Source organism: Pipra filicauda, unplaced genomic scaffold (assembly GCF_003945595.2).
Source record: "Pipra filicauda isolate LSUMZ 115617 unplaced genomic scaffold, ASM394559v2 scaffold341_size774298_pilon, whole genome shotgun sequence".
Taxonomy (NCBI): domain Eukaryota; kingdom Metazoa; phylum Chordata; class Aves; order Passeriformes; family Pipridae; genus Pipra; species Pipra filicauda.
The window spans coordinates 523,092-593,056 of NW_024104467.1; the positions used below are offsets into that span (position 1 = coordinate 523,092).

Sequence of the window (69,965 nt, forward strand, 5' to 3'; positions counted from 1 at the left end):
CAACCCCTCTGCCACAGAGGTGTTTCCAGGAGATGAAAAAGAGACAAAAATGATCCAAAGGGAGATAAACAGGCCCAGCAAAGGGTGGCTGGAGGAAACATTTGAGCTAAATCTGCCCAGGGGGCAGCAAAGCAGCTGAGGGGGGCAGTGGGGGCAGCCCCGGGGGTGCCTGGAGGTGACACCCACGGGATCAGTGTCCCCACACCAGCATCTGCACTGAGCTGCTCCTGCGGGTTGATGGAGAAGCCAAGGACGTGTAATCACCCCCAGGGCTCAGAGCTGTGGGAGGACTGGATGAAAGGGGGTCTCTGGGTACAAACTGTGGCTGGGAGATGCTGTGTTTGGGTGGTTATTATTTATTCTCATAAATGCTGTCAAAGCACCTCTGTCAGGGGAGCACAAACCCCAGCCCTGCCCCCTTTCCTCTCCAGAGTGCCAATGTCAGCGTGGGGAGTCTGGTACCAGCCCTTGGATCTGAGTGTGACAAACCCTGCAGGACCCCCCTGCCCTTGCAGGACCAACTCTGGCTCTCTGCAGGAGTAACTCTCAGCTGTGTGAGGCAAGGCCCAGCCTTGGGAACAGCTGAGTGGCTCAGATGAGATCATTTGACAGGTGAGCCCAAAGGTAACGTCATAAAGGGAACCTTTGGCCAAGCCAACATGAGGACACAAGAGCCAGGGTTCCCAGGGCCACATCCAGACAGGAGCTGCCTCCCAGCAGTCAGGAACTCTTTTCTGGAAAGGACATTCAAAGAAAGCATCTGGAAAATCAAAGCCAAAGCAAAAAAGGGTGAACTCTGCACCCTGTCCCAGCCCTGCAGCCTGTGCTGGTGCAGACAGAGAGAAGAATCATGCTGAGAGATGTTAAGGAGAGGACAAATTAACAGCCTGTCTGCACTGCCCTGCACCCTCAGGGCCCTCTGTAGTCAGCTCAGAGAAGGGCTGTGTGTGCACACTTGGCACCAACACAGGGGTGTCCAGCCTCAATTCCCCCCTGTCTGCCTCCACTGGGAGCAGCTCAGTGCTTCTTCCCTTTGCACTCTGTGGCAGAAACTGGGATTCTGGTGGAGGGTTTTCCAAGCCCTGAGCAGGGCTACCATTCTGTGCTGCCCCTGCCCGTGCCCAGACACAGGAGCAGGTCCCTGACTGAGCAGTTTGGGTGATGCAACACCCCCCCAGAGCTGGGCTCTGCTCCCTGTGCTCCTCAGATAACGCTCTGAGCAGGTCCCAGCACAATTTTGGATGCCACACGTGTGAATGAGTAACTAAAAATACCAATATATTCAAATGTGAGATAATGTCAGATGGCACATCCAACTGGGATTTAAAACCTGAAGCCAACAGTGCTGAGAGATACACATTTGCCATCAGGAGGGGAGGGATGGAGTCTGCTGCCTGAACTCCCACAGAGCACAGGGAAGGCAAAAAACCACTTCAAAATACCTTTCCAAAGGCAATCTTGCCTACAGATGAAGCTCCATATTTTCCAAGGCTTATCCTGAAGCACAAACATGTTGAATGTTGTTTTCAACATGCAAATGACATTTATCTTCCAGTGTAATTTAATTATATATATATATATATATATGTATATATATATATATATATATTGCTGAAGAAAACATACAAAATGTTGTTTAAGGACCTCATCAAACAACCCTTCACCACCTGGGTGCACAATTGCCCAGTTGTCAGTTGTCCCAGGGTGGCACCTTCAGAGTCCAGCACATCCTTGTGCAGGAACATCTGGAACCCTGGAACAAGCCCCAGTGATGGGAACCTGCAGCCCTAAGGCCACTGGGGATCCCTGGCTTCTCATGGATTTCCCATGGATTTAGGGGCCTCAGAGGAGCGTCCAGGGGTCTCAGAGACTTGAGGTCTGAAGCCAAGATGCCCAGACCCTGCACTGGGGGGCATTTGAGTGGCTGACAATGAACATGTCACCATGGCACGGGGCAGGCAGGACACACAGCCTGCCCTGCAGTAACTGTGTGCCCTCTGTGCACACCCTGGGCACGGAGGAGGAGAGAGAATGTGGGGAACACCCCACGGGGCAGCTTTGCTCCAGCAGGAGGGGCCGAGCTCCCATCTCACCCAGATAAGATTGTGCTCCCCGGCGGCTCCTTCAGTGGCTGCTGTGCCCGTCCCAGCCCTGCCCACGCCCCGATAAGGCCTGTGCCCTTTGGCTCCTTCCCTCCAATTTCACTGGGAAAAGCGTCTTTGCTGTCCTTCCTTCCTCACCCAAGCAGGGTGCTGAGAGCTTCTGCTCCCCTTGGCCCCAGTGCCCGAGCTCTGCTGGTGCTCAGGCTGGCTCTGGGCAGCAGATCTCCAGCTCAGTGTCCCCTGGGGGGATCTCAGTTCCAGGGCCACTGAACAGTCAACCTGTTATGGTACCTTCGGAGAGAAATGGAGGCCAGAAATGGAGAAATGGAGGTCGGTTCTGTGTCCAAAAAATGCCACTCTAAGATGAAACATCAAAGTATTTCCCTGACAAATACTGGGCAAAGTATTTCAGTAATTTCGAGGCTGCTCTCCAGGGGTGGGGCCACCAACACAGGCACAGAGAATCCCAGAACGGTTTGGGTTGGAAGGGACCTTAAAGCCCATCCAGTGCCACCCCCTGCCATGGGCAGGGACACCTTCCACCAGCCCAGGTTGCTCCAAGCCCCGTCCAACCTGGCCTTGGACACTTCCAGGGCTGGGGCAGCCACAGCTTCTCTGGGCAATGAATGTCCTCAAGAACTTTCTCTGCAGGTCCAACGTGATGCTGTTCCATCCTTCCTGAAGAGAAGTATCTCCACCACTGGGGACAATACACATTTTTAAACTCTCAGCAGCATTTAGATACCAACTGAAGACAGAAAACCCTTTGAGGCTTTAGACCAGAGGTATTTGAAAATGCCTTGTAGGTCACTGTGGTTGGTGCCACTGAAGTCTCTCACAGCTGTGGACGTGGCACAAGAGCTGGTGACTCACCTCCAAAGTTTGAAATTACTCCTGCAAGTGAATCCTGTCCTGACAGTGCCACAAATGCACTCTGGTTCCTCTGCACATCACACAAACCTTGCTATGATTCTATGAAACATCAGTGAGCTGGTAGATACCTTGGGGGTGTGAATGAGGTTGTGGCTGCCCCATCCCTGGAAGTGTCCAAGGCCAGGCTGGACGGGGCTTGGAGCAACCTGGGCCAGTGGAAGGTGTCCTTGCCTGTGGCAGGGGGTGGGACTGGATGAGTTTTAAGATCCATTCCAACCCAAACCAGCCTGTGATCCCGAGGGAAGCAGCACCACTGAAGCATGTCCTGTATCCTGAGCTCTCTCCAGGCCCACCCCAAGGCATGGCTGGAGGGGACAGGACCAGACCTGTTCCCTACTGCCCTGTCCCGCTGGATGCTGGGCTGCAGTGGGTCTGCTTTGTTTCCACAGGGTTCTCAGATAAGTAATCTCTCTTGGGACCTGATAAATATGAGAAAAATGAAGGAAGTAATTTAAAATCTTTTCTATTGTTACAAAGTTCAAAGGGTTTGTGTGGTACCTGGTCAGTCACATGTCTCTGGTCCAGATGTTTAGTATTTTTAGATAAGGACACTTTAGCATATCTGCCAAATCTTTGCCTCACTCTCAGGATGTTTAACTTTGGGGTTTTAGCATCATTCAAGCCCCAAAGCAGCCCATGAGCCCCCTCTCAGCACAGCCCTGCCAGCCTGGCAAACAGGGCACTGTTCCTTGCCCACATTCCAGGGCAGAGCATCCTGAGGACACCAACTGGTTTAATGGCCATGACCAACCTCACCTGGGACCCCACCCACACCCACAGGCCCAGCTCAGCCATGGCCTTTAGTCCTGAGCTGGACTGCAGGAGTGTGGGGCTCCAGCTCAGCCACAGCCACAGCCCTGCTGGGACCTCAGGGAGCAGCTCAGCCAGCACAGGAGGACACCCCACCCCACCCCATCCCATCCCATCCCATCCCATCCCAACTCACAAGCAGTTCCTGTGCAGCTTCTGTACTCTTCTGTTGCCAATTAAGCAAATTTGCCTTTAAAACCCCACATTGCACTTTTAAAAAAAAGAAATATTCTGAAGAGGCAGAAAAACAGTTTTCTGGCCTCATCTGTCTTATGTGAGCTTTAAACTGATAAGATTTACAGGTGGGTCTTCTGTGACAGGTGAAATTAAAGTGGCACAGAAGCCAAGGCCAAAACACGAGGAGCAAATTTTGTCAGGCATTTCTAAATATCTGGTCTCTATTTCTGTGGTTACCTGGTATCTGTGCTTAGGACATGGGTGCATGAAATATAATTTCTTAAGTGCACTTTGACAGTCTCCCTCAGGAAATTCTGCTCTGCTCTGAATTATAAAATCATGGAATCATGGAATGGTTTGGATTGGAAAGGACCTTAAAGATCATCGTGTTCCCCCCCCTGCCATGGGCAGGGACACCTTCCACTAGCCCAGGTTGCTCTAAGCCTGGCCTTGGACACTTCCAGGGATTCCAGGGGCAGCCACAGCTTCTCTGAGCAACCTGTGCCAGGGCCTCTCCACCCTCCCAGGGAACAATTTCTCCCTAATAATTAATCAAAGCCTCCTCTCTTTCAGTTTGAAGCCATTCCCCCTTGTCCTGTCATCTAATTCCTGTCTCGTTAGTAGTCTCTCTCCATCTTTCTTGTCTCCCTTGGAAGGCACAACCAGCAGACAGGAGGCAGTTGTTGGAGCTTTCCAGGACTGGGATCTGCTGCTCTGAACAGTCCCAGCATTTCCCTGTTCACACAAATGGCAGCATCCTGGAGGAGCTGCCCTGGGAGGAGGCAACTTGAACCTTTGCTTGTGTCTCCACTTCCCCCTCAGGTCACAAGGGGCACGGCAGGATTTTTTCCCCTTGAAAAATCCTTTGTCATGTCCATCCAAAGCAAGAGGGGAAATGTAGCTCAGACCTCAGAGCAGTGATTTCTCTCTGTCCCTGACACCTTTCATCTATTATTACTGTGTTTAAACTGTTTCTTGCAGCCACCTGAAGGAATATGAATAATCCTCTGGTATTTCTATAACCTTCCTCTGACCCATTTGCTATTTTTACCCCAGTGCTTCATCTTCCTGGGATGCTGGGGGTTACCAGGGCTGGAATCTCCAGGGGCTGGCAGCTTGTTAACCAGGGGCTGTCCTGTCCTGCTGACACAGGTGCAAAGGCATGAGATTCTTTCCTTTACAAATGGAAAACATCTCAGCACATCCCTGATGCTGCTTTTGTGTGATGTCCAACTGGGCAGCCCTTCTCCTTGCCCTGTTCCACCACTCCTGTCCCACTCCTGTCCCCACTCCCTGTTCCATTCCACATGGAATGGAAATCTGGGCTGCTGGGGCTTGAGGGGGCCACACTTGGTGTGTTTGAAGCATCATTTCACACTTCTTCCCTGTCCTCAGCAGCACTGTGGCTGCAGTGGGGATGTGGGAGAGCTGTTGTCCGTCTGCTGAGGGAATGCTGCTCAGTTGTGTTCCAAAGAGACATTACTGTGTTCCAAAGAGACATTACTGTATTCCAAAGAGACAGTGTCAGAGACTTTTTGTCTCCCTGCACTCCACTGGGGTGGAAATGTGCTGTTTTCTGGCCTTGGGGATGTGGTTTTGCAGCTGAGTTGGGCCAGTTGTGCAGCTGGAGAGAGAACTGGGTATCAGCCTGTGCTGGAAGGAGCCCTGAGTGTTTTCCTGAGGAGCTGCAGGAACCCCTCAGCAGGAGGGGTTCAAAGGTTGATTCCTGCACTCCTGAGCTGGGAGGTGACACGTGGTCCATGTCCCCTTCAGCAGAGGAAAGGTCTGAATGCCCCTCAGGATGGACCCAGAGCACTGAGTTGTTGAGGCAGGGTGGTGCAGACTTTGTGTGCTGCCAGGAACCTTTGGGACTGGGACAAGTGTAGCATGACCCTGTGTGTGACCCTCCCTCTGGGGTGTGTCCCCTGACAGGTGCCCAGCTCAGGCTGGAGCCCCCAGGGTGGGGAGATCCTGGCAAGTTGACCACAGCATGAGCTGAATTCCCACAGCTCACCCAACCCAGGCAGTTTTCTGCCTTTCCCAGTGACTGAGCAGCTTCTCACCAGCGTTGCTGGTTTTGCAAAGCCCAGTGCTGGGCTCTGCTGTGGCTCCTGGGGAAGGGGCTGAGATGTAGAACAGCACTGCACAGATTCCCATGTCTGATGTCAGCCCTGGCAGCTGCACTGGTTCCAGTGAACTGCTCCTACCCTTACAAATGCAGCACGAGGCAGCCCCACTGAACTGACCCTTTGCTGGTTTATTTGCTCCCCACAGTGTTTAGTTGCTGCCTGAGCAGATACAACCCCTCAGGACACCCCACCTGCCTCTTGCACTCTAAAAACGAAGGATAAATCCACTACAGCTCCAGGGGAGTAGAAACATTGAATCACAGAATCACTAAGGTTGGAAAATACCTTTAGGATTGTCCAGTCCAACCATCAGCACCACCACCACTTTCACCACTGAACCACGTCCTCAAGCGCAACTCTTCGTGCTTTTGAACACTTCCAGGGACGGGGATTCCAACACTCCTCTGGGAATCTTGTTCCAAAGCTGAGCCCCTCTTTCAGTAAAGAACTTATTCCCAACATCCAACCTGGTGTAACTTGAGGACGTTTTCTCTCATCCTGTCACCCCGAAGCAGAGCCCGACCCCTCCCCAGCTGCCCCCTCCTGTCAGGGAGTTGTGGGGAACAACAAGGTCTCCTCTGAGTCTCCTTTTCTCCAGGGAAAAACAAGAGCCTTGCAAAGCTCAAGGAAAGGCTGGTGCTGCTGGCAGAGCAGGAGTTTGAGGGAACAATCTGTTCCATCTGCATCTGTCGTAACCGAGGGGTTTGATCATCGTTTGTGGTTATTGGAAACTGGCTCTGGCCGGGCTGTTCCTCGTGAGCTCTGCAGCCAAATCCCTGAGCCTGCTGCTGCACTGACTGGCACTCACTCCTCCAGCCTGATTTCTAGGAAATCATTTGTTATTCATAACTACTTGATGATTATTGGGAGTGAAATGATGTTCTCTGGAGAAAGGTGCCAGATTCCAGCGCTGCCAGAAATGTTCTCTTTCCTGTTGGGGTTTGGACGTCAAACTGTCAGAAATCCAACTGGACTCCAATGTATGAAAGGCAGATCTTCTACCCACATGTTCACAGGGACCCTTATCCCAGTAACTGCATCACTCCATAGCTCTGGGACAGTCAAACACACAGATGAAAGTTGAAATAATTTTAGCACGACTGCCTTGGCTTTGGCTTTGATAAGAGCTGTGCTATCCGACCCAGAACACAGCCAGGAACCCACACTGTGGATATGCTCGCTGGGAAACAAGCCTGCCTTGTTCCTCTCCAGCTTAATCCCCTTTGAATGGGAATTAAACCAAACAAAGCAAGGATTTTGGGGGGATGTGATATCTTTCCTGTGATAAATGGGTAGAAAGAGCTCGTCAGCTATTGGACACTTGGGCTTCCTCCGCGTCTGCTTCCGTGTCTGAAAGTTTGTCTGAATTTTCTAATGCTGCTTTTGGTCTAATTGAAGATATTATCTGTCCTGACAAGCCTTGCCTATCTTGTGCTCTTTGGCTTTCTTATCTGTAGAACAACTTGCCTTTAACAAGAACAAGAAACCCGGGCATCCATACCTGGCATTCCTAACAATAACAATGGCACTTTCTAGACAAACATAGTTTTGGATAAAGGACTTTGCTTGGCCAAAGTCTGGTTCTCTAGACAAGGCCAGCAAACCTTCTGTGGTGGCTTTGTGACAACACCATTAATCAGCAGAGATTAGCAGTCAGCAAATTCTTTCTTCAGATATAAAATCTGGGTTGTGAATGTGCCCATTCACGGAGTGGGAGCTCTGCTGGTGACGTGCCTGCAGGACTGGGCCTCAGCACCCTCCTCCTGCAGCTTCCAGAGCTCAGCAGCTGTTTAGAACCATGATTTAAAACCCAATTACAGGCTGTGTAAAATCCCTCTTATTTAGCTCAATAATGTGTAATGGGCTCAGCTGGGATTTCTTTTGTTTGTCTAGGCTTTTTTTTTTTTTTAGTATCATCCTCTTTAAAATCCATTTAAATCTATTTTCAACAAAGCTCCTCTGTCTGAGGAGAGATAGAAGATGCTAGGGGACAGGGCAGGGCTCTGCTCACCCCCTGGAGACCTGGCAGGTCTCAAAGCTTGAGAAGGTGACAGGAATGGCAGGGAAGGCTGGGGTTGGGACCATCTGGTTCCTCTCCCAGCAGTGTGCAGATGCTCTGCAGAGGGGATGTGTCAGGAGCACCTGCCTTGGGTTAGTCTGGCTTGTCTGGGTCAGACCAGTGAAGCTCTGTCAGGCTGAGAACTGAGCTGAGGGTTGGCAAGGCAGCTCTCAAAGCTGCATTCTCACTGCTGCCTCCAGAAAAGAAGCCCAAAAACTTGACTCATTCAGCAGAACAAAGACTAAAAGCTTCTGTAAATACAGCAAATCAGGAAGATTTGCAAAGTGATTAAAGTCACTTTGCACAGCAATGCAGAGAGATGAGTACCGACATGAATTACAAGGTTTCCTTCACTCCGGGCAGTGAGGAGGTGGGGCAGGGGCTGTGGGACCACCTCATCTTAAACCAGATTTGACTGGTTCCTGGAAAGGATCCTGCAGTTTAACAGCCTGGAGGGAAAGGAGCCAGAGGAGCTGAGAAGGTCCCTGGAGACCCCACGTGAGAGGGGCTGAGGTCCAGGTTGGAGCCCTGCTTTGTGCTCCAGGGAGAAGCTGAGCTTGAGTCTCTGTGGAAATGAGGGTTGTGAGAAATGAGGCACTGAAGGAGAGGTTAAACACTGGAACAGGATCCCCAGGGAAGTGTTGGAGTCACCACCCCTGGAAGGGTTCAAAACACACGCAGCTGTGGCACCTCCCAGTGTGGTTTATTGGCCACACTGGGATTTGGTCAAAGGTTGGTCTTGATGGTCTTGGAGGTCTCTTCCAGCCTTAAGGAATCTGTGATTCTGTGAAAGCCAAATGACTTGGACTTGGATATTCCTGTTTTCCCTTCTCCTCCTCTGTTTTTAATCCCCCATCCCGGAGTTTCATAATGCGGAAACAAGAGAGCAATTCCCAGCACAGTAGGTGAGAACTGAAATGCAGAAGACCAGAAGTTGCTTACAGGTTATTTATCTCTTTTTTTTCTGCCCATTTTGCCCCGTTCAGCACCGAAACAGGGATTTAACCCAGCAACAGCACTGCAGGCACAGAGCACCTGTCCTGTGGGTGGAGAAACCTTCCCCAACACCTCCCAAAGCCCTGAGCTGGCTCAGAGACTTCCTTCTCACATCACCCAATCCACCCAGGACTGGAAATGTCTCAGGGCCACAGACATGGCAGGAAAGAGGGTGTTTTAGGGAAATTAAATGCTAAGCCCATTACACAGGCTTAGCTGATTTCCTAGGGGTAAACATGGAAAGAGAAAAAGCAAAGTGGTTTTAATGACTTCACTGAGCAAACATAACAAGAAAGTGATGAAATGTGAGAAAGATAAGACAGAATAAATAAAGGGAGCTACCAGGAGCTCACTGTGCAGGAGCTGCACTGCGAGGGAGGAGCCTGTTCCTCACATTGGCAAAGGGGCAGGGTGGGATGGGGAGGCCCCTCCTGGGACACCGAGGGGGTTTTGTCCTGCTCCAGTTCTTTTGTGGAGAAATAAGTAAAAAAAAAATAAATGTACAAACCTGAATAAAAATGTCTAAAATAAAGTGAACAGGATTTGCTTCTCTTCCTGTAGAAAGGTTTTGGGGTTGGCATTTCAAATTAGTTCTTTAACTTCACAAATAATAATAAAAAGGACTCTTTCAATAATTTTTTGAGGTCCGCTGAGAGCAGAGGAGGTTTTTCTTGGAAAGCCCGAGGGAGTGGGCACAAAGCAGTGGGAGCTGCTGGTTTCTGTCACTGTCACAGGAGTGTTCCCTCCTAACTGGGACAGAGATGCTCCAGCCCAGCACTGACTGCTGATGGCACCTTTGTTCCCCTTCACGGGAAGATGCAGAGCCAGGTGAGAGCAGAGGGCTCTGCTCCAGAGCCCAGGGATTCCCAAACCCTTCAGGGGCTCTGTTTTCCAGGTGTCCCAGGGATCCCCAAACCCTTCAGGGGCTCTGTTTTCCAGGTGTCCCAGGGATCCCCAAACCCTCCAGGGTCTCTGTTTTCCAGATGTGTAGGGAACTCTCTGGGTTGCACCCAACTCTCTGTGTTTCTCTGCCACAGAAAATTCCCCCTCCCCTGGCTCTTGGCAATCCCTGCATGACTGAAGGTACCCAAGGCATGGACACATTCCAGGAGAGTCGTTTAACTCCTAATTGAATACTCCTGCCCCTCTGGGGGAGACAAACCAGGAAGGACTCTGCTGACAATCAGCTATTTCTGGACAGCAACACCTTCATAACTGTCCTTAGACATTTTGCTGTTTCATGCTCAAGATAAAACTCACACAAGGCAGAGAAAGGCCCAGGACAAACAGGAGGTGCCTGTTGAAGTTTGTCCATGGCAGGGGGTGACCCAGCTCCCCCAGAGCTCTGCTCCCCACCCACCACAGCCCAGAATTCCAGCCTGGCAGGAGGCAGGGAGAGCTCAGGGTGCACATTTGCGCTCCCAGAAAGCACAGGAGGCAAACCAGGGGAAATCTGTGTTGATTAAACCAGTCCTGCTGTTCCTGGAAGAGTGGAGTGGAGGCAAAGGGGTCATTTGGAGAAGGGAGGGGCTTCCCCCCAAAAATAATGACAATTGGAACTGAATTGTTCCATTTTCACCCTTTTAAGGAAGAGAGGGAGGAAGGAGGGAAGGAAGGAAGGAAGGAAGAGTGGAAGGAAGGAAGGAGGAAGGAAGGAACTAAGGAAAGAAGGAGGGAAGGAGGGAAGGAAGGAAGGGAGGAATGAAGGAAGGAAGAAGGAAGGAAGGGTGGAAGGAAGGAAGGAGGAGGAAGGAGGGAAGGAAGGAGAGAAGAAAGGAAGGAAGGAAGGAAGAGCAGAAGGAAGGAAGGGTGAAAGGAAGGAAGGAAGGAAGGAAGGAAGGAAGGAAGGAAGGAAAAAAGCTGTGGGGTTGGGGTGACGAGTGGGCTGGGAGAAGCAGATGAGTGAGGAAACATAGACCAGTCATGGGAACTTTGGGAAGTTTAAAACCACTTCTTTAGATGATTTCCAAGGTTAATCAGGAAGGAAGCTGCTCAAGGGACCACTGGAGGGGTCAGGAAGTGGAGGTGGCATTTGCAGTGCTCAGACAAGGGGGCTTTGATACCAAAGGGCCTGAAGATCTTACTGAGACCCTACTATAGGTAAAACTTTCTTCCCAGCCTTGGTTCCTGCTGCCAGACAAGGGAGTCTGGTCTTAAAAAATGCATTTCAAAGATGCTAAACATTTTTGCCTGTGTCTTTACCACAGGCTGATAAAGAAATACTTCCCCTGAAGTGAGTCCTACTTTCCAAAGTTGCTGTGGCACAGACAGGAGCATTTAAAACAATGCTGTGCTGCCCCAGGGCCAAGCAGTCAGCCAGGAGCAGCTCCTTGGAAAGCCCCCAGCAATGAGAGATGTGCTAACCTTAGTTTAGGATCACTGGAAACAATGGATGCTGATCTAAAGTGACCCCCAGGAGAAGGAAAATGAACTCATCTCCAGGCAGATGCTGCTTATTTAACCTGTGTGAGCTCTTAAAACTCTCCCACACTGCAGGGTGGAGGGCTGGAGGCATTGCAATGTATTCAGAGTTCCTAAAGCTCTTCAATAGGTGCTTGGCCAGGTGGTCAGAAATGCTGGATGACCACAAACTGAAGGAGGAAGACCCACCATGGATGTAAATTCTGATGTGGCAAAGGGAATTAAAAAAATCCTGATTCCTTTACATGCCCCAAAAGTCTGAGGGGCCTCAGGATTTGGTTCTTGGCTCTGCCAGGCACCCAAACTGTCCTACAGGAGAGTCATTGCTGGGTTGAGTTCTGTTTCCATTCAGAGTTCTGCTTCTGCTGGGAGTCCTTGTCCACCTGCTCACGTCTCCCTCCCTTCCCACCCAGGAGCAGGGCCAGAGGAGCTCAGGAAGCACAAGTGATTTAATGAACTTCATTGGAGTCTCGACTTTGCACATGATTCCACAGTTTGCTTCAGTAGAACTATTTATATTTCTATGCTTCAAATGCCAAGAGGAGCAGTGGCTCAGACTGTGGCCCCTCTTGCCCAGGGCTCTGTCTGTGCAGCAGCTCTGCAGCTGCTATTTCAGGAGAGCACAGGGGCAGAGCTGCTCTGTGCTGGCCCTTCCCTTCTCCTCACCAGCAGCTGCAACTGCTGGGCTAGAAATCCCTGACAGACACCCAGCCTTGTCCCTTTAAATCTGTGTTTCTGGCCTGGCTGCCCAGGAATAGATCCAATATATATCTATACAGATATTTATCTAATGATTTCTGAGCTTGCTGACAGGGGCTGCCTGCACAGCAGTGGCAGCAGTTTGATGCCACCAGGAGAAGAATTGCTCTGTTTGGGTGGACACCCCTCCTTGCCAGTTCCTGCCCCAACCCCCTCTAGTGCAGGATTTGGTCACCAGCCCAGGTCAAGCATTACTGTTCATCTGCACAGAGCTGAGCCCTGCCCTGGAAACCTCCTGAAGCAAATGTCTCCTCCTCACTTGTGTTTATCCAGTCCCACAGGACAGGGATCTCTGCAGAAGGATGGGACTGGTGGGATACATTTCACCTGGGGATGTTCTGGGAGAACACTCACTATTGTTCTCTGCTTCCATTTGAAGAGGCAAAGCAGCCCAGGAGCTTTATGTGCTTTCCTAAGCCCTCTGCCATGGATGTGATGTGTGTTTAGGGATAAAATCTGAAATATGGCTTTCTTTGCTGGTATTAATATTGCAAAGTGAGCATCTGCCCTCTGCTTGGCTGTCAGAAACACAGGAGAGAGATCTCTGGAAATACAGCTTGGGCACACAGAGAATGTCCTCTCAAAAAGTTTGTTTTGTCATGAATCAGAGGGGCTGGAGCGTGTCCAGGGAAGGGAACGGAGCTGGGAAGGGGCTGGAGCAGCAGGAGCAGCTGAGGGAGCCGGGGGGGCTCAGCCTGGAGAAAAGGAGGCTCAGGGGGACCTTCTGGCTCTGCAACCCCCTGACAGGAGGGGGGAGCCGGGGGGGGTCGGGCTCTGCTCCCAGGGAACAAGGGACAGGAGGAGAGGGAACGGTCTCAAGGTGCTCCAGGGGAGGGGCAGGTTGGACATTGGGAGTAATTTCTTCACTGAAAGGTGTCAAGCACCAGAACAGGCTGCCCAGGGCAGGGGTGGAATCACCGTCACTGGGAGTGTCCAACACCTGAGCAGATGTGACACTTGGGGACAGGGTCAGTGGTGACCATGGTGGTGGTGCTGGGAGTTGAACATGGTGCTCCTGAAGTTATTTTCCAACCTTAACCATTGTGGGATTCTAGGAATAAGCCAAAGTAAGTACCCCAGGCAACCAAACCCAGAATTCAAACCTCACTCAGCCAGAGCGGAAATCACAGAGCAACACTGTGGTGCTGGATTCCTCAGAACCCCTGGTGCCAGAGGAATTATTGGGGGTGGTGATTGCACAGCAGAGCATGAAGCAGTCAGGAAAATCCCCAAGGGTGACAGTTGCGACAATTGTTCCAAACTGCTGGATCATGAGCCAGAAAACATTGTGTTGCCATTGTCTGGGGGGTCCTCACTGTTCCATTCAACCAGCTCAGCTCCAAACCAGTGAAAGAGGTGTGGGAAATGTCCAGGGGGAGGTTGGCAGAGGCACCAGAGCTGGAGGGAGAACAGCTCTTTGGGCAAGGGGAGCCTGCAAAGCCTGGGACCAGAGGAGAGGGCATGGTTTGAGTTGGAGGGGACCTTCGGGATCTTCCAGTTCCACCCCCTGCCATGGGCAGGGACATCTGCCACTAGCCCAGGTTGCTCCAAGACCCGTCCAACCTGGCCTTGGACACTTCCAGGGATCCAGGGGCAGCCACAGCTTCTCTGGGCAACCTGTGCCAGGGCCTGCCCACCCTCACCGAGGAGAATTTCTTCCAAACATCCAACCTAAATTTCCCCTCCTTCAGTCTGAACCCCTTCCCCTTGTCCTGTCACTGCAGTTCCTACCAAAGGGTCCCTCAGAAGGGGCTCCACCTTCCCTGGAAGGTTACTATGAGGTTTCCATGGAACCTTCCTTTCTCCAGGCTGAACACCCCAACTCTCCCATCCTGTCTCCACAGGGGAGGTGCTCCAGTCCCCTTATCAAATTTGTGGCCTCCTCTGGACTTGCTCCAACAGCTCCAAGTCCTCCTCGTGCTGGGGGCACCAGGACTGTCCAGGGTGCTGCAGGGGGGCTCAGAGCAGAGCAGAGGGGGACAATCCCCTTCCTCAATGTCCTGCCCACAGTGCTCTGGGGGAAGCTCAGTACAGGGTTGGGTTCTGGGCACATTGTGGCTCACGGGGAGCTTTTCATCCACCCTCACCCCCAGGGCTGCTCTCAGTCACCTCTCTGCCCAACCTGCAGGAGGGCCTTGGTACAATCTAAGTCTTTTCTGAGTTATCCATGAAATATAAAATGCTACTGAAAAAAACCCTCCTTCTGTGGGCAGAACCAGGGCAGCAGGGCCTCGGTCCTGCTGGCAAACAGCGGGTGCCACAGGACGACGTTTTGGCGGAGATTGGAAGTTCAAGGTTGGTGTGCAACACACAGCTGGAATTCTGCTAAAGGTGTTCAGCCTCTGGGTGGTTGTGAACAGGTTCAGGAGCTCCATGAGGGTGTAGGGACATGGGAACAGACCCCCAGCCTGGCTCCATGGGCATCAGGAGCAGCCTGGAGCAGCACAGGACACCCTTCCCCCCCCGCCACTCTTCTCAATCCCTTTGCAGGTCGGGGATGTCCCTCTGGACCAAGCCAACCCTTCCCAGGAGTTCAAGGCATGGTCATGCTGGGATGAGCTCAATCTTCCCCTCTCTCCTGAGAAAGGAACCAAATTCCTCGTTGTATTTGCACAAGGGGGGGTAAAAGTTGCAGTTTGAAGTGACAACCCAAGGTCTGGGTCACGAGGGGCCTCCTGCCAGTCCATCCATGGAGAAGGGCAGAGCTGGGCTGTGTCTGGGATACCTCTGGGGGGTGGAGTAGATAAGGTTGGTTTTGACTGGGCTGGAAAGTCCTAATGAATGTGTGACCCCAAGGAAATCAAAGCACTTTTCCATACAGAAATATCATTTCCATTCCTGGGGCTGGGGTCCAGCTAAATCCCACTGCCCTTGAGGCACATGGCTGATGGGAGGTTTGGAAAGAGCCAGAGGATTTCTGTAGCATTAGTGGGCCCTTAGTAAGGCTCCTGCAGGCCATGAGTCACTGCTCCCACATTATCATTATTATTATTATTAATTATTATTATTATTATCATTATACTATTATTATCACTGCCAGAAACCCACAGAAAATTCATGAGCTGGAACTCCCAGTCAGGACTGAGCCTCCTGCTCCTGGGTAAGGCTGAGTTTGTCAGCTGTGTTTTCCTCAGATGTGTGTTCACTGAGAGGGGCCTGACTCCATGTGGGAGACAAGAACAGGCTGTGTCTTTCAGCCCAGAGCTGGTCATGCTATCGACAGGAGCAAATTACAGGGTAATTCAGCTCGGAATTACTCAGTAATTTGGAAGATAATTACCAGGTAACCTGTGACAACCTGCCCCAGATCCTGCAGGGACAGTGTTTGCATGACATTGGCTGTGTAATTAAAGAGCAGGTCCCTGGATGTGCTCCCGGAGATAAAGGGATACCTGAGGTGTGAGTAAGAGGAATTCAGAGTTACTGCTCAGTGCACTTCAGAAGAACATCAGCTGTGTCATCTTCCCTGACTTCAGGCCAAATCCCAGCCACTTCCAGTCCGCCTCCTGCGGCTGCCTGAGTGAAAATCACATTTCTATCAACTGCAGCTTCAAGAACCAACAATTTCTTGAAGAGGCCTGTTGATGGGAGCCTTCGAGGGAATCACCTCAGCGTTCACCTTCCCCTCCTGGCAGGGGAGGGACCTGCCTCTGCCTCCCCCAGCAGCTGAATGCACAGAAGTGCCCCAGCCCTGCAGAGTCACTGCTGTCAGTCCTGGGCTGCATTTTATAGGCTCTGAACAGCCAGAGGTGACTCCACACCCTGCCTGGATTGGCACCGTCGGTTCAGGAGAATCCCACAATCATGAGGGTTGGAAAAGCCCTCCAGGAGCAAGTCCAGCCTGAATCCCCCCATGTGACTAAAGCACAGCACAAAGGGCCAAGGCTGCTTGTTTTGTGAACACTGCCAGGGCTGGGGACTCCACCACTGCCCTGGGCACTGTGCCAATGTTTGCCCACTCTTCCAGACAAGACCTTCCTGCCTGTCTGTTGGAATCTTCAGTAGAGACCCTTGAAGTGTCCCCAGCCATTGCCTTCCTAAAACCTCAGAGTCCCAGACTGGTTTGGGTTGGAAGAGAGCTTAAAGCACACCCAGTGCCACCCCCTGCCCTGGGCAGGGACACTTTCCACCAGCCCAGGTTGTTCCAAGCCCTGTCCAACCTGGCCTTGGACACTTCCAGGGCTGGGGCAGCCACAGCTTCTCTGGGCAATGCAGGTAAACAGGTAAATAGTCCTGCCCAGGTTCAGCTGCTGTGACAAGACATCAAGGAGCACAGGAACGAGCTGAACTGCCTCCTGGCTTCCCTGAGCTCCTTGCCAGCCCAGATCTGACTGTTGCCTGTCTTTCCTGTGCCAGTTGTACACAATCTGAGTTCAGGACCAGCACCATGGCCTGTCCCTGGGCAGCTCCAGCACAGGGAGGTCCCTGCTGATGCCAGAGCTTCTCTGTGCTCTGACAATAATAAACACAACTAATACACAGAAACACATCATCTGAACTTAACAGCCTGAGCTATGAACACTTCAGGACTCTTTTTTATGAAAGGGAAGCCATAGCAACTATTTATTACAAATAAATCCCAGCAGCCCCTTATCTGGGTGATGATTCAGAAAGGCACAAATGTGTCATGAGGAGCATTTTCCTGAGTCAGACCTATCTGAAACCACACAGAGCAATTGCCATCATTTTCCAGGTGAACTTCAGAAGAAAATTGTGATAGTTCAGCTGTCCCCAGGCCAGCTGATAGGACACCACCTCTTCCACAGAAAGGCAGGGCCTCATCTGTGTCAGGACATCCAGGGCTGGTTCCTTGACTCACAGAGGAGGAGCTGGAGCTTCTGCAGGCAGGGGATGTTCAGGCCCAGGGATCCTGACTGAATCCAGGTGCTGACAAGACCTGTAAGACCGTGTGTCCAAGGGGTTTACAAGCCCTTGAATCCTTGGAAGGCAAATTGGGGAGCCCCAGGGAGGCACTGGGAGTCCTGAGTGTGGTCAGGGCCAGCTGGGCACAGGGACAGTCCCTGTGGAGCTCCTGCATTTCTGGGAGGGAGGAGGGAGGTGGTACCTCCCCCCAGGACTGAACTCAGTGTCTGGAGTGAGCTGGAACTCCAGCTCTGGCCATGGCAGAGAGAACAGAGGGAAGGAAGCAGGGAAGGATGGAGGGAGGTCATTGCAGAAGCAAAGTCCCCAAGATTTCAGTCCTGGTTTTACTCTGTGTGTTGTGTTTGTGTTTCCTCCCCTTGCTTGGGGGTTTTCTGCTTTATTAAAAAAATTCAGACAGAAATTTATACTTTCTATTCCTAGCTAAAATCCTCCAGGTATTTAGCTGGCATTAGTAGTCACCACATGTTATTTCCACTGTCCCCTGAACTACCAGAGCTGCAAATGGTGCTGTGCCAAACTTCTCCTCAGTGCCCACATGGCACTCAAAACTCAGGGTCACTGCAGCATAATCTTCTAATAACAAACATAAAGATGTATTCAGTGACATTTCAGTAAGCTTCTAAGCCAAGTATTTCTCTGGGGGTCATCGATCAACTTTCTTCTTTTCATTCCAGAATTTTTAGTGTGTTCCATTTTCCTCACTCTCACTAGGAATTTTTCTCTCTTACAATCCCACCACTTGGCTTAACAAAGCAAAGCAATTGAAGAAGATCAAGCTAAAAAAGAAGGAATAATAAACCCCACAAATTACTGAGGCAAATGTATGAATGGAAAACAAAAAAACCCCAGTCATTCTGATTTTTTGATAACTCAGTTGTTCATGCAGCTGAGGAAAAAAATAAAGTTATGATTTTTGAAGGTGAAATACTGGATTTTGACAAAAAAACCCTGTCCAAACTCTATCAAAAATTGCTTTAAGCAAAGAGATTTAAGTCTTTCCCTCTAAAATGCATCTGCAGGTGTGACCAGACACTAAGTGGGGTCCTCATGGTTTCCTCCCAGCTTGGGATGTTCTGTGATTCCCCATGATCTGAGGTTTTCTTGTGTTCTTCACTTCACTGGTGAAACACTCCCAGAGGAAACTGGGTGCCTTTGATGACTATTGAAGCCTCTTTCAGGGCTGCACTGAGGGACAGCCCTGGCAAATGCAGCTCCAGGGGCATTTTCCTCCCATTTTCCTCCCGTTTTCCACAACTGAGCTCCCGCTGCCTCACCTGTTGCTGCAACACATTCTCACAGAGGGGAACCAGGAGCTGAGCAAGCTCTGGGCTTTCTCAATTGTGTGTCACCTCAGTGCAGGGGGAAACAATTCCCAAAGCAGAGCTGGCCAGGAGGAGGAATTTTCCACCACCTATTTTGAATGAACGATTTGGTTTTGTTTTGTTGGAAATCTGTCACGGAATTTCTTTATCCAGCGCCCCGAGTTGGATATTTTCCTGTTATTGTCTCTTATCTCAATCCCAGAAGTATGAAAAGAGATCAAACTATCTGAAACAGAGGGTTTTTTTCGTTCTTTACCTTGAAAACGTTTCAGCTTGGCCCTGCAGGGAGCCAGGAGCTTTTCCTGGCTGCACCTCTTGCTCCTTTGCCAAAGGCATCCTGGTAGGCTCCAAACTGGCAGGAGTGGACTCCCTGTGTTTGGATGAAGGGAAGCACATTTGCTCAGCCACAGGCACGTGGCACCCCCAGCCCTCTCCCTCTCCCCCTCTCCTTTGCCCTTCACCTTTTCTCTGTGTTCCCACTCCAGATTTAGCAAATCCTTGGGAGGGTGTTTTGGAGAGTATTTGCTGTTTCTGAGGGTGACAACAAGCACAGAAGCCCCTTGGTCTGAGGCAGCGAAACAAAAGCAGCCTTTGGGGAGACAAGGACTGCAGACAGAGCTCTGAGCCTCCCCCTGTTCCTTCAAAAGCTCTGTGTGGTCCTTCCAGGATGTGTCCAACTGGTCCTATGTCACAGAGGTGTGGAGTCAAGGAATGGTTTGCGTTGGAAGGAACCTTGAAGCTCATCTCATTCCACCCCCTGCCATGGGCAGGGACACCTCCCACTAGCCCAGGTGGCTCCAAGCCCTGTCCAACCTGGCCTTGGACACTTCCAGGGATTCCAGGGGCAGCCACAGCTTCTCTGGGCAACCTGTGCCAGGGCCTCCCCACCCTCACAGGGAAGAACCTCCTCCTTCTCTAATCTTAATTTAAAATCTAATCTACTCTCTTCTAATCTCATATCCTCTAATTTCATCTCATCTCATCTCATCTCTAATCTTCCTCTTCCCATGTATTCTTAACCCACTTTCTTTTGTTTGACTTCTCTGCCCCTTGTCCTGTCACCTCCCCCTCACTGGGGGAAGGTTGTCCTGGCACAAACCCCCAGAACAGCCCTTGCCCTGAGTGTGGCCAAGAGACTCCTGTTACCCATTGATTGGTGTTTCAGATCTGCAAATCCCAAAATAGTTGGGAATTCCATCCCCTTGGAGACAAGGGCTGATGGTGCCCCAGATATGGAACCTTCCTCTGGTTCTTTCAGATCCCTCTGGAGGAGGCACAGACAGCAAAGCAGCAACACAGTGATGTTTTAAAATAGGGTGCAGATGGCCTGGGCACAGCATCATTCCCTTAATAAAGGGCAGAGACCTAAGCTGGGACTTCAAGGCCTTTGGCAGAACGTGCCTGTGGCTCTTCAGTACCATCCTCCAGAGGATTTGCCCCTGTCTTGTGTCCTGCTGCAGTATCTGGTGGTCCCTGCCAGCAAACCTGGCTTGTCAGGCAGCACCTCAGTCTCTGGTGATCAGGTTTTCCTAACCCAGAACAAATTCCTGCATGGTGGGGGGAGGGCTTGAGCCTTTCCTCCAGCTCAGCATCTCTTTGTGTAACAGTTCCCCAGTTGGAGATTATTACCAGGCCCTTTACCAGGGAGATCCCTTTTGTTGAGTGGAAGGGCCCATCTGACACAGAGTTGGGCCCAGAGAGACACAGCCCAGGAACCCTCCAGAGGAGGTGGATAAAATTAGAAATTATTCCCTGGGAGAGTGGCGAGACCCTGGCACAGGTTGGGCAGAGAAGCTGTGGCTGCCCCTGGAATCCTTGGAAGTGTCCAAGGCCAGGTTGGAGCAACCTGGGATGGTGGAAGGTGTCCCTGCCCATGAGGTGGGACTGGATGGACTTTAAGGTCTCTTCCAACCCAAACCATTCCATGATTCTCCGAGGTTTTTTGGAGCAAGTGAGATCTTGCTACTGCTCAGGCCCACGGAAATGAGATGCTCACACTGCCCTGAGAGGTGAGCCCTGGGCTTCTCTGGGACGTGGAATTTGTTCTTGTGTTCACCTCCTGCACAGGCTGCACTGCAGGTCCAGCTGCTCCAGACACCTCCATGATAAATCCTGTTCTGTGCTTTTGTCCTCCTCTGGGAAGGTGTCACTTCTTCCAGAGAGCCAGAACCTCCCCACACATCCCCAGACTGGGAATGCTCACGTTCACCATGTCCTGAAGTGTTTTTCCAGCTCCGTTCAGAGCTGAACAATGCCCAAGGCAGACATTTCCATCATCTGTGTCTGCAGATACCAGCAGACATTTTCCTGCATGTGCCCTGAGAGCTGGGGAGCCCTGGTTCCTTATCAGGCCTTCCCAGGCATGGAAAAACATCCCATCCCTGGTGCAGGTTTCCTTGCTTTAGGAAGAAGACACCTTTGCAAAGTGTGTAGCAACTGGCAAAGAGCCCAACCTGCACCCCAGGGGCCTTTGCAGAGCTGTCCTTGTCACCAAGGAGTGTGAACAGCTACAGGAGGTGACTTTTAGAATATTTCCCAAAAAAGAAATATCATCCAAGGCATCCTGGCACGGTGCTCACACGTAGGTTTTTATAATTGCTGGCCAAATCTTCCTTCAGCTCCTCTTCATTTACATGCAGCATTTGATCAAGTAGTTTCTACTAAAGTTAATGATACTTTTGCCTTAATTAAAACCTAAATGAGGACTCCAACTGGTTTTGTTGCAGCCAATCTGTACGTGGGGCTGGGACTTTGGGGGATGCTTTACAGTGAAGCTGCAAAATCTCTGCTGGGAGTGAGTGCCTGAGTCCCACACAGAGGGGGCAGAGCTGGGAGGAGGAGGGGACAGGAGGAAAAAGGGCTGAAAAACACAGATTGGGTGAAGGTTTTCCAGTTTCTGGGAGCACCTGAATGGTCAGGTCAAGGCAAGGTGAATCCTAAACTGCTCCTGAGGGATCCACAGGCTCCTGACAGGGAGTGTTTATGTAGATCTGGGCAGACTTTATCCTGCTGTGAAATATTTATGCCTCAAATTCATGTCCAAATACAGCAGAATCCTGAATCACTTTAATTTTTGGGGACATGGTGTCTGGTAAAGACCAAGAAGTGTGTGCCTGGTGTCTGCTCTCTGCACTGCCCGTCCAAGGACACGGGGCTGCTGCAGGGGCACCTCTCAGGACTGGCACCTCCAGCAGGAAAGACTGCCAGGAGCAGTTACACAGAGCCCAACATCTTAGATCCACAGCCCTGAGCCCACTCCTCTGGCCCAGCAAGATGGGCATGCATGGGAAAGCAGGAATGGGCACGGCTGGCAGGGCTAAAATTCAGGAGCAGAAACATCCTGCTCATCACCTGGTAGTGCCCAGAGAGATTCAGGTGGGATATCAGGAAAAATGTCTTCACTGACAGAGTGGTCAGGCATTGGCACAGCTGCCCAGTGGTGGAGTCACAGCCCTGGAAGTGTTAAAGAATGGCCTGGATGTGGCACTTGGGGGTGTGGGTTAGTGGGCACAGGAGGACTCAGTCAAAGATCAGATTTGATGGTCTTGGAGGTCTTTTCCAGCCTTAATGATTCTGTGGCTCCTGAGAGAGAGGAACACGGTGTCTCTTTTCCTTTCTCTGGTCACAGAACACGACTCCTCCACCCTCCACCTCTGCCAGTTGTCCCCAGGCTGGACAAACCCTGACCAGGGACTGGTTCTGTGCTTGGCAGTGTCACCGAGCCTCCTCAGCCTCCCAAAAATCCCTTCTCCTTGGGGCCTTTCGTTCTGCCCTTGGAGAGCCAAACCCAGCTGCTCTGAGTGGCTTCTCCCTGTCCTAAAATTGCCTGGGAACAAATGATGCCTGCAAGGAGGCTCAGCAGAGCTCTGTGCCAGGGCTCAGGAGCCAGGAGGAGACACTGCTGGGGACGAGCCTTTGGCGAGGACAAACGCCAGCGAGCTGTGATCGATGGGCTGGAGCAGCTCTGGGCTCGTGAGGGGCTCTGTCTGTACATGTGTATGACCCGGGGGTTCTGTCATCCCTCTCCTCTGTCACACTGTGCTCTTCTAATCCATGTGGTGAAATGAGTTTGGAGATTGCTGAGGGCACAGACACGCTCCAGTGATCGAAGGGAGAGCAAGGCATGGATATGAAATCCCGCCCCGGGGGGAGAATTACATCCCTGCTTTTGTGCAATGTATAATTAACCAGTGGAACTCATTTCTGTGATATATTATCGAGGCAAATGTCTGCACTGAGCTTCAAATAACGATCAGACAGAAGTGGGGAATGGAAAGTTTCACAGAGCAGGGCTGGCTGCAGTTCCTGCTGCTGGGAGTGGGACAGCCCAGCTCCCTCCCTTGGGGCAGCCAGGGAATGGGAACTGAAATGGAACTTTGCCACAGCTGACTGGACATCTGGATGAGCAGCTGAGCCTCCTGCTCCTTAGGAGGGCAGGGTTGGATGGGATATTGGGCAGAAGTTGTTCCCTGTGAGGGTGGGGAGGCCCTGGCACAGGTTGCCCAGAGAAGCTGTGGCTGCCCCTGGATCCCTGGAAGTGCCCAAGGCCAGGTTGGACGGGGCTTGGAGCAATCTGGGCTAGTGGAAGGTGTCCCTGCCCATGGCAGGGGGTGGGACTGGATGAGCTTTAAGATCCCCTCCAAGCCAAACTATTCCGGGATTCTCCAGATGTCAGGAGCAGTGCAAGGAGCAGGAGGATGCTCTGGACAGAGAAAGTACAGTAATTAGGGAGCTAAACCAGCGTGCAGGAGAGATTGGATCCTCAGGCTCAGCAGGGCATGTGTCCATCCCAGCCAATGCCAGGCTCCCCAGGCCTGACCCACAGGCTGGGCAGGGCCTTGGGTGAGTCTGACAAAGGAAAGGTTGCAGTGAGTGCTCCTGCCCTGCCCCACCCAGGGGGTATCTCAGCACCCCAGGGCTGCTCAGGGGACCCCACAGCACAGGATAGCCAAGGTTGGAATGGACACCTGAGGTCATCGAGTCCAGGCATGGAGTGCCAGGTCCAGCACTGAACCTTGGCCCCAGCACAGACACCTCAGCTGAGGGAACAGATCCACAGTGATGTGTCACATCCACACACAGAGACAGGGAGGTCTCTTAACTGGGACCTGCTCCATCCTCGATATTTAGGAGTGGAAAAACCCCTCTGTGCCCTCTGAGTTGTAAGGAACAGTTGGGAGCTGCTGCTGCCTCACTGTTCCCACTGTGCCAACAGTGGAAACCTGTTCAGGTCTGTACATTTACCCCTCTGGTTCAGACCTGGGCACTGAAGTGATGCAAACCAGACAGAGGGATTTCAGGCTGTGGCTTCTGCGCTGGTGCATCTAAATATTTAAGATTGCAGGTGCAGGTGTGAGGCTGTGCAAGGACCAGGGATTGAAGAGTAAGTGTGAGAAGAGTTAATCCTTTTTACAGAGCCTATTCAATGTCTGCCAGAGTTCAAGAAGAGTTTGTCCTGTGCAGGGCCAGGAGTTGGACTTGATGATCCCTGTGAGTCCCTTCCAACACAGGATACTCCATAATTCTATGATTCTACCAGGATGAGGTTTAAATAGTCCCACAGGGTTTCCCCCCTGGTGAGAAGGTCCCCATGACTTTGGGTGAGTGTGTGTGTCTGTGCACAAGCACTGGGAGCTTATTTCCCCTCAGCCAGCAGCTGCTGGTTGGTGGTTCGGTGCCGCTGCCCCACTTGGCAGGCTCGTGGTGTGTTCTTTGCTTCCCTTTTTAAAACTCTGGATCACATTTCCAAGTGAAATCTCTCTTAAGGAAACAATTGAGAATCAAGGCTGCTGTGCCAGAAATCACAGAGCCCTTGGAGCTGATGCACAGGCAAGGAATCAGTGTCCTCACTGCAGCCCTTGTCCTTGGGCATCACCTCCTGGAGGGGACCCAAAGCTCGTCACAAGGGCAGAGGGTGAAGCACAAAGTGTTACAAACACCAGCAGGGGCAGGAGGAGGGGGAGAGGAGCTGGCAGAGCTGGGATCCAGCACAGCAGCTCCAGGAGCTCCTCAGATCTGGTGCTGCTGCTGCTGGAGAGGAGGAAGCCAACAGGAAACAGAGGGAAAGGCCAAAAAATACAACTGTGCTGACTGGGAGGAAACTGCTTGGCAAGGAGGAATCCAGGTCGGTGAGGAACGTGCCCAGTGGCCTCCAAGGCTTCAGAACTGCAGAAATCCCTGCCTTGGATAAACACAATCCCTGGAGGATCAAACACACTGTGCTCCTTTGCGAGCACAGATCTGAGCAGGGCAAAGATGGTGCATCCAGCTCTCAGAATCAGAAAATTCTGTGTCCTTGCTTCCATTTTTATTCAGCATTTTTGACTCGAGGCACCCAAAGGCACAAAATGTCATGAAGAAAAAGCAAGGATGGGTAACCCTGTTTCTTCATTTACGCCCACAGTTCTACAGCAGCTTGTACCAACTCCTGAGCTTTGCTCTGAGCTGGTTTCCCCCTGCTCTGTGCCAGGGGGAAGCTGACTCCTCCAGGCAAGGATTACACTCTTCTGCAACTCCCCTCTGGGATTTTTGCTGTTCCAGGGTGGGGACAAACTGTCTCCATATCTCTTTGCTTCCTCCCCCAACATGGGAAGGTTTGGGAAGAGGGGAGGGGAAGGAGGAAGGGGAATGTAGAAGGGGAAGGGAAAGGAGAAGGGGAAAGGGAAAGGGAAAGGGAAAGGGAAAGGGAAAGGGAAAGGGAAAGGGAAAGGGAAAGGGAAAGGGAAAGGGAAAGGGAAAGGGAAAGGGAAAGGAAGGGGAAGAGAACTCTTTCTCTTAGAAAGGAGGTACAATAATCATCTTATACAAGTGCCTGACCAGTTGACTCCCAGCTAGAGCAGACATTCCTGTTTGAACTCCCTCTGCTGCACTTGGCTGACACGTTCTTTGGGAAATGGGACAGTGCCTGTGAGTCCAGACTCCCTGTCTGTGGAAAAGGCCTCCCCACCTGCTCCATGTGACTGCATTGGTCAAAAGTGTTATCTCTAAGATCTCATTTCCTGGCCTGGGTGCAGGACTGGAGACAGGTACCTGTGGCCAGGTGAGGATTAACATGACAATTTTTCCTGGGGGTTCCAGGGGCTGAGGCTGCTCCATGGTGACTCCAGCAATGCCCTGGGACAGCCCCCACACATGGCTTTGCTCGTGCAGGAATCTTCACCAGGTGAAGTCAAACATGAGCCAGCTCAGCAGCATCCTTGCAGTGTCCTGGTTCCTGAGAGTGTTTTACTGCCAGAACATTCATGGAACAGCTCGTTTGCAGCTGGGCCTGGAAACCCCTCAAGTGCCTCAGGAGCAGATCCTGCTGGGGAATCCCAGCAGTGGGAATTGCTGAGGCCTCTTCCCTGCTGCTTCCAGCCCCTGCTGTCCCTCCCCACTGCTGGGAGCTGGGGCAGGGTGGGCTGAGTGAAATCTTCCACTGGAGAGGAGGAAACCAAAGACAGGGTCCTCCCCACAGGACTGTCCTCCAGGAGGGGAACTGTGCTGGGGCAGAGGCTGAGAAACCCTTGGGGTCTGAGCTCCTCACACTGGACAAGTACCTGGGGCTGTGTGAGCAGGGAACAGAGACACCAAAGTCTGTCCCTGTGCCACAGCTGGGCTGGAGTCCTGTGCCCAGTGCTCAGGTCAGAGCAGACTCTGTGAGAGCTGGGGGAGCTGTGTGGGGACCCACCAGAGGGGATGGCAGGGCTGGGTCAGTGCCCATGGACCTGAGGAGCGTTTGCTCAGGAAACACTCTGCAATCCATCAGGCACGAGGGGAACGAGACCCAGAGGGGTGGGACTGGGAACGGGACCAACCTGGAGCAGGGAGGAACTTCGTGTCTTGAACTGACAGTTTGGGGTTTGGAGGTAGAATTTTGGAAAAACGCTTAGATTTAAGCTCAGACATTGCCCAGGGAGCAGGAAGGACCTCGGGGCAGTTGGAGGACCCAGGAGATCAGGAATTATGTCTAAATCTTCAGCCTGACCTCACCATGGAGGAGAAAGCCACACCCAGGGCAGTAGCTGGTGCTGTGGCACTGGGGATGTGCTGGGAGCAGGTCACCCACAGTCCTGTGTCTGGACACAAATGTGCAGGTATTTCTTGTTCCAGGTGAGTTATAGCCATGCTGTGGCTCCAGATCCTCAGGAAAGTTTATGTCACTTATCCTGGGATACACTGGGTTGTTAATGATTTGGGAACTGCTGGTGGATCTCTGGCTGTGTGAGAGGGAGGCAGCAGAGCCCACCCCATCCAACCTCAGCAGAGCTGTCGAGCCCCAGGGCCCTGCCCAGCCCACCCCTCCCTCACCTTCTCTGCTCATGATCTTTGGGAGCACGAGCTCAGCACCCCTGTGAAAGCATTTCCACGTGTGGGAGGACAGAGCAGACCCATTTTCCAGCCCAGCAGCCAGATCCCTGTCGAGGCCAGGCACGTGCCAGGGTGGTGGCTCCAGCCCTGCTCCAGGACACCTCGCTCCAGGAGCTGTTATTTGTCTCTTCTAATGCCAAGGCCCCTCAGCCCAGGGGTTGCCCTCAGCCATCCTGGTGCTGCTCCACCATTCAGAGCTCCGAGGAAGAGATGAAATCCTGTTCCTTCCTGCAGCTCAGCTGGCAGGGCTGGGAGCAGGGGGCAGCCCCAGGGGAGGACCCCAGCTCAGGACACAAGGAGTGTGGGACCTCGGGCAAACCCTGCCCTGCCTCTCCATCTGGGGGAAGGCTGCAGGAATTTCCTGCCATTGGATTTCAGCAGTGACTGGCTGGGAGGGGGAACCAAATCTGGAGGCTTTGGGTCAAAACTTCTCCTCCCAGATCTTGTGGAGAGCCTCCCCAGTTCCCAAAGCACTGTCCATGGACAAGGACCTCCATGGCCCCTGGAGCTCTTCCTCCTCCTCTGCAAGGCAGGAGATAGAAATGACTTTGTTTACTTGCCACGTTTTAGCCCCGTTCCCCCTCAGCTTCCTGCTTGTTCAGACTGTTCCCTCTTTATCTCCCCAGACAATCTCCATTGCCTTTGTTTGGCTTCCAGAAAATCCCCGTTCTAACCAGGCAGGAGGAAAAGCAAATTCAACGGCTTCCTCTGACAAAGGAGGAGTTTGGGGAAGGCACAGCCCAGGGCAGGGCAGCGTGTTTTGCTCATGCCACGAGTGGGTAGTGTTCAAACCTTCCCGTGCTCTCATCCAGGTTGTTCTCTGCAGTGGGAGGGGGAAATCAGGTCCAGGAGAGACTGAATACAAATCATGCCTCCTTGGATTTTTCAGAAGAATAATTCCTTTGTTGGTTCCTCTGACTCTGGGCAGCCCCCAAACAGACCCACAAGTCAGAGGAGAAGTTTCCCATCTGAAGAGCCTCATCCTCTGCTCCCCACCCCAGCACTCCTTACCTGTGCCGTGGAATCCAGGAGAGCTGGGATCATCCTGCCTGCTGAGACAGGATTTATTGGGGTGATCAGTTTATCAGAGCCATTTGGCCAGTGCACCCTGGAGCAATGAGGGCTCTCCAAACCCCTCCTGGGCATGGTTGGGAGTTGGCCCAACCCAGGGAGCACTCCTGGCTGCAGCCCATTGGCTGGGATGAGGAGAGGGACCTGTGAGGTACCTGTAAGGACCTGTAAGGCCTCACTGCCAGGGGACAATCCCGCTGTGGCTCCACTCCCGTCACTCCATGGTCTCCCTGTCCACGGTTGTCCCTTGTCTGCATCTCATTTCTCCTTTAGACCACAGACTCACCTTGTCCTGACTCCCACAGCCAGTGCTCTGCTGTTATCTGAGCTGGCAGGGACAGCCCATCCTTTCATCCTCCAGCCCTCCCTGGGGGACCATCCTGTGCCCCTGCACCCCCAGCTCATCCTTTCATCCTCCAGCCCTCCCTGGGGGACCATCCTGTGCCCCTGCACCCCCAGCCCCTCCTCCCACCAGCAGGGAGAAGAGCTGAGCCATGGGGGCAGGAGATCCTGGGGCTGCTCCGTGGGAAGGGCAGAGGTGGGATCTGCAGGGATTGCCTTGCTGGAGGGCTGGGGGGGCTTGGCAGGCAGGAGGAGGTGTGGGGGTGTTTGTAGATTGTAATTATTTTTCTCTTTTCCTCCTAATTACTGCCACGTGCCCAGTGCTTTCCTGGGACCTTCATTAATGCCCTGGTTTAATCCAAATAAACAATCAGCTCCTCCTGGACCCAACATCTTCTTATCCTCGACCATTTCTCAGGCAGCAGCAGCACAAGCCCTTGGCTCTGGGGGAGCTGCCCTGTCTGAAGGCTCTGGCTTCTCTCTTAGCCCAGAGGAAAGAAATAATGATGGAATTTAGCAGAGTCAAATGTGTTGAGGGATGTGAAGTGAGAGCCTCTGGAATACAGAAGCAAACCAGGGCAAAATTAGCATCTTAATTGTATTAATGTTGCCAATTACAGGCAGAGCCCCTGTCGCTCAGCGGGAGCGTTCTGGGAGAGAAGGAAAGACAAATTGTCTGCAAACTCCTTATTCTGCCTTTATGAATTACCACCCCAAGGTACTTAATTGAATCTCTAGTCCTGATCAGTGAACATTGTTCAGGGAGTGAATTAAGGGAGGGCCCTACAGGACTGCTCTGTTTTGTTCCAATTAACAGAAATGCTGCATTTCTTCTTTTTCTTTCCTTTTTTTTTTTTTTTTTTTTTTTTAACAGAAATGCTGCATTTCTTCTTTTTCTTTCCTTTTTTTTTTTTTTTTTTTTTGAAATTGCTGCATGCTGAAGAGTTAAATTGGAAAAGGGAAGCTGGGTTTAAATAATTTAATTTCTGCCCAGAGCAGAGCTGGACAAGTGCATTGAGTGCATTGATGTCACTCTGTGCCACCCCTCTGAGCACCACCAAAATGGGACAAAAGTAGTTGGGAGTCCCACTGAGAGCATTGAGAGCCCCTGATATCAGTTCTGGTCACCCTGCCATGGTGACATCCTACTGTGTATCCATGTGGAGTGGAAATTACAGGGAGAGAACATCTTCACTTGTGTGGGACAGGATGGGACACTCCAGCCAAGGGTGTTTTTGTCACCAGCATTACCCTGAGAGTGGAAATGCTGCCTCTGACTGAGCTCTGCCAGCTGGGAGTTGGTTGCTGCTGCTGTATCGAGTACTTTATGCAGCAAAACCACTGCATTGTCCATTCCTCAGAGCCAATACTGGGGATAAGAACCAGCCTGAGCCCATTTGTGGATGTGCATCCAACACCTGTGCACTTCTGGGACTCCTCACGTGTGTTCATTTTAGGCAGAGTTTAGTTTCGAGTGATATATTTAGAAAAAACTCCCAAGAGGACGGTCTAGCTTGATTATTTTTTTTTATTTTATTGCATAAGTTATACTTTATGTGTTCCAGAATTTTTTAAAGTCTTTGGTCTGTTCATTCTCTGATTTAGTAAAGAGAGGAAGCAGCCACAGGTGAGTTTTCTGCATGGTACTGGATTGGACCTTCAGCCACTGGAATGCTCCAAGTTTATGGAAGTGTTCAAATGCAAGGCTTTGACTGGAAGAGGGGAAACTTAGGTCAGATATACAGAGGAAGCTGTTCCTGTGAGGGTGGGGAGGCCCTGGCACAGGTTGCCCAGAGAAGCTGTGGCTGCCCCTGGATCTCTGGAAGTGTCCAAGGCCAGGTTGGAGCAACCTGGGCTAGTGGGAGGTGTCCCTGCCCATGGCAGGGGGTGGAACTAGATGGGCTTTGAGGTCCCTTCCAATCCAGACCATTCCATGATTCTATGACTACTCTAAACCATGTAACTTAGGGGCAGCCCAGTCTTGTATTGCTTAAAAATTGCAATGATAGGAGTGAAAAACAAACATTCCAAGCATCCCCAGATGTCAGAGGTCCCAAGGAGCCTGATTCTCTTTGAACAGATGAGCTGCTTCTGCTCCTGGTTACACACCCTTGGAAAGGGAAGAGGGGGGATTTGGGATTACAAGGAACTGCCTGTTCTGCTCTGGGCTGGTTTTCTGGTGGGGATTTTCTCCTTTCAGCCCCAGCCTCTCAAGCCTGTTTAGGAACAAGCTGCACACCTGCCAGAGCTGGGGGCAGGACTGAGCCTGGCTGCTCCTCTGCAGGCAGAGTTGAGCTCCACAGCTGGCCAAAGATCATTCCCCCTTCTCTCTTCGTGTTCCCTCTGTGTCCTCATGTGCCTCCCACACTGCCAGAGTCAGTTCTGGGAGCACAGATCATTTCTGAGTGCAGGATCCAGCACGGCACAGCCTCAGCCAGATCCCGAAGGTTCCTTCATAGGAATTACAGCCAAGTGCTCATCACTGAGTGCCAAGGGAGAGGTGACCTGCAGGAGAACTCTGAAGGGGATTCCTAGAAAGGAAGGAGACGATCCTGTGGAGCTGAGCTCCTTCAGCCTGGCCACAGGCCCAGCTGTGACCTCTGCCCAGGGGCTGCAAACAGCCCAGAGGGGCTGGGCAGCCACAGTCAATGCCACGACATTCTTTCCATTGTATCTCACTCAATGCAGAAGTTTGGGTGATGAAGCCACGAATTCCAGAGCAGGGGCACCTGGAACAGAGCCTGTGAGGAAGGGGAAAAAATATTGTAAAACATAATGATCAAACAGTAGGGGAGAGTGAGGACCATGAAAACATCCAAACTCGTGGCAATTGTTTTGGATGAGAATGTTTTTAAGAGTCCCTGTTTATGTTGGACAGGAGAGTTTGCTTTGAACAATGGATGAACTTTTGCAAAGCAGGCAAAATTCACTCTCCTCACTAACAGGAGCTGCTTTTCTTGTAAAGAAAAAAATGTATATTTATTAAACTAGTGAAAAACGAAGTGTCTTATTGTTTTGCTGTTTTCCCCGGGTTTTCTTTTCACACTGTCCACACTGGACTGTCATGGACAGGACTGGGTGAGATTTGCCCTGGAAGTGCCTGCGTGTCACTTGTGTGGATGAATTCCTTGGATCTCCAGGGTCAGGCTCACACAGACACATAACCAGGGGCTTCTGCCTGTGCCCCCAGGGTTACCAAGGGCACACTTGGGTTACCTGAGCCTGAACTGTGTCTGGGAGTCTGAGCCCTGGTTTGATGCTTATTTGAAGGTGCCCCAGCCCCTCGGGGTTTGTTTTGTGTGTTCCATTGTGACTGCAGGATCCTGGCACACAGGGATTGGGCCTCGGGGTCAGGCACGTGGCCACCGGAGGGAAAACAGGTGGGAAGAGGCAGGAACCAGCACCAAGGGCAGGGCTCTGCTCCGAGGGTTCTCCAGGGATCCGCTAAAGGCATTTCCAGGTCCCTCTCCACAGGGATGGGCACTGCCCTCCCCCAGAGCCTCCACCTTCCCCTCTCTGCAGGCCCTTGGCTCATCCTCTCTACTTCCCTGTCCTGGACACAAGTGCAGAGATGGTCCCTGATGAACACACCAGGAAAGGGGATGTTGTTTCTTCCATTTCTTCCCCTTCCACATGAATTCCCAGAGCCCTGGGCAGCAGGAGCCTTTTAGCAGATCCTTGACTTGAATCTTTAACATCTTTGTCATGGAATCACAGACTGGTTTAGGTTGGAAGGGGCCTTAAAGTTCATTGTGTTCCACCCCCTGCCATGGGCAGGGACACCTTCCACCAGCCCAGGTTGCTCAGGGCCCAGCCAAACCTTTGGCAACAGTGGTTTCCAGGATAGTTCAGGCTCTGAGCACTCGGGAACTGGGCAGTTGGTTTCAGCAGCAAAACCTCTGATCTTCAGTTTTAGTTTTGCTGGAGATGTGACTCAGGTGTCAGGAGCTGGAGAGGGACCAGAGGTCTCAGAGCAAGTGAGACCAGTGTGGTGATGTCACAGAAGTGGCAGGAATGGCCCAGGGTCCTGCAGACAGGGAGGGCTGGGCAGGGCTCTGTGAGCACAGAGCTGGGCTGACTTCCATGGGAACTGAGCCCAAGTGCTTCCCTGCTTAGCAGGGCTCCCACTGCCCACCCCTGAGCATGGGTCAGGCATGGCTTCTTTGGATTTTCCTTATGGAAGGGAGAAGCTGGGAGATGCTCCCTCGGCCAGAAAGATCTCTCCAGGGGCTCATAAATGTGGGATGGTTGTGGTAGCAACCAGCAAACAACACTGCAACCTGGAGAACAGAGCAGGCAGAGATCTGGGAGTGTCCTCCTGCAGAGATCAAAGACACAGCAACCCCAACCTGAGCATGTACAGCCCTGAGCTGCTCCTGCTGGGACAGCCTTCATGGAAAACACCCTCAGCCTCACCTCTGCAAGGATCTCCCAGCCTCCCACCCCAGGGTGAGCACTGGGGTCACTGGGGCAGCCTGGTGGCCCTGCAGGACATGGCCTGGATAAGAGGACTTTCCCCTGTGGCCCCTGGACAATGGGGAGTTGTTCCTGGAGTGCCCCATACATTCCAGGACGCATTGGCCTCACAAGTTAAATATTTAGTCTTTCCTGAATCCGAATATTCCCGAGGTCCCGGATTTGTTGTTTTCATCCACTGGGCTTTGTTTCTGCTGATTAGAGTGGTGGGGTTTGGAGATAGGGACTCTATTCCTGGCAGAAAGGGGAGTATTATTAACATTCCTTATCGTGGGACTGTGTATCATTGTGTGGCACTGCACAGGGCAACCTTAAAATAAAAGCCCTGCTAAGCCATTCTGGGCACTGTTTTGGCTGCCAGTCACCCCCACAGCCCTGTGGGCAGAGACACTGTGCCAGGTTATTGGGGCCACGTGGCCCCTGTCCTAAACCTGTGCCACTCACTCACAAAAGGAGGGTTCACCCAGCACATCCCTGGTGGCAAAGCCCCACAGCCTGGTTTCCAGGCTAAAGCCCATTTTGGCTACATCCTCCAGCTGCAGGTTTGCTGGGAGAAGGGGTATAAATACAGGACTTTGGAGAGAGCTGAGCAGTTTGCATATCACAGAATTCCAGAATGTGCTGAGCTGGAAGGGACCCCCAAGGATCATGGAGTCCAACCCTCAGCCCTGCACAGGCCCAGCCCCAAGAGTCACCCCCTGTGCCCCAGAGGATCAGCCAAACCCTCCTGGAGCTCTGGCAGCCTTGGGGCTGTGCCCACTGCCCTGGGGAGCCTGGGCAGTGCCCAACCAGCCTCTGGGGGAAGAACCTTTGCCTGAGATCCACCCTGAGCCTGCCCTGACACAGCTCCAGCCGTTCCCTGGGGCTGTCCCTGCTCCCCCAGAGCAGAGCTCAGTCCCTGCCCCTCCTCTGCCCCTGCCCAGGAACAACTGGCACCCACCAGGAGTGCACATCCAGAGTGTCCCTAATCCCAGTGTCACCTTCCTGACACTCTTAACATTTTCCTTGCCCAAGGGCTTTGGCAAGGACAGCACATGAGGCTTTCAGGCTTCTCTCTGGAAAATTCGCTGTTGTCTCTGCAGAGTCCTCTATCCAGGACCATCTGTAACATCTTCCTCACAATATTTCCAGTGGAAGGTGTCCCTGCCCATGGCAGGACGTTGGAACAAGATGATGGTCATTACAAATCCTTTCAACCCAACCCGTTCATGGTTCTGTGGTTGTATCCAGCTTAACAGAAATATTCACACAGGAAGGATGGAGCAGCCCTTACGGCTTTCAGGTTTCCCTCATGATTTTTGATACAATAAACTATAAGCCTCATGTTAAAAACAATTTCAAAAGTCTGCTCTTTCCTATTCCAAAGTGACTGTGCTCAGCCCTGTCATCCACTCTGGAAGAAAATTATCTCCAAGTGAAAAACAGCAGCACAGGCAACAAGCAGCTCATGCACATCTAGCCCATGACTAATTAGGACTACTTAAATCCCAGCACTGTTAAACAAGAGTAATTTCTCTTTCTGTCTCCTTTCTGTAAAAAAAAAAAAAAAAAGGCAAGAAAAGTCGATGTCTTAATAGAGGAAGTGGGGATGTGGCCGTGCCAGCAGAGGAGTCTGCTCGGCCACCTCAGGAACACACAGCATTTTCTCTTCCTGTTTTTCTGGGTCAGTGTGCAGGTTGATATATTGCTGTTTAACCTGTAAATTGGGTGTCCCAAAACATGCAGAAAGAGCAGCCCAGTGGAGGCAGTGCTGGGGGAGCTGTGGTGTGTGCCCAGTTGTGGTGTGCCCAGCTGTGGTGTGTGCCCAGCTGTGGTGTGCCCAGCTGTGGTGTGTGCCCAGCTGTGGTGTGTGCCCAGCTGTGGTGTGTGCCCAGCTGTGGTGTGCCCAGCTGTGGTGTGCCCAGCTGTGGTGTGTGCCCAGCTGTGGTGTGCCCAGCTGTGGTGTGTGCCCAGCTGTGGTGTGTGCCCAGCTGTGGTGTGCCCAGCTGTGGTGTGTGCCCAGCTGTGGTGTGCCCAGCTGTGGTGTGTGCCCAGCTGTGGTGTGTGCCCAGTTGTGGTGTGTGCCCAGCTGTGGTGTGTGCCCAGCTGTGGTGTGCCCAGCTGTGGTGTGTGCCCAGCTGTGGGGTGTGCCCAGCTGTGGTGTGTGCCCAGCCTCGCCCTGCGCTGCCGCGGGCTCTGCGTTCCCTGGGCAGCTGAGCTGGGACATTCCCACCCCAGCTGGGTCCTGCCCTGTCCTGAGGAGTTCATGGCAACCCATGGAGGCAAAACCTGTCCGTGCCACTGACCTGCCTCACCAGCCTGGAACTGAGCCACTGGAGAGTGCTTGCTCTTGGATGGGGGAGGAACAGAGCCAGGAGAGATCTGCAGCAGGAAGCACCGACGGAAGTTCATCTCAATCCACAGATCCATCCTTTCTCATGGAATCACACATTGATTTGGGTTGGAAAGGATCTTCAAGCTCATCCAGTTCCACCTCCCTGCCATGGGCAGGGACACCTCCCACTAGCCCAGGTTGCTCCAAGCCCCCTCCAACCTGGCCTTGGACACTTCCAGGGATGGGGCAGCCACAGCTTCTCTGGGCAACCTGGGCCAGGGCCTCACCTCCCTCACAGCCAACAATTTCTTCCCAACATCCCATCTAGCCCTGCCCTCTGGCACTGGGAAGCCATTCCCTGTGTCCTGTCCCTCCATCCCTTGTCCCCAGTCCCTCTCCAGCTCTCCTGGAGCCCCTTTAGGCCCTGCCAGGGTCTCTCAGCTCTCCCTGGAGCCTTCTCTGCTCCAGGGGAACCCCCCCAGCTCTCCCAGCCTGGCTCCAGAGCAGAGGGGCTCCAGCCCTGGAGCATCTCCGGGGCCTCCTCTGGACTCTCTCCAGCAGCTCCACGTCCCTGTGCTGTTGTTCCCAGGGCTGGGGCAGCTCTGCAGGGGGGTCTCACCTGAGGGGGCAGAGGGGCAGAATCCCCCCCTCCCTGCTGCCCAGGTTGTGGGATCAGCCCAGGGGGGTTTCTGGGCTGTCAGTGCCCACAGTTGGGGCATGTCCAGCTTTTCATCCTCCTGCATCCCAAGTCCTTCTCCCCAGAGCTGCTCTCCATCCCTTCATCCCCCAGCCTGTATCGATACCAGAGGCTGCCCTGACCCAGGTGCTGCTGTTTCTTGCTGAGGAGTAGGATCCCTGTGCTGAAGGTGGATTTGATAGGAGCAAAAAGCTCCTCCAGACCTCAAAGCCATGCCAAGGGAAGGGGTTCTTTCTGTTCTTTTCAAAGAAGCTGGTAAAAAATGGGTAAACATTGAACCTGTCAGGGCATGTTCTACAGCATTTATTGGAGAAGATATGACCTGATAGTTGAAAAGTTTCAGATTTTCACAGGCTTTTGGCTGGTTCAGCTGTATATATGGTACTTTTATTTTTCTTTCTCTGAATAGGATTACTGGAGTTTGCAGTAGCTCCATCCTAGATCACCATGAATTAGGGGCTGTAAAACAACCAGGGAGCAGAAGAAGATGTCCAGGTCGTGGCCCCTCATTACAAGAGAGTCGTTGAGGGGCTGGAGCGTGTCCAGGGAAGGGAAGGGAGCTGGGGAAGGGGCTGGAGCAGCAGGAGCAGCTGAGGGAGCTGGGGGGGCTCATCCTGGAGAAAAGGAGGCTCAGGGGGGACCTTCTGGCTCTGCAACCCCCTGACAGGAGGGGGGAGCTGGGGGGGGTCGGGCTCTGCTCCCAGGGAACAAGGGACAGGAGGAGAGGGAACGGCCTCAGGCTGTGCCAGGGGAGGGGGAGGTGGGACATCAGGAAGAATTTCTTCCTGGAAAGGATGGTCAGGTGTTGGCAGGGGCTGCCCAGGGAGGTTTGGAGTCCCCACCCCTGGAGGTATCCAAGGAAGGCCTGGCCATGGCACTCCGTGCTCTGGGCTGGGGATGGGGCACAGGGGGGACTTGATGGTCTTGGAGGCCTTTCCAAACCTAAATAATTCTATGATTCTCTTCTATGACTCTGAATTGCACTGCCTGTGCAGGTCACAGCCCCAGAGCACTGAGGGAGGTGGGGAGGGAGGGAGGTAGAGGAGCAGGTTGCAGCCTGTGTGCTCTGACTGAATGGCCTCGAAAGAGTGAAGATTTTTGTGTTATGAGCCTAAAGCCACTTCCCTGGTGGAGCAGCTGGCACAGCTCCCTGCCAGCTCTCCTTCAGACTGACACAGGCTCTGGAGGAGCAGCCAAAGGCTTCGAGGCAGCACCACAGAGAGTTCTCAGGAGCCTCTGTTTGGGGCAGGTCACCCCCAAGAGCCGCTGCAAGGCCCAGGGCAGCCGAGGTGCTGCTGAGGAACCATCTCAGTGTGACCAAGAGCAGGTGTGAGGAGCCACAGCACTGAAACACATGTTCCTGTCAGCACAGCCCCTGCTCCTGACCCTCCTCTCAGAGCAGAGAGGTCCAGGCTGGAACACAAGGTAGACAACGACACCTGAAGGTCGAAGGCTCCAGTGCCTGGGAATCTTGGCAGAGCTTTCACTGAGTCATCCCAGGGTGTTTACAAGTCTCTCCCACTATTCTGCTCCTGCCAGCAGCTGACAAGCACGTCTGGTTAAACTTAACAGAAGTGTGTTTAATAATTAGCAGAGCTCAGGAAGGCCTTGCTCGCAGCCCTGTTGCGTGTGGAGGTGTTAATCAGAGCACACGAGGAATGAGAAGTGTTTGGCACTTGCAGCAGCTGGAGGATCCTCCCTCCCCCCTCGCTCTGAGCACATCTCCCTGTGCTCCAGGTTGATGTCATCAGTGCCTGGAGGCTCCTCTTGGTCTCTGCTGCACCATCTGCCTTCCCATTCCTGGGATTAGGGACCCTGAGAACACCAAAACAGCTTCAGGGTGTGGAGGGGACAGTCCCCCTCAGCCCCACCTTGGCCAGGCAGCCTTGTGTCCTCCAAGAGCCTTGTGTCCCCTGGAGAGCTTTGTGTCCCACAGAGAGCCTTGTGTCCCCCAGAGAGCCTTGTGTCCCCCAGAGAGCCTTGTGTCCTGGCTCCTGCTGGCTCAGGATCCCCTGCTCTGTGCAGGAAGGTACAGGCAGGTACAGGCAGGTACAGGCAGGCTCCATCCCATCCTGACATGGATTGTTGGAGCTTCCCCAGCAGGCACATCTCTGCTGAGTGCAGGACAGTTCCTCAGGGCTCTCTGGCCTGGCCTGTCCTCCCCACCCCAGCCCTGCTCCCCATCCCGTGGTTGCTCCTGGCCACTGGAGCTCTGCCTTCCCCTCTCCCCCTGCTCTCCCCCTCCTCAGTCCCTCTCACTCAGCTTTTAGAAATGTCCCTCACAGGGGTTTTCATGACTCCCTGGCCCTGCAGTGCAGCTCTCAGTGCCGTTCTCTGCTCCATCAATCTATTTCCCCACTCATTTTCATCTCACATCCATTTATTCTCCATTGCAGCCCATCCACAACCTTCCCTATTTCTAGACCATTCCAGCCTGGCTCCTTCTGTTTATGTACATTTGCTGCCAACCTTCAGTCTCCTTCACACTTCCCTTTGCTTTGCTTTTATGGCCTTTTATGATGTTTATGTTACATCAAGGCTCTTTCCCTTTTTATTCCCTTCCCGCCCCTGGATAATTATTCTTCCATCCATGGCTTTTATTGCCTGCCTTTATCATGAATGTTTCTGTGGGTGACAGGAGTGTCTGGAGCCACAACCTCTGTTTGCAAGCTGCTGGCAGCTCAGACTGAACATGTTTTGCCCATACCCTGATGGACCCTCCCTGTGCAGACCCTGAAACCCCTCTCTTAAATTCCCACCATGTCCTTCCTGACTTGGCCTCCTCTGGAAGCCAGTGGTGACCACCCCCAGGTGCCTTCTTGTCTGTCACAGCATGGTCTGGGAGAGGTGACAACATCCCCTGGATCACAGAATCATCAAGGTTGGAAAAGACCTCTAAAATTATCAAGTCAAAGCATCCCTGCCATTCCTGCAGCTGCAGTTCCAGGGGGACAGGGCAGTGCCAGTCCATCCAGCACAGGCACAGGGTCCAGCTCTGCTCCTGGTAGGGACTGGCAACCTGTATGGGAATGCTGGTCCCTCCCTGCCCCTCTGAGACAGTCTGAGGAGCTCAGACAGACCCACAGCCAGAGGTTCTCATCCTGCCCATGGGAGATTTAAATGTCTTCTCCTGCCCACCCACCCTGGAAACGGGGCAGTGGCTGATCCACAGGCCTGCAGGGATGGCAGCAGAGGGGAGGGCTGCTCTCTTACCCACCCCCTGTCTCAACCACCCCCAGCTCCCTCCCCACAATGAGGAGATACCATCACCACCATGGACTAATTGTTGTGCTTCTCATCTCAGCCTGGTTGATTTTCAGGAGGATTCAGCCTGAGGACAGAGTGGTTTGTTGAGCTGATACAGCTCTGGGTTTGTGTCTCCAGGAAGGGTGGCCAAGCAACGGGCTTGTCCATGTGCAGAGGAGCTGGAGAAGGTCCAGGACAGGGTTCTGTGCCCAGAGACAGCGTGTCCATCGGTCAGAGCAGAGCAGCTCCACTGCCCAGGCACAGCAGCCCTGCAGACAGAAGAGGGAAATGATTTTGGCAGCTCAAGGAACCATCGTGATAACCCAGGAAGGGAAGTCCAGGGATGCCACCATGAAAAGTTCTCAGCACAAAGAGGAAACAGCTCCTGAGGCAGGACATGAGGAATCATCTCAGCACAGGGACCATGAGGGAAGAGGAACTGCCCTGGCCCAGGTGAGGTGTGTCAGGGGGCAGCAGGAGCTGGGGCAGAGCTGCTGCAGTCCCACCACGGCACATCCTGCCAGGGTGTCACAGCACAGGGATCAACCGACCCCCTTCTCAGAGGAAACCACAGAATCACAGAGTACTCTGAGTTGAAGGGACCCCCAAGGATCATCCAGTTCAGCTCCTGGCCCTGCACAGACACCCCAACAATCCCACCCTGGCCCTCAGAGCATTGTCCAAACCCTCCTGCAGCTCTGGCAGCCTTGGGGCTGTGCCCACTGCCCTGGGGAGCCTGGGCAGTGCCCAACCAGCCTCTGGGGGAAGAACCTTTGCCTGAGATCCAACCTGACCCTCCTCTGATGGGCACTGTCTGCTTTACTACTTCCAGGTCTTCCCACAAAAGCCTGACCAGCACCCTCTGGCTCCCAGGCTGTTTCCTTCAGACCCCCACCAGCACTGCTTCCCATTTCAGTCTCTGCTTCTTTCTCCCCTTTCTCTGTTGGAATGATGAAATCCCATCTCAGTGCATCTAAAGCATCTTCATTCCCACACCATCCGTGCTGTTCTTGTTTATTTTTACTTCTTATCAAGAAAATCCCATTTTTCCCACTGCTGCTGAAGCCTGTGTGATGGTGTCAGCCCAGTGCAGAGCCCTGGTGTCCCAGAGAGCTGGGCCAGCACCGGGCTGATGTGGAGGACTCGGTGCTCCAGCTGATTCAGGGATAAAGGACCAGACAGGGATCTTCTTGTGCCCTGAGCTGTAACGTGTCCTTCCTCCCTGGATGCTTTGGTGAGCACATTCCCTTGGGAAGGACAGCAAGAGCACAAATCTCCAAGCAGGCGGTGAGAGCACTGACACAGAAATAAACCTTCACAACCAGGAGACTCAGGGAAAGCACAGGGGGGTTTGGAGGGGGAAAGGAACTGAGAGGTGAGGCACAGGGCAAAGGTTTGGGTTTGGGTTTTGGTTTTGGTTTACTGCCAGCTCAACTGGTGAGCACAGGGTGGGATGTGCTGAAGAAAGGGAGGAGAAGTCCTCAGCAAATCCCCCAGAGGAAAACAAGGGTGTGCAGCTCTTCATTTGAATGTGTTTCCTTGGCTCTCGTGGCCGTGGGGCTCCTGCCCCTCAGTACAGCTGGGGGTTCCTGCTGCCCCACGGCCAAGGAGCTGGTCCTGGATCAGGGGTCAGGCCCAGGAACCATCTGCCAGCCTTGGCTGGGCCTGCACAGGACTGGGAGTGTCCCACAATGGTGCTCCCAGTCCCAGAGAGAACCCAAGGGATGTTAACCCCTCATCTGACCCCACTGGTGGGACACAGAGTGTGAGACACAGGAACCCCACAGCTCCCCCTGCCCCCTTCCCCACCCCCTGCCTTTCTTTCTCTCTTGTCAAAGCTCTTCCCGGTGCAGCTGCTGGAGTCACTGAATTAAACTGTGATACTGCAGAGCTGGCTCCTCTCCAAGGGCAGGAGCAGCAGCTTGGCACCCCGAGGGCAGGCGGGCTCCAGGGGAGCAGTCACAGCACCAGGAACACTCTGCACTCCTCAGGAGCCTCCTGCTGACAGGTTTAGAGGGATCCCCGCTGGGTGAGAGCAGGGGGAGCAGCCCCGGGGCAGCTCCTCCTGGCTCTGGCAGCAGCAAACCCCTGTGAGCTGCAGGGCAGCTCCTCCAGAGCGGAGCCTGTGCCCAGGGTGTGCCTGAGGACCCCCAGCAGCATCTGCTCTTACAGGAAGGATTGGACAGGGGGAGGATTTGATGGTCCAGCAGGGCTGGATCGGAACTGAGCAGTAAATCCTGGGGCAAAAAGCAGCCCCTCTGCCCTGCCAGCCCAGTGCTCTCTTGCCTTTGGGTCCTTTCTTCCCTCTCCTCCCCTCTCAGCACCTCCAGCCAGCAGCCACAGTTCTCCAAGAACAGGGAGAAATCACTGCTCTCGTCCTGTCTCCTGGCTGGGACAGTCCTGATGGCCCTTCCAGAGCACCCACCCCTCTCCTGGCCAAAATATCCACTGTGCAACCTGCTCTCACCCACCCCTCAGCCATGGCTTCCCCCAGTGCCTTTCACAGAATCACAGAACCATTAAGGCTGGGAAAGACTTCCAAGATCATCAAGTTCAAACTTTGCACAGATATCCCTGTGCCCACTAAACCACATCCTGAAGTGCCACGTTTACTTGACTTTTGAACACCTCCAGAGATGGGGACTCCACCACCTCCCTGGGCAGCCCATTCCAATGATTAACCACTCTTCCAGTGAAGAATTTTTCCCTAATATCCAACCTGACCTTCCCCTGGCACAGCTGGAGGCCAATGCCTCTCCTTCCCTTGTTCCCTGGGAGCAGAGCCCGACCCCCCCCAGCTCCCCCCTCCTTCCTGGGAATTCCAGGGAGCCAGAAGGTCCCCCCTGAGCCTCCTTTTCTCCAGGCTGAGCCCCCCCATCTCCCTCAGCTGCTCCTGTTGCTCCAGCCCCTTCCCCAGCTCCGTTCCCTTCCCTGGATATTCTCCAGCCCCTCCATGTCCAAGGAAAGGCCCCTTTCTCCCACCCTCCCTCGTGTCTGGGTGGGCACTGCCCTGCCCTTGGAGCTGCACTCCCTGCACAACCCCAGCAAAGCCCGTGTTCCAGATGAGCTCCTGGAGAAGATCCCAACAATTACCAGGCAGAGACAAAGCCCATGAAGAGCAAACTTCTATTAAAAGTTGAAATGGGAGTGTATGCTGGTGGCAAACATATTGCCATGGTCACCCCGGGCGTGCTGGGGCCAGGCTGCAGGGAACCCGCCCCAGGCACAGAGCCCTGCGAGTCCCCAGAGTGCCTGAGCTCCAGGCAGGAGGCAGATCAGGAACACTCTGAATGCAGCACAGGAGCAGAGACAGGGAGAAATGTCAGGATATTTCCACTGCTCTGGGAACGATCAACCTCCTAAATCCTGACCTAGTCCCTGCCAGAAAGGCGGTGTCACAGCTACACAGCCTGGGAGCTCCTGCTGCCAAGCCCTCAGAGAGAGCTCCCAAAGGAAAAGCAGAGCTCCCAAAGGAAAAGCAGAGCTCCCAGGGGAGCTTGGATAAAATCCTGATCCCAGCGAGGCACCAGGAGTGAGCCAGGATGGCTGGAGGGGCACTGGCCTGGCATCAAAGGGGCCACGGGCACCCAGGGGAGGGGGTTGCATGATGGTTGGAGGGGGGGGTCTGTGGTGGGAAGGGCAGTTTGGGAGGGCTGGTTCTTGCCCACCTCTGCAGGAATTCTGCCCACAAAGCACCTGGTGCCCAAGGACACAGTTCCCAGGCCATGGGGTCCTGCAGAGGAGGGTATTGCCCCAGGCTCTTTTGAAGTGCTCCAAGGGAATGGTTGGGAAAACCCCTCCAGCACTTTGCTGCTGGGCACTGTGGCTGCTCTGTCACTGTTTCATGGCTCTTTTAACCCTGTGAGGAGGAGGAAGGGCAGGAGGACACCCTGTGCTGGCTGCAGGGCTGGTCTCCTGTCCCTCCCATACGTGTCCTCCCAGCCCTCCAGTACCTTGTCCCTGGTCTCAGCCCTTCCTGGGGACATCCAGGACAGGCACAGCCAGGAGGAAGGGGAGCAGAGGATGCTCCCCTGGACATCTGTGGCTCTGGGATGGACCACAGCCAGCAGCTCCTCTGGAAACCTGACACTGAGACTGGTTTTGCTGAGAACAGGAAAATCCTGGGACCCATCAGAGCCCACACCCCACTCCAGGGCACAGAGGTACCTTAATTTGACACAAATCTCACCCCTTTGGATGCCATCACAAAACCTGGGCAAGTTTCTGCCCAGCTTTCCTGTTTTCCTGCTGTGGGCAGTGCCCAGGACCTGGGGGAAGGCATTACCAGACCCTTCACTTGTCTTCTGAGAAACATATTCTGTTTAAATAACTCAGTGAGAATTTCTCTCTCCTTCCAAATTCACTTCTTACAACTCTTACCATGCAGAAGAGCAGATAATCTGCCTGCAGTGGGTGTCGGTGTCTGAGTGGATTTCCTTCTAGGGGATTGGGCTGATTGTACTGGAGAGAAGTTATTCTTAATTTTACAGCTATTAAAATGTTACCTGTAAGAACAAATCCATCCTAGAGAAAGGCTAATGTTGAAAATTTGGGGTTGAAATTCAGTGTCACTAAGGTGGGACTCTCTTCCCAGCTTCTCAGAGTAAAGGCAAGGAATAGACCATAGAGAAAATGTCCCAGAAAGGTTTGAGTTTTTATTCAAATCAGTATTAATCTGTCATGGCAGAGCCCAGACAGCCAAAAGCAAGAATTTGACTTAACGTAACAAAGCCTCTGTGTGCAGAAGTTGCATCTTGATTTAGAAATAACAGCAACTCAATAAATGGTTCTCAGCCAGTCTCTTACAAGCCCAGGATTTGATGGTTTTCCCTGGCAGAAAGCTGCCCCTGGACCTGAGCTGCAGGGATTTCAACCCTTGGGTAAGTTCAGGGCCAGCTCAGCTGAGCCAGGCCCAGGGGGGCTCTGGCTGTGGGATGAGGCTCCTCAGAGTGGCCTGGTCAGAGCAGGAGGTGGCTTGGTCTTCATGTCCTTGCAGGAACACACCACTGGCCAAAGCTCTTCTGGTTGGAAACACATCCTTCACTTGAACTCTGGCTGCAAACTGCCAAACGTGACAAAAGAGCTGGAGAATCCCATGATCCTTCAGGTAATCCCTGTCCAGCTCATTGCCTGGGAAGCTATTTCAGTTGTAGCTCTTGAGATGTTAAAAATGTGCATCTGATTTTAGCTGGGATTTGTCCAGTTTCCTGCCAGCCAGGGCACTGTGGGCTCCAGGGATGTGTGAGTGCCCTGCTCTGAAATATTTACTCTGCCCTTGGCATCAAATCCCTAGTCAGCAATGCCAAGGTGGAGATTGTCACCTCCTGATCTTTGCTTTGACATCCAGGGGGTTTCCTCTCTCTGCTCTTTGTGTGCAGTGGAAGAGGCTGAGAAGGAAGAGAGTGAGGACGTGGAGGGGAAAGGGAGCCCTTACAGAATGAGCATCATTAATATTGCAAAATCCAGGGCTCAGATGTTGGAAGCTTTAGGTTGCCTTTCTCGTGGAACTGGCCAGCAAAGCTGGATCAGCACAGCTCGGAGCACTGGGCTGTTCCCAGGACTCAGAGCAGGCTGGGAAGGAGGATTCATTCCTGCACAAGAACTTTTGAAGTCTTACCTTTTCCAGATCTGGAATCAATGAGGCAGGGAAGTGATGTGGGCCAAGAGACCTGTGTCAGGAGAGCTCTGGGTGCAAACACCCCTGTGACCCCCTCCCTGTCCCTACAGGTGTCACCAAAACCAGTGCATTTCCAAAGAAACCTCTTCTAGGAAAACCTGCCTTTCCTGGGCTGAGAGGGGCAGCAAACCTGTCCATGGAGATCTCCCACTGCCCCAAATACAGCCTGGGATGGTTTGTTCCCCTGCACTATATTTCCCCAAAGTTGGCTGTCACACGGCCACAAATCTGGAGGCACCAGCCTGGAATTGAGATGGGTGAAATCCTGAGCAGTGTGGGGATGGTTACCTTGGAAACAAACACCTGGGGGGGGAGGGATGGGGGATGGATGGACGGATGGAGGGATGGAAGGAGGGAGAGAGGGAAGGATGGAAGGAGGGATGGATGGAAAGATGGAGGGATGGACGGTTGGAGGGAGGGAGGGATGGATGGATGGAGGGATGGATGGTTGGAGGGATGGATGGTTGGAGGGATGGATGGAAGGAGGGATGGATGGAAAGATGGAGGGATGGATGGAAGGAGGGATGGATGGAAGGAGGGATGGATGGAAGGATGGAGGGATGGATGGTTAGAGGGATGGATGGAGGGATGAATGGAGGGAGGGAAAGATTCCTGTGCAGTGAGGAGCTGACTCAGCCCCAGCACTCCTGCCTGGCACATTGATTTCCAGCCCCATGCACAGGCTTCTCCCAGCTCTAAGGCAACTGTTCAGGCTTATTTATATTCCTGCCAAGATGTAAAAAACAACAGCCTGCAAAGTTATCTGTCCCTGTTATCTTTATTGTTTGTTTGCATAGTGCAGATTTCCCTTGCTGCACAGAGGGGGGGTTTATTCTCCCTGGAAAACAGCCTGGACTTGGCTTAGGGAGCAGAGAACACACCAGGCACTGAAATAGTTCTTGAGCTTGTTAACCTCCCACTGCACTGCTCTGTCCTGGGGAGCTCTCTGGCACTGCCCTGGGCCCTGGGAACCTGGGGCAATTTTCACCCAGCAGGTTTTGCTTTGAAGTCACATGTCCTGTTCCACTGGCACGGAGCTCTTTGGGTCTGAACTGAAAAGAGAACAGAAACACAGGAAAAGGTCCCACATCAGGATAAACAAACTCCTCTGGTTTGATGTAACCTGGATGTTTGGGTGCTACTGCAATTCTGGGCTTCCTCATACAGGGAAATTCCAGCAGCCCTGCAGTGGAGCCCTCTGACCTCACCCAAAGACTTTGGTTCCACCCTTTTATCCGATGCTGAAATTTGTTAAAAGCACCACCCTGGAGGAAAAGTTCTGCTTTGATGTGCAGACATTTTCCAAGAGAGATATTGTCCATCCACAAATGCTCCCCAGCTCTACTGCTGGTGCTTCAGAGGATGTTGTTGTTGAAGCTTTCCAGGCAGCAGGTGTCTGTCACGAACCTCTACATCTTTTGGATCCCAGAAAGGCAGGAATGACTCATGCACAACATGTTTGGAGAAGGTCAGATGGTAGGGGAAAAGCCCAGGCAGCAGGACAAGGGCCAGGAGGGCCAGGCCTCCTACCAGGCTCTCCAAGGGGAAAAATTCCCTGACAAAATCGGGGTTGAATGTCAACCATTAGCTGGGATTTGTCCAGTTTCCTGCCAGCCAGGGCACTGTGGGCTCCAGGGATGTGTGAGTGCCCTGCTCTGAAATATTTACTCTACCCTTGGCATCAAATCCCTAGTCAGCAATGTTAAGGTGGAGATTGCCACCTCCTGATCTTTGCTTTGACATCCAGGGGGTTTCCTCTCTCTGCTCTTTGTGTGCAGTGGAAGAGGCTGAGAAGGAAGAGAGTGAGGACGTGGAGGGGAAAGGGAGCCCTTACAGAATGAGCATCATTAATATTGCAATATGTACTTTGCACCCAGCAAACACTCTCCTGGCAAATCCAAGCTCTGGGAGCTGTCCCAGGGCAGCCTCAGGGGAGTCTCACTGTCAAAGTGATTGATTTTGGCAAGAGCATCTCCAGCATTTGCTCCCTGACCTCCAGTGCTGGCCCCTGTTTCTCCTGCTGCCTCGTGTTTCCTCTTTCAGCAGGAACAGTGCTCTGTGGCTCCCTTTGGCTGTGCAATTAAACCCTGGAGCCAAACAGTCAATGGCCACGGGCATCACCAGCAACACCTGCAGCCATTCATCACTAAACCAGCCCCATGTCTTGGAAGACAGGCACAATCATCCCTTAACTGCATGGCAGGGAAGTCAAGGACGCAGACCTCAGCTGGTTTCCAGAGGTCATAAAAGCCTCTGTCCTTGCAGGACTCTGTGCTTTGCAACCAACCTCTTGATAGGGGTTTTTGTTCCCTCGTGCAGGTGCAGTGACTGACAGTCAAATAAAACCCAGCCTGTGATGTTTGGCTTGTCTTCTGACACTTCTTAACTGCTCTTTTGCCACCTCATGCCCTGGGGAGAGCACTGGTCTCTGATGAGGTGGTCTCTGTGTCCATCAGCCCTGCAATAACCCCCTGGGAACTCTTCCGCAGCAGAAAGAAGAGTGAGTGTCCCATGAGCTGCTTTGAATGGGGAGACAAGGAGGAAGCTGGTTCCTGAGCCCTGTGGGGCAGCCACAGCCTGTGGGATGACTTTGATCTCTGAGGGCTTGGCAGTGGCTTGAAGAAGCCCAGAATTAACTGTGCTAAGGATCTGCCTCCTCCTTCCTCCACTCAACTGTCTGCTTGGAACAGAACACCAAGTGATGGTCAGAAATGTGCCAATCCTTCAGGGAACTCAGCTCAGAAATCAGTGTTGGGGGTCACCTCCAGTTTATCCCGAGGTTTTGGGCCGGGGGATCGCAGAGGTCTTGGCTGGAGGGTTTTCCTTGTTTCTGCAAGAGGTCTGGGGGTGTCCATATCTCCCTCCTCATCCCCTCGTGTTTCCTGGTGAACCATGAGATGTTCCCCCAGGCAGCACCGAGACCCCTGTCCTTGCAGAGGGGACAGGCTGGAGAACACTGGGATTGGTCAAGGTGAGCTCAGGAAGTCCCTTCCCACCCGAGTCCTGCCCTGAGCCCAGGGCAGATGTTTGGCACCAAAGCAGGAGGTTTTACAGGGCTCCTTTGTTGGTGTTGCCCTGGAAAGCTCCAGGAAAGGGAATTTGAGGGGTTGTTTTAAGCTGGTTTCCTTAAACCCAATGCGTGTGTTTGCTGTGATGGTCTCAAAATATCAAGGGATAATTATTATTTCTCAAATTTGGGAGCTGTAGAGAAGATGATCCCTCCCAGCTGCTCAGTCTCTCCCTTTCCCCTGAGAAGGCTCCACTGGTCATCAGAGCATCTCCCTGAGGCACTGCTGGGCCTGGCAGCCAGTTCCCCTCAGTAATTCATCTCAGATATTCCTGGTGCTGCTTTAGATTGATGGTGTTTTCCCCTTTCCTTTCTCTTTATATTGTCACTTAACTGCTCCGACTTGCAAAGCTGTTAATCTTTCCCACACATGCTTACGTTAAGCTGCTTAAGAGCCCTGCAAACACTTTATCCTCATAAAGATTGAACTGCCCTGATATGAAACTTGTAGCTCCAGAATAGAACAAAATTTACGTAGGCAAATAAAAGCTGAAGGTCAGGGACAGGCAGAGAGACTGTAAATATTTCTGGGCCTGTATTTCAAAGGATTTGGAAAGAGGAGATGGGTTGATTTGCTCCAAGATGCTTCTGAGTCAGCAGGAGCTGAGTGGGGAGGGAAGAAGGTGCAGGGAAGGTGGGTGACCTCCAGCCTCCTCTGACTCACCCCATGCCAGGCTGGCAGCACCATTCTCTGGGGCACTCAGGGTTAGAGAGGCTCAGGAAAAAAACCTGAAGTTTTTTCTCCCTGGGATGAAAACTAAATGCAACCTTTCCTGCTGGAAGCTCCAAGGGGAGAAGCCTGGAGGGAGCAGGATGCTGGACTGAGCCACTGGCTGTGCCTGTGCAGACACAGGGTGGGGAGCAGGCAGAGCAGGAGCTGCTCCACATGGGCCCTGCCTGGGGTGCAGATCCTCCCTGAGGGCTGGAAGGGCAGAGGGAGCCATGGCTGTGGCTGGAGAACCCCATGTTGGGGGTGGGCACTGCTGGGAAGGGATATTTTGGGTATGACCACAGCTGGCCAAGTCTCCTGAGGACGTGCCCAGGAGCACCCATCTGATGGCTTTGGGCAGTGATCCAGCACCCCTGGGGAAAGCCTCCCTGCCCATCCAGCCCTGCCCCAGGTGAGCCTCCACGGCCTCTGGGCAGTTGTGTGGCCCTCCCTTTGTGCCCCAGGCTGCTCTGCCAGTGCTGGGCTCGGGGTCACCAGCTGGTGCCTCCAGCAGGTCTGAGCTGAGGTGCTGCTGGGGAGCCAGAGACCAGCAGAGGCAGCACCAGGAGAGGCTTCCCAGAGCTTTCTCTCAAGCTGCTTGGAGCCCTCCAGGTTTTGAAAAGGCCAGTCAGTGAGGTCAGTTTGGGATCAGTGGGGAAGGATGAAGTGTTTCCCAGGGTACAAGGGCAGCTCCGTCCCAGATAATTTTGGGCCATTTGCAGAGTAAACCCTGAACAGTGTTACAGGAAGGGTTTATGGCTGAGGAAGGCCCAGCACATTCCCCAGCACAATTCACATTTACTTCTGAAGTGCCTTATTAAAGGTCTCACTTAATTAACTTAATTAACAAGGAGACCTGGTGCACTTGCTGGGATTTTCTAATGGTCTTCCAGAACCACAGACTCACAGAATGGTTTGCTTGGAAGGGACTTTAAAGATCATCTAAATCCACCCCCCTGCCATGGGTTCCACTACCCCAGGTTGCTCCAAGCCCTGTCCAACCTGGCCTTGAACCCTTCAGGAATGGGGCAGCCACAGCTTCTCTGGGAACCTCCTGCAGAAGAATTGTTCTTCCTGGAGCACAGGGATGACCAGGACAGGCAGCTGCTTCCAGGCCCATTTCAAACGACCAAACTGAAGTCAAGACATATTTCTTTCACTCTGTTTTTGAAAGGGAACTAATTCTGTCTTTGAAGACAAGGGAGGCAGTTTGGAAGTGCCCCCTGGCTGAAAGCCTGGCAGGGTTAGTTGTGGCTGGGGGGGCTTTGCCCCTCTGTTCCTGTTATATTGCTCAAGAGCAGCACAAAACTCAGGCAGGTCTGGATACAAGGATTAGTGATAAACTTGGCTTGACCTTGGAGCAGGATTTAACCCCCTGCAGTGGCTGGGCACAGTTCAGGTGCAGCTCAGGATGCCTTTGCTGTAGGGCTGCAGGAGCAGGTCCTGCTGCACCCAAAACCCAGCCCTGGCAGCAGAGGAAAGGCTCCTGGACCCCCTTCCTGGCAGTGCCTGGGAGCACTGGCACCCAGGGCCTTGGAGGGGTGATTGATGTGGGCTGGGCTGCTTTGCTGTGGCTGATCCATCAACCCTGGTCCTCCCCAGGACACCACCAGGCCCCCAGTCCCTTGGGCCATGCAGGGGAGGGGCTGCACCCCCTGAGTCATCCTGGTTCTGTCTGCACTGGGCATTCAGCCCTGGGGAGAGTTGTTTCCCAATTCCAACTGTGTAGAGCTGGAGAGGAAAAGAGGAATAACAGAAAGACCAGCTCTGAGCAGGCCACCCATCCCAATGAAGGATTTGGGACCAGGGTGGCTCCAGCAGGGCTGGGATCAGGAGATAACCTGACCCACACAAGGCTGCAGAGCTCATGGTGGCCAAACCCAGTGGGTACCCTGGTACCTCTCCTTGCCCTGCAGCTCTCCTGCCAAGAGACACTTCATCCCATTCCTGTTTGTTGGGAAGCCCTCATGTAAATGGGAACTAGGCCAGTACATCCCTTTTTTCCTATTGGTTATTTCTTATCAGATCACTCTGAACATCTTTATCAGTGATTTCTCTCTCCTCTTTTCCCTTCCTGCTGGGAAGGGACTGGCAGTGATTCCCTCTTGCCTTGATAGCAGCAGTGAAACAGTTAAACCTTTCCCAGGGCCTGTGGTGGGGATGCAATTTATAATTGTGTTTTCCAAGAGAGCCATAAAGTTGTCTCCTATCAGTTCTCCGGCTGAGGCGGCGACTCATCAAGAGTTGCATCAGGGATGAGGTATAATTCAACCAATTATAACTGGCAGGTTATGCTGCACTTGTAAAGTACGGATTTTAGAGCCTGCAATTGCTGATAAACAGCATTGCAGGAGAGCAGAGCAAAATCTATTCACAGGGGAAGGAGAGTTGGATCATTTAACACTTTCCACACAGTGCTGTGGGCAGGGATGCTCCTCCACACTGCTCTGCTGGAGGGGTCACAGGCAGGGGGTTCACAGCATCCCACAATGTGCTGAGCTGGAAGGGACCCCCAAGGATCACGGAGTCCAACCCTGAGCCCTGCACAGGCCCAGCCCCAAGAGTCACCCCCTGTGCCCCAGAGGATCAGCCAAACCCTCCTGCAGCTCTGGCAGCCTTGGGGCTGTGCCCACTGCCCTGGGGAGCCTGGGCAGTGCCCAACCAGCCTCTGGGGGAAGAACCTTTGCCTGAGATCCACCCTGAGCCTGCCCTGACACAGCTCCAGCTGTTCCCTGGGGGCTGTCCCTGCTCCCCCAGAGCAGAGCTCAGTCCCTGCCCCTCCTCTGCCCCTGCCCAGGAATTGGAACTGCACTGAGGTCTCCCCTCAGTCTCCTCTGCTCCAGCTGAACACACCAAGTGCCCTCAGTGCCCTCCCACGCCTTCAAATCCAGGCCCTTCCCCATCTCTTTGCCCTCCTTTGGACACTCTCCAATGGCTCAATCCCTTCCCTCCATTGTGTCCCCCCAAACTGCCCCAATGTTGAGGTGAGGCCGCCCCAGGGCAGAGCAGAGCAGGACAATCCCCTCCCTGCTGCCCCAGGACAGGGTTGGCCCTCCTGGCTGCCAGGGCACTGCTGACTCAGGGACAACTGGCACCCACCAGGACCCCCAGGGCCCTTCCCAGCCCTGCTTTCCAGCCTCTCATTCCCAGTCCATCCATCCGGGGTTGTGGCTGTGTGAGCACCTGTGGAGGGGCTTCTCCAGGGATCCGGGGTGGGAAGGTAGAGACTTTTGGGGCTGGAGTGCTTGGACCCCCACAGTGAGGGGGGCTGGGAAAGCCCATCTGCAGATGAGGTGCCTTCCTGCCCCCAGGTCTGCAGGGCAGGGATGTCCATCCAGCCCCCAGGTCCCACAGCACAGGGAGCCCCGGGAAGCTGAGCCCTCTCCCTCTGCTGTGAACACTCCTCCTTTTTATCCTCCATTTAGCCCTGGGAGGGTAATTGTTTCTCTTCAGCAGATTTACTTGTAATCTCCCTGTGGGATGACTGTCCTTTACTCTGAGTGCAGCTGCTCCGGGGTTCCCCAGTTACACCCCCAGGGAGGGGGTGGCAGCAGGTTCCTGCAGCAGGAGCGTCCAACTTGTCCCAAACTTCAATAAATGCTGGAAGGGAGAGCAAAGGTCGCCTGGGCTGCAAAGTAACTCCCTTTCCGTGCTGCTGCAGAGGGTCCCCTTGGTGCTCCAGCCCTCCCAAACCCCTCTTTGGCCACAGAGAATTGAAGCTCCTCAGGAGGAGGAGGACGAGGAGGAGGAAGAGGCAGCTCAGCCGGGTGCCAAACACAGTGCACTGTACGAACATGAGGGGGGTGAAGCCCCTTAGGAAGGAAGGGGATTTGAAGCAGATGCGCCTCCCGTTCCCCCCAGCTCCTCAACAGCTCTGGAAAACCATTCCCAATCCCAGCGCCCCGTGCAGCTGGAGGGACGTTTGGGAGCAGGGCCACTAGAGGGCAAGCTGGCATTGCCACAGACCCGGCCAGGCAGCGCCTTCCCCCTGCCAGCCATTCCCGGGGTCCCTCCAGACCCCCCGGTGCAGCAGGTCCCGCTCGGGGGCTCGGGAGAGAGGGAGGAATCCAGCCCTCTGGAAATCTCCGGGCTGCAGTGAGTCAGGACCACCTCACTGCAAAGAGCTGAACATCTGGGGATGCCACGGGCTGGAGGTGATTCACTTCCAGCTTCTCATTATGTGGAAAAAACACCAGACACTTGGTCGGTTTTGGTCTGATGGTCCTGGAAGACATCCTTGGTTCTGGACTTGTGTCTGTCACCTCTGTCCCGAGGGGGAAGCAGGACACAGGACAGCAAGGAGGGCTCTGCCCGTGCTGCACCTGCCCTTTTGGGGGACTCACCTCAAAGCCAAGCCTTGATGAAGCTCTTTGCACTCTCATTTTCCCCAGCCTGGGGGCAGGGAGATTTTTTGCCATCCTTTATTCTGGGGATTTACTTCTCAATGTTTCTGCACACAGACTGCCTCCACTCTTTGGCATTTTTCCAATTTTCTTGCTCTTGGCTTGCTGGCCAGTGAGCAGAGGTTCCTCAGCCAGGTCCTGCACCTGGGGCAGCTCCAGGGGAAGGCAGCAGGTTCCCTCAGAGCCAGACAGCCGTGATAAATGGAGTTACCAGTGCAGGGGATGGACTGATAGCCCTGGGAGATATTTCCTTACCTTCTAAGACTCCCAGTGATGGAAACTCCACACCTCCTCCAGGCAATCTATAGCAGTGTTTCCTTATCCATCCTGCTGGGAGGGCTTTTCAGGTGCTGCCACAAGTCTCTCTTGTGTGGTTTAAGTTCATTTCCTCCTTCCTTATCCACCTCAGGCACATAGAGCACATCCTTGTCCTTTCTGTACAATTCTTCACATCCTCACACATCGATCCTTTCTCTAAGTTAAACCTGCCCTCTCCTCCTGTCTTCCTTTGGAGAATGTCTTACCAGGCCTCTGATCATTCCTGTTGCTGTCCTCAGGGTTCTCTCCAGCTGCTTCCCAGCTTCCTTGACGTGGAGGTCCTGAGGCTGTTGGAGGTGCCTGCAGGTGATGTTTGCACCTCTCATTTCCCTGGTCCCCCCAGCCAAGCCAGGTCCTGTGCTGCAGAACTGCTACCAGGTTATTTGGGGTCAGATCCTGCCTCATTTTGCATTTGTCCCTCACAGAAGGACAAACCATCTTGTTCCTGTGTCCCTCCAGGTTTCTCACTGCTGAGGAGCTTGCCCAGGGCTCCAGTGGAACTGGTGGTGTGAGCTCTGCTCCTGCAGGAGGGGCCAAGAACAGAGGATTTCTTGTCTCTTCTCTCTGATAACCAGCAACAGGATCTGTAGGACTGGCTGGAGCTGTGTCAGGGCAGGCTCAGGGTGGATCTCAGGCAAAGGTTCTTCCCCCAGAGGCTGGTTGGGCACTGCCCAGGCTCCCCAGGGCAGTGGGCACAGCCCCAAGGCTGCCAGAGCTGCAGGAGGGTTTGGCTGATCCTCTGGGGCACAGGGGGTGACTCTGGGGCTGGGCCTGTGCAGGGCTGAGGGTTGGACTCCGTGATCCTTGGGGGTCCCTTCCAGCTCAGCACATCCTGGGATTCTGTCTTGGCCCAAACAAACATGAATCAAACAGGCAGGAAGGGAACCAAAGCAGGTTCTGTGCCCTCACTGCTGTTCCCAGCTGTGATAAGGCTGTGAAATGTTATCTGCTCCTGGGAGCTTAGAGAACAAAGGGCTGGGTGGCTGAATAAATAAAAATAACATAAAATGGTGCCGAGAGTCCTTTTCAGTTAATAATCCCAAGTATCCAAGATTAAGCATTTCCCATAAAACCTTCATGTTTTCAGTCATTTTATGAAATGACAATATAACAATAACAACACGACAGTGGCTTTATAATGGGACAATGGCACACACAGCTCACACGTGAGCAGGAGCTATTTTTTGCCAATAAAGTTGCAGTGAATTGATCCATAAAATAATATTAACAAAAAAAAAAGATAAAAGCAGGGTGGTTTTCCTGGAGGATTTCTTAAGTCAAAAGCAAGAGGGTTCAGCAAGAGAGTCTCTGGAGGATATTCTGAGTGTGGGTTACCCCAAACCTGCATTGGCATGTCCTGCCTTCAAAATCTTTGACACAATGAGGTAATGAGAGGATTTGGTAGTGTCTGTGTTTTCAGGGAGGTGTAGGAATCCCAGCTGATTCCCCTGCATTGGGATTGAGCTCAGTATGAGGGTGTTGTGCTGCAGACTGGAAAGGTGGGAGCAGGCCCGGGGTTCCTCCCTTCCCCCTGGCTCTGACTGCAAGAGCCCGTCCTGCAGCCCCACAGGCTGGATTTGGGACAGGGACTGGCAGAGGATGGAGTTTCACAGGGAATGAAGCAGCTCCATATCTACTTTTGTGTTCGGTTTTGTCTTTATAACTGGCAACAGCATCTTGGCTCTTTCCTTTTTCACGCACAGAAGTAATACTGAGGCTCCCAAAACATCTTTTAATTGGCCAGTGACAACAATTTTGGGGGCACTGATTCATTTCTAAAGGACCAAAGTACATAAGGAAGGAGTCAGATCATTTAAAAACTGAATTATTTGAGCCTGACACTGCTAAGAGTGGAGATCCCATCTCACAACCCAGAGGTAGAGGATAAATTAATCTTTGTCCGAGGTGACAAATTAAACCTCTGGTGCTTTTTGTGAGTTGGGGAGAACAGCAAAGGCAGGAAACCCAAGAGGAGATCTTCAGGGAGAGGATGGCTTCAGGCTGGCAGGGCTCTGTCTGTCTTTGCTGGCCAAAAAGGCCCCAGCCAGGAGCCCTCCCAGAGCAAGGGGAGGCTCAGCAGCAGCCCCTGCTCGTGTCCTCTCCTCTCTCCCAGGTATGATGGAGGAGGCCCAGCAGGAGCTCTGGGGTTCTCCAGACCATGGACCCTGCTCAGAAATTATGTCAGGAACAAACGTCCTCCTGAACAAGAAGCATCCCCTCAGTGTCCAGAGGAGATGGACCCTCAGGCCCTGCGGTTCTCATTGCTCAGGTATTTTCTTCACAGCCTGGGGAGGGACCCCAGTGAGCTCTGTGAGCTCATCCCATGCCATGCTTTCCCAGGACACAGCTGGAGGCCCAAGCTGGCACTGGAGCCCCCAGACAGTTCCTCTGGCAGTGATTTTAGGGCTGATGTCCCTGACACAAGGCAGGGGAGCCAATGACTCCCCGAAGGACTCGGCCACCCTGAGCTCTGTCAGTGGGACTCACTTCCCTGCTCCAGGGGCTAAAGCTGCTCCAGGCTGGGAGGGGAACACCTGGCTGGGGGCTGGCACTGCAGACGTGTCCACAGGCAGGAATGTGCCTGTTCTCGTGCTCCAAAGGCTCAGTTATTTACAGCCCAGCCTGCGGGGAGCGAGTCCAGCAGATGCACATTTCCTTGGCCCCTGTCAAGTGATTGCATTAAGTGCTGCTCACAGAGCGGCTCCAGCAGGGTCCTGCCCCGGCCCTGACCCCGCCATCTGGCCCAGTGATCACCAGCTCATTACACACACAGATCAGATGCTTCCAGGTGTGAGACACAGCCCGTGCTGAGCCAGACACTTTGGGAAGCTCCGGCGGTGTCACAGGGCTGGTGAGGCTGCACTGAGCCCTGGGAAACACTGAGCCCTCTTTAACACCGGGATGTCACAGCACTGCCTCTGACACCCTGGGAGCCGGGCAGGTGCAGGGAGCTGTGGGACAGGACGTCCTGGACCGGGGACACCTCCTGGCTGTGGATTTTGGGCTGCAGGGACCGTGGGGAGGGTTGCACACCCCACCTCTGAACTGTTCTGTGTTTCCAGGGCTGAACAGTCCTGCCAGGGACTCCTGGCTGTCACCAGCACCAGCGGAGGGTCAGTGACCCACATGGGAGCTCAGAGTCTCCACACTAGTTTGGACTGATGACCTGAGCAACGAGTTGCCAATCCTGCCTTGCTGCAAAACCCTCACGTGCCAGATCCACCTCTGCCCTCTCCCAGGCACACCTGGAACCCTCTGGCTCAAGCAGGGCTGACTGAACTGTCCCCATTTGCAGCCTGGGCTCTGGTTCTGCCAGTCTGGAACAGCCTTTGGAGAGAACACTTAGAATCATGGAATCACAGAATCAGAGAATCAGCCGGGTTGGAAAGGACCTCCAAGATCATCAAGTCCAACCCTTGATCCACCCCCACCGTGGTTCCCAGGCCGTGGCACTGATGCCACATCCAGTCTCACTTGCTGCCAAAGGAATTCTGGTCCCTTTTCTTTGCATGACATGAAGAGGTCCCTGAGTGAGACCCTCAGCTCTTGTTGGCCTCACTCTGCCCCCACAGCCCACAACATGTGTGGTGCTCCATGAAAGGAGAGGATGCACTTGTGTCCTTCCAAGGGAAATCAGCAGCTGGCTGTGCATGCTTGGAGCTGGGTGCCACCCACAGAAGGACCGTGTCTGCTTGGCTGCCTGAGGTCTTGTTGGCGTGTCTGTGCAGGGCCAGGAGTTGGGCTGGATGGTCCTTGTGGGTCCTTCCAACTCAGAAATTCTATGACCTGTGATCAAAGGGGATATTCTTGCAGAAGGATCTGGCACCAGAGGACAGAGCAAAGCCTTGGTAACGGCCCGAGTGACACCAGCAGCCAACATCAGCCACACAGGGTGTGACAGAGCTGGGGCTGCAGGCTCTGTGCAGGCCAGACCAGCACTGGGCCTCTCCTGCTCCTTCTCACAGGAGGACAGTGTCACTGTCCTCACCCTCCCTGTCCTGGCCATCAAAGGGTCTATGGCAGTACATGAAGGGGTCCTACAAGAATGACGGGGACAAACTTTTTAGCAGGACCTGATGTGGTAGGACAAGGGGTGATGGTCTTAAAGTAAAAGAGAAATGACTTAGATTAGATACAAGGAAGAAGTTTTCTACAATGAGGGTGGTGAGGCCCTGGCACAGGTTGCCAGAGAAGCTGTGGCTGCCCCTGGATCCCTGGAAGTGTCCAAGGCCAGGTTGGACGGGGCTTGGAGCAAGCTGGGCTGGTGGGAGGTGTCCCTGCCCATGGCAAGAGGACTAGATGACCTCCAAAGTCCTTTCCAACCCAAAGTCTGCTATGGTTCTGTGGTTCTGTTTAGCAGCTGAGACATGCACATACATACTGTCCTCTGCAAACATTGGTGCTGTTTTCTTTAGGGCTTTGCTTGTTATTTCTCTTTCCTTTACTAATTTATTTTAAAATAAAACCTATCAGGCTTTTGAGCTGCTTCTCATGCTGGGAAAATTAATGGTGCTCCCTGCACATCACTGAACCCTGTGGATTTTAGCAGTGGATGTAAATGTAGGGGCACAGCTACAAGGTGGAGGTTTCCTTGTACAGAAACAAAAAGTCAAGGCTGGAGATGGGGCAATGAACTTGGGCGTCTTGCAGAGACCAGACAGCAAAAACTTCCAAAAACAGCCAATCCCCTTTGTTCCTCCTAAACCCCCAACACCAAGGGGTGCTGCCATCCTGCCCAGGGGTCTGCCCAGCCCCTCCTCTGCCAAACTGGCTCATTCAGGGCTCTGGGGAGATGTGGAGGTCACCAGAGTTGACAAGAGTCTTTGGCTGCCTCCTGATGATCTGTGGGTTAGGGATGGTGTTGATGCTCTGCTCGTGCTTTATTGCTCTGCTCTAAGGTCAGTTCAATATCTCTCATGTGCTGGCTGGGCCACTGCCAAAAAGTAATGTAGCAAGACAAGGACAATGCTGAGCTGAGGAGAAGTGGATGAGCTCAGTGCTCTCAGTGCTAATTATCAGGCGTGATTGGCCTCGCTAACAACTTCCCAGGCCTGGAGCCACAGCTTCCCACTGACTTTTTACCATGAGGTGATGGGGAAATGAACGGAATCTACCAGGGCCCAAGTCCTCAGAGGGATGTAAGTGCACAAGATGACTTCCCTACTAAAATTATCTTGTAATGCTGGGATGTGTGGCCCCTTCTACGTGACCTTATCCCTGTTGTCCTACACCAAGAGCATGAACTCAGCAGCTGCCTCAGCCTGTCCTGTAGCTGGGCTGGGCTGAACAGCACCTGGGGGGCTAAAGAAGAACCAACTCCATGTGCCAGACCCCGGCAGCTTTCCCAGTTTGCCTGGGTTGCTTTGTTTTACTGGGATAACCAGGTTAGAGATGCACTGGCCTAAGGGAAGGGCAAGTCAGAACTTCTTTGGCACCTGCCCCATGCACTTGTGGGTGCTCACCGTGACACCAACCCGACCTGCTCCCCCCGGCTGGGCACCCAGGAGCTGCCAGGCTGTTTGCCTTGCACTGCTCCTGAAGGAATGGGATTGACTTCCTCCCTGGAAAGCAGCTGCTGAGTTCGTGCTCTTGGTGTAGGACACAAAGTCATCACTGACAGAGACATGATTTCCTTTCCCCAGCCAGCCCAGGGGTGTGTTTGTACTGGAGCAGCCTCTGTCCTGTTCTCATTTTACCACTTTGTCCTTCAGAAGTTGGATCCATCCCTCCCCAGTGGGGCCCATTCCCTGCATCTTCAGTGCACCGTGGCAATAGACTCACAGGATTATTTAGGTTGGAAAGTCAAGGTCATCGAGTCCCCCCTGTGCCCAATGCCCACCTTGTCCCCCAGCCCAGAGCACTGAGTGCCATGGCCAGGCCTTCCTGGGACACCTCCAGGGGTGGGGACTCCAAACCTCCCTGGGCAGCCCCTGACCCCCTGACCATCCTTTCCATGAGGAAATTTTCCGTAATATCCACTCTAAATGTCACCTGGAGCACCTTGAGGCCGTTCCCTCTCCTCCTGTCCCTTGTTCCCTGGGAGCAGAGCCCGACCCCCCCCAGCTCCCCCTCCTGTCAGAGGATTGCAGAGCCAGAAGGTCCCCCCTGAGCCTCCTTTTCTCCAGGCTGAGCCCCCCCAGCTCCCTCAGCTGCTCCAGCCCCTTCCCAGCTCCCTTCCCTTCCCTGGACACGCTCCAGCCCCTCAGTGTCTCTCTTGCTCTGAGTGCCCCAGAACTGCCCCCAGGGCTGGAGGTGCCCCAGCAGTGCCAGCACAGGGACAGTCACTGCCCTGGGCCTGTGGCCACACCATTGGCCTTCTTGCCCACGTGGGCACACTCTGGCTCATGTTCAGCTGCTGTTGACCAAGACCCTGATGAACCTGAGAGCCCAAAGAGCTCTTTAAAAGATCGAGAGATTTCTTTAAGTCAGAACCTACTGTGCAGCAAAGCCTGAGCTCCCTCCCAGGCAGTCCAGAACAGGAACACTCCTACAAAACTGGATTTGCTCCATCAAGACTTTGACCTGAGAGAATTGACTCCACTAGACAGTCCTTAAAGAGGAGAACAGGAGTATTCCCAGGGCAGTCTCCAGGCAGCAAACTCCATTTGTGGACCCGGCGCTGAAATTTAGCTGAGTCAGCATTTTGGGAACGACTGCAAAATCTTTCAGGTGAACAAGGAGGAAAACACCCCAGGAAAACACCCTAAACACCAGTCACAGGATTTTGTTGTGACCAAGGTGCCCCCGTGCTCAGACAAGGACCTTCCAACAACCCAGAGGCAGGAACGCCCTGCAAGGTGAGGAGAGACCCCCCCACAGACCATGGGGTGTCCCAGCTGGGATGAGCACCCAGCTGAGATAGCCCGTCCCAGGCAGCCCCATTGTGACCCATCCTCCAGGTCACCCTGCCCCAGGTCCCTCTGCTCGTGTGGCTGCTCTGCCCAGAGCGCGGGGGACACGGGAGGGACAGGGTGGGATCACGGGAGGGACGGGGCGGGATCCCGGGAAGTACAGGGCGGGATCCCGGGAAGGACGGGGCGGGATCCCGGGAGGGACGGGGCGGGATCCCGGGAAGGACGGGGCGGGATCCCGGGAGGGACAGGGTGGGATCCCGGGAAGGACGGGGCGGGATCCCGGGAGGGACAGAGCGGGATCACGGGAGGGACAGGGCGGGATCCCGGGAAGTACAGGGCGGGATCCCGGGAGGGGCAGGGCGGGATCCCGGGAGGGGCAGGGCGGGCTCACCTGAGCAGGGGGAGCAGCAGTGACTCTGGAGGGGAGCTGGGACCGCTAGAGGGAAGCACGAAGCCACTCACACCATTGGCTCCGGAGGACTGGGATGGAGAGCCAGGGAAGTGGCAACAAAAGGGAAGGAGCTGCGGGAACGGGGACGGACGGAGTCGCCTCCCGCTCACACCTCCCGTGTGTCCCGGGCGGGTCCAGCCGAGCGGGCAGAAATGCAGATGGGACCAGTTATAGCCAAACAATCCAGTCCTTCTTGGTTGCCCAGAGGACACAGAGGGGTCTCACCATGCCCAGAACAGCCTGGAAGCTCCCCGGGAGCAACGCTGGGGCTCTGCGTTAGCATATAATTAAACATGTGAGAAAAGGGGGAGGGGGAACCTCACAGGGGCATTCCCAGCTGAGGCCTTCCTGGGATTCCAAGAGGTGAGCTGTGAGGCTCAGCTGAGCAGGAATGGTTGGTATCCAAGGATGGAGAGCAGCCAAGAACCAGTTCCCAGGTCCCATCCCAGAGCTTTGCCCAGGCTGGGGCCAAAGGTTCTGTGGCAAGACAGGTCAGCTCTGGGGGGTGCAGGAAAGGGAAGGTCACACAGGCAGCTCAAGGGACGGCTGCTCTCATACACTGAGGCTCCAGGCAGGTTTTGGTGCATGTTTGGAAGCACAGCACAACCAGCCAAGGTTGCACTCCCTCCCTCAGGGATGGGAGTGTCCTCCAGGCTGGGGGTGCTGAACCAAGGAGGTTCTTCCCCTACTTTCATTTTTGGTCCAGCACAGTTCTCAGTGCCCACTCAGGCCCCCCTCAGGTGGACTGGCTGCCTGCCAGGGTGGAGGTTTCCCCCAGCAAGGAGCTGGGCTGGCAGCTTTTCCAATCTGGTTCCGTATTTTCAGGAAGGAAAGTCCTCTCTCCGAGCCCCTGAAGGTGCTGTGCAGTTACCCCTTAGCAACTCAGGGACCTCTGAACATGTTCCTTCCCAAAGCACCCAGTGCCCACCCCGCCCCCTTCTCCCCATCCCTCACGTCCAGCTTATGACAAGGGGGAAGATTTGATGACTGGGGAGCCAAAGCACAGCCCTGAGATACAGAGATCCCAAAATACCCCCTGATCTGCCCCTGGTGCTGGTGATTTCCAGAAGAGAGTCACCTCACCCCCCATACCTGGCTTAGGGAGGGATAAATGACTGCTGGGGGTGCCACAGGGCACTGGGGTGAGGGGAGCAAGACTTCCCCAGTCCCCCAAAAGCCATTTTGGCATTCAGGGCAGTGAAAAAAAAAGAGAGGCTGTGGGACAACACATATAAATGCTGGTGGAGTGAGTCCATCTGGAGCAGAGAGGTTGGGGATGGGGATGGGGTCAGGTCTTCCTGGGGGTTTGTGTGGCCAGTACTTGAAGATGTTTTGTACCTTTTCTGGAAAAGAGCTGAAACTGGAAGTTTTTTCTCACTGGTTTGTTCTCAGAGAAGGCACTTTCACCATCTTCCCCACACCAGAGGAGACCAGGGCATGAGGTTTCTGCTCTGGGAGGGTTGTCCTGGACACCCTCTGGGGCAGTGTCTTGCTGCAGGGGGCAGGGGCAGATGTGGGGGAATGGGAAAGCCTGAGGGGAGCTGAGATAGCAGGGAGGTGCCCAGGGCTGGGCTGGGGGACACCCCCCCTGTGTCTGCACAACCACTGGGGACAGGGAGGGTCAACTGTGCTGGCAGAGGGGGACAGGACACTGGAGCCAGGGAGGGATGCTCAGCTGCACTGGCTGTGTCCAGGGACCCCACTCAGGGACAGCAGCACAAGGTGGGGACATATTTGGCTCCAGGAGAGCTGCTCTCCTGTTGGCTTCCACCATAAAGCTTGGAAACAAGAAGACTTTGCCCAGGGTCTGCAGCTGACAAAATGGTGCAGAAATGGCCCTTGCACAAACAAATGACTGAAAGACCTGAATGTGCAGGGCCCCAACCTGAGCAAGCCCCAGCCCTTTGCTGGAAATGCAGGAACACACGCTTTGATTGCTTCTGTCTCTGCTCCCAGCCATCCCAGGAGCCACATTATCTTCTGAAGGGTCTCTGATCTTTCTAGAGGTCCAGATTAACACCCTAGCAATGGCATAGACAGGAATCAGAGCCAGGAATTGAACACCTGAACAGTTCTGGACTGGGGCAGAGACAGACAGAGTGTGGGTCAGGTCAGGAACGAAGCACTACTCCATGGTAATCCCTTCCTGGAGCTGTGAGAATCCCATAAGTGATGCCTTTGCTGGGAATACCCTTATAAAGGTGCCTGGAGAAAGCAATTCCTCTTCCCTCATTGCAAAAGTGTGTGGCAAAGGGTGTGAGACTCCTGTGCCCTGACCTGAGGGAGCTCAGGGAGGGGAGGGGCTGCAGGGCAGAGTCACAGCAGTGCCTTTCCTTGGGCACACAGTGCCTGCTGCAGCTCTCCATGTGTTCACTCTTCCCTTGCTTCCAGTCTTTATACATCTCATTTATTTCTGGAAAACCCTTCCAGGAGGATATTTCAGATCCTGTTTGAACGAGAGCCCGTGGACTGTTCTCTCTCCATTTGCTGGCTGGAAAAATGGGGGTCTGGGCCCACGTGTCTGCATCTGCTCCTGGAATGCCTGAGGCCCTGTGTGTTCACACACTCACTGCAGCCTCAGCTGAGCCACACTAAATCACAGAGCTGACAACAGGCTCCATCTGCAAGGCACAGGGACATCTTTATGCACTGAGCCAGAGCACAGGAGCTCCTCACACTGAGCAAGGCAGAGGAGCCTGTGGGAAGGGGTCAGGGATCATGGAATCGTAGGCACAGAGAATGTGCTGAGTTGGGAAGGACCCAACCCCTGGCCCTGCACAGACACCCCAACAATCCCATCTTGTCCCTCAGGGCATTGTCCAAACCCTCCTGCAGCTCTGGCAGCCTTGGGGCTGTGCCCACTGCCCTGGGGAGCCTGGGCAGTGCCCAACCAGCCTCTGGGGGAAGAACCTTTGCCTGAGATCCACCTGAGCCTGCCCTGACACAGCTCCAGCCGTTCCCTGGGTGCTGTCCCTGCTCCCCCAGAGCAGAGCTCGGAGCTGCCCCTGGGGAGGAGCTGCAGCCCCCGCTGAGCTCTGCCCTCAGCCTGCTCTGCTCCAGCTGCACACACCAGGTGCCCTCAGCTGCTCCTCATGGCCCCTCCAGACCCTTCAGCGTCCTCCTGTCCCTCCCTTGGATGCCTCCCTAACAGCTTTAGATCTTCCCTCCATTGTGTCCCCCCAAACTGCCCCAATGTTGAGGTGAGGCCGCCCCAGGGCAGAGCAGAGCGGGACAATCCCCTCCCTGATGCCCCAGGACAGGGTTGGCCCTCCTGGCTGCCAGGGCACTGCTGACTCAGGGACAACTGGCACCCACCAGGACCTCCAGATCCCTTCCCATGGTGTTCCCCTCCCTCCTTTCATTCCCCAGGTTTCCCATCCAGGGTTGCCCCATCCCAGGTGTAGAATCCAGCACTTGTCTGACTGAGACAAGTCAGACTTGAGCCTGAAGACCTGGGATTGCTCCTTGTGGATGTGTTTACTGACCCTGGGGGCTGTGCTGGTGCTCCCTGGCTCTCCTGGATTTGCTCTCCGTGTGGACAATCCCGGCTGCCCCTCTGTGCTCAGGAGGTGCCACCACATCTGGCTGTGATGGGGGACACACAGCTCTGCCCAGGGCTCCTCTCAGTCTGCAACCCACACTCATCTCCACTGGAAAACAGGCAGGTTTTACTACTCTTTGTCCAAGAAAATGCTGTTCTCATGGACCTGCAAGTGGAGGCCACACCAACATCGATCCCAGCTGCTCACCCAAGTAACCACAACAGGATTCTGGAGTAAACTGCCATAAACTCTGCTGCCCAGATTCCTGCCTTTAGCTGAGGCTTTTCACTGAGCAGGAGCCTCTGTGTTCATCCCTCAGCAGAGCTGCTTTCCTGGTGTGATCCTACTCAGAGGGTCCTTCACAGACTCATGGAATCATAAAATGGGTTGGGTTATGAAAGCTCATCCTGTTCCACCCTCTGCCTTGGCAGGGACACCTCCCACTAGCCCAGGTTGCTCCAAGCCCTGTCCAACCTGGCCTTGGACACTTGCAGGGATTCCAGGGGCAGCCACAGCTTCTCTGGCAACCTGTGCCAGGGCCTCCCCACCCTCACAGGGAACAATTTCTCCCCAGTATCCCATCTAACCCTGCAGTAAGCCATTCCCCCTTGTCCTGTCCCTCCAGTTCCTGACTGCAGTTCCTCTGGGGACACGGGATGGACAGCACTGTGCTGGCTTCTTGCAGAAGTGCCTCTGTGGGAGCAGGACACCCCCCAAGCAGGAATGCTGTGGTGTTCACTCCCCTCACTGCCTGGTGCAGAGAAGGGGCTGTTCTGGCCCAGGGCAGCAGCTCTGCCCCCTCCCCTCTGAGCACATCACACACTGACCCTTCCACCCCCCCTGCACAGACACGTGAGCTGGAGAGAATCTAAACCAGCACAAATCCAGCACAGTGAGGCTTTTCAAACCAAAGAAGGTCAAAGGGGGTCATTGCTTCTAATTGGACATGCCCTGATATCAGGGAGATGGAGATGAGATGAAGGCTTTGGGTCAGGCTGAGCATGTTCTCTGTGTCCCCTCCCTGGGCTGTAGGAGAGCAGGGCTAGTTGAGTGTGTCATCCAGGCTGCAGTGCAGGGAAACAAGTCTCTCAGAGCCCTAAAACCTTCCCCAAGGAAAGCAGGATTAGCAGGAAAATCCCAGCAGACACAGCACCAGGTGTGTTTTTTTCCCACCTTAACCTGGCCTATCACTCCTGAGGAAACTGGGACTTTTAAAGGATGGAGTGGGAGGAAGAATAAGAGAGAGTTCCTCAGTTGTCAGCTCTGCCTCTGGCTCTTGATACCACCCTGGGCATGTATCCTGTCAGCTCTGTGCACAGTAGGGTGGAGATGAGCCTGTAAACCCTCCTTGCCTCCCAGAATAAAGAATCAATTCCTGAGCATCAGGAGAGCTTTGAAAGTGCAGCAGGAGGCTGGGAGAGAGGGAGATGCTGCAACTCCTGGGCTCTGAAATTCAAAGTGATGTTCCTTTTCATTTCTTCCACAGCCTGCCAGGCTCTGACAGGCAGGAGCATCACGGAAGAGCCTCAACTGCACGGCCCAGCACCTCTGTGTCTGCAGCTGGGATCCCTCCCCAGCCAGGAACTGCAGTTCGGCCTGCAGGAGCTGGAAATAGTGGGACCAGCTGGGTAGGGGCTGCCAGGGCAGCAGGAGGGTGCAGTCTGAGCATCCCCACCTGTGTAGAGCCATCACAGGGTGCTCCCAATGCCCTCTAGAGATCCCAAGCTGCTGGTGGGGCTGCCTGTCCCCCCTGGTGAGTGGGGTGAAAAACAGGACCCAAGGGTCCCACAGCTTCCCCCAGGACATCCATTGTCCACCCTGGTGAGTGAGGTGAAAAAGAAGGCTGGAGCTTCCCCAGAATATCCATCACTCTCCAGCCTTCCCTTCTGCACCCCCCAGGTTTTGTGGGAACCCCTCAGCAGTGGTTACAGGTTTCCAGCAATCCCACGTGCTCCCCATGCCTGGCACGGGGCTCTCTCCACCTCCAGCAGGACTGGATGGCTCTGTACCAATTAAACTCTTAATGAAGTCGATCACAGCACTGGATGGGTTTGCCTCACACTTCCAGGATCACAGCTGTACCTCCCCTTCCAAGCCTCTGCCAGAGCAGGAAGGACTCTGACCCTGGAGCCAGCCCAGGGTTACTCCTTCAGCCCCAGGAGCAGCTGCTGGAGATGCTTCCCCAGCAGTCTCTGCCTCAGGGTTCAGGCTGGTCCTGCTCATGGAGGCCCAGGGAGGCTCCAAGGGCCGCCCTGCTGGTCTCTGAGCGTGGGAAGGCTCAGGCAGCAGAAGGAGCTGGGCTGGCCCATGGCAGGGCACTGTAGTGCCAACCCCATGTGATGGCTCAGCAATGATTCAGAGCTCAGGAGCACCTGGGCCTCCTGCAGCTCTCCCTCCCTCCCCTCTCCTCACCCTGACACATCTCAGCAAGCTTTGCCCCAGCAGGGGTGACTTGGGGAGGTGTCTCAGGGAGGCCCCCAGGCCCAGAGCCTGCCCAGGGCCGGGCAGGGGCTGTGCCAGAGCCCGGGCTCATCGGGGCTGAGCTGCAGGGCACAGCTCTGGGCCCTCTGCCCCTGCTGGGAAGGCAGCAGAGCTGGGAAAAGGTCGGGCACTGCCCTGGGGACACCTGCCCTGCTCTGAGACCACGAGGAGCTGGGGGCTGAGGCCAGGGAAGGATCTGACCCAGCCTGGCAGGATGGGCTCCCTGGAGAGGGCAGCTCTCACAAATTCTTGGCTGCAGCGAGGAGCTGGGAGATGAACTGTGCCAGGAACACTCCTGCAGGTGCTGTCCTGGCAGCAGGGCAGGGGCAGTGCCCACGGGTGCAGGATGGTGGATCCAGATGCACCTGAGCCCTTCTGCCTCCTTGCTCTGTTACCTGCTCCACCCAGTCTGGGACATGGGAAGAGAGAGTTTGGATTTCTCCTGCCCTGTGTCACACACTGGCTGCAGAGCCAAGGCTTGGAGCTGATCAAGGGGTGTGAGGATGGGAGTCTGGGATGCCAAGGTGATCAGTGCCCTTCTGGAGTCAGCACTAGGCACTTGCCCTCTGGCTCCATGGCAATCATTTTCCATGTGTGAAAGGGGATAACAAGGAGCAGAGGCTGCCAGGCTGTGAGATTAACTCATGTGAGGAGAACCCTTCCAGCCAGGAGCCAGCCACAGGCAAGGTGGGGTTCTCCCAGTCACACCAGCCCTGCTCAGGAGGCAGATGCCAGTCTGTGGGCACACATCCCCAGGCCCCATCCCTTGACACAGGTCTCTGATTGCAAGGTTCACAGCAGCCTTGTCAGTTTTGAGGTGAGATGAAGGAGGAAGGTTTATTTTTGGCTGTGGTGAAGAGGGTGAGGACGGAGGGCACTGTGATGTGAGGAGAGACCTGTCATCAGGAGAGAAGTTTGGGCATCCCCCCAGCTGGCTTGTGCTGTGACCCTGCTCAGGGTGCTGTGGTTCTCACAACTGAAACTCCTGCCAGTGGGGCTGTTCCCCTTCCCCTCTCCCATATCTGTTTTCCCCTTCCCCTCTCCCATGGCTGTCTGGTTGTGGTCCCACTCACACAGGGGTCCTGGTGCCACCCTGGGACACTCATCCTCCTGGAGAGGTGCTGGGGGTGTGGGAAGTAGGATTTCCACCAGACTGGGATGGAGGGGGAGGGTGATGCTGCTCCCCAGTGCCAGGAGGGAGCTGGAGAGCAGAGGGGTCCCAGGGCTGCCTGTTCTCTGCCTGTTCCCTGCCTGTGCCCACTCAGCCGTCCCTGCCCAGGTCACTGTCACCCGGGGGGAGCAGGTCCTGCTGCAGAGCTGCCAGTGCTGCGGGAGGCCCCGACCTGGGCTGGCTGCTCGTTTGGAACAGGCTCCTGTTCCCGCTGTGGTCTCCTCTACGAGCACTCAGCTGCCTTGTCATCAGCCAATTCGATCCATCAGCTTCTTGACAGGCTGGGAGAATAAAAATAACCACCCATTTCTAAGTGCCTATTATGGCACTTTGAAAAATGCCTCCGCAGGCGAGCCTGAATTATTCCCAAAGTACTCATTTTTTAAAAACGTTATTTTAATGTAATAAATTATTTGTACTGAAGAGTAAAAGATTATCCATGTACCCTGATAGCTCTCCTGCACAGCCCGGGGTGCAGGCCTGGCCTCCCTCGGGGAGGGAGCTCCGGGCTGTGGGAGCACAGGAGCCCCTGGGAGCTGCCACTGGTGCTCCCTGTGCTGGGGGGAAACACCAGTGGAGACCTGGGGGGAAACACCAGTGGAGACCTGCAGAGCTGCCACTGCTGCTGAAAACAGCCCACACAGCCCAGGGCCCCGGAGCTGGCCCAGCAAAGGGCAGCATCCTCGGGGGGAGGAAGGGCAGCCCCACCTCCACGGGGTAGGAACTGCCCTGACCCAGCCAGCTCGTGGCTCCCAGCAGGGGAAAGGTGGCACTGCCAGGGTAGGGAGCTTCCAGTGCCCCCACAGCACCCCCCTGGGGCAGGGCAGGGGCTCAGGGCTCTTCTCAGCAGCTCTGCCCATGCCATGGGGGTGCCTTGGCCCCCCCCCACCCCGCGCCTGGCTGGACCTGAGGGAGCTGGGATGGGTGAAGGGAATAAAGAACCACTTTCCCTGGGCTGGCTCTGGGGGCAGGGATGGATGAGCTGGGAGCCCTGCCCAGGGCACTGCCCAGCCCAGGGCACTGCCAGGAGCAGAGCTGGGAGCAGGGAAAGGAGCCTCTGGCTTCTGATAGGCTGAGGGAACTGGGAATCCTTCATCTCCCAGCAACCAGCCCCCTGGGAGCACCTTCTGCTCCCGGGGGTGTCCTGATCTCCCAGATTCAGCAGTGCCCTCACCCACATCCTGCAGCTGTCCCTGCACAGCCTCATCCTCCTGCTGAGGACACCACAGTGACCTCCTCCCCCAGCAGAGGTGCTTAAAAAAACCCTGAGGTTTTTCCAGCAGAGCATTTTGGGTCTTTTTTCTTTTTCCCCTGTAGTATTCCATGATACGTTTAATACCTCTTTTTTTTTTCCTTTTCTTAAAACTGCATGGGTTTGAGCTAAACCCCAAAATACTTGTCCTTCACAGCCTTGTCTTGGTGATAAAAAAAAAAAAAAAAAAAGAAAAGGAAGATGAAACCTTATTTTGGAGGAATGTTTTGGGTGAATCCAAAATAGGATGTGGGTTTGTTGTGTTTTGGTTTTGTTTTGGTTTTTTTTTTTCAGTTAAACAGCACTTTGTAAAATATGGATTGGAAGAGGAGGAAGGCTCAGGTCATGTTTCAAACAAGTCTCCTGGGGGAAACCAGACACTCAGCGCTGGCTCCTGGGCTGCTGGAGAGGATGGGAGAGTGGGAAACCATCACTGCTGGAGGTGAGGACACAGCACTGGGGGAGGATGGGATTGCAGCCTCAGCCACAGCCGGGGGAAATGCTGGGAAGGAGACCCTGGCAGAGGATCCAGGTGCCCACTTCTGCCTCCAAGAGGGACCAGAACAGGGTGGGAACCGTCCTTTGTCACTGCTCTGGGTCACCCCAGCTCTATTCCCACAGCTCTCCTCCTGAGCTTGTGCCTGGAGCTGGGAGGGCTCTGGAGCTGGGCAGGCTCTGGATTGTGAGGACTCTGGATTGTGAGGACTCTGGAGCTCTGAGGGCTCTGGAGCTCTGAGTGTTCTGGAGCTACTCTCCCACATCCCTCCCACCGCAGGGGCTGGAGCCCATCCCGGGGGTCTCCTCCTCGCCAGACCTGCCCTCCCCTCGTGCCTTGATGATGGGGCAGCCATTCCAATCATTTAACGAGCTCTCGCTGCTGTGAGGCCCCAGTAACTATGGCAACTTCATTCCGAGGTGGCTGCCAGGATTTGTGGCTGGGGGAGCTGATTGGA

General features: G+C 53.9%; 2 long non-coding RNA genes across 3 annotated transcripts; both read right to left on the reverse strand.

Annotated features, from left to right (window-relative positions):
- Positions 1–16,946: 16,946 nt before the first annotated feature.
- On the reverse strand, positions 16,947–19,212 carry LOC113984316. The gene is made up of 3 exons (XR_003539457.2): positions 19,054–19,212; positions 18,849–18,962; positions 16,947–17,283 (listed from the first exon to the last, which is right to left on the reverse strand). It is a non-coding gene; the product is annotated as an uncharacterized LOC113984316 (long non-coding RNA).
- Positions 19,213–29,875: 10,663 nt separating this feature from the next.
- LOC113984309 lies at positions 29,876–32,306 on the reverse strand. Of its 2 annotated transcripts, XR_003539453.2 has the most exons (4): positions 32,175–32,306; positions 31,034–31,095; positions 30,594–30,885; positions 29,876–30,066 (listed from the first exon to the last, which is right to left on the reverse strand). It is a non-coding gene; the product is annotated as an uncharacterized LOC113984309 (long non-coding RNA). The 2 variants fall into 2 exon arrangements; XR_003539451.2 differs by having other exon boundaries at positions 30,594–31,095.
- Between the last annotated feature and the right edge of the window lie 37,659 nt (positions 32,307–69,965).